Source organism: Meriones unguiculatus, chromosome 4, assembly GCF_030254825.1.
Source record: "Meriones unguiculatus strain TT.TT164.6M chromosome 4, Bangor_MerUng_6.1, whole genome shotgun sequence".
In the NCBI taxonomy this organism is placed as follows: domain Eukaryota; kingdom Metazoa; phylum Chordata; class Mammalia; order Rodentia; family Muridae; genus Meriones; species Meriones unguiculatus.
In genome coordinates, this window is record NC_083352.1 from 3,707,508 (window position 1) to 3,779,596 (window position 72,089).

Sequence of the window (72,089 nt, forward strand, 5' to 3'; positions counted from 1 at the left end):
TGAAGCAGGCCTATATCCCCACACCTAGGACTGAAATAAAAATATAATCTTATAATATATCTGAGCTTTTAAAGAAACCAAAATTCCAGAATTGTCGCTAGAGAGAAGACAACGTTTATTTCACCTTACACTTCCAGGTATCAGTTCGTCACTGGGAGAAGCTGGGACAGGAGCTCGAGGCAGGAATCTGGAGGCAGGAGCTCAAGGAGCTCTGCTCACTAGCTTGCCTCCTGTGGCTTCTAGTCAGCCACCTTCCTTGCACAGTCTAGGACCACATGCCAGGAATGGCCCTGCCTACGTGGGGACTCATCCACATCAATCAACCATCAAGAGAAATGTCCCATGGACATTGCCACATGCCCAGCTCATCTAGGCAATCCCTTAGTTGAAACAATCTCTTTCCAGGTGATTCTTGTTTGTGTGAAATTGATAATAAAAATGAGCCAGTTAAGGAACCAAGACCCACAGATCTGCCCTGTGGAGCATAGAGAGAAGAATGAAGCTCCAGTGCCTCTCATAGTGGTGTCCACACCTCTGTCCAGCAGGCCACTGACCCTAGCGCTGTGCCACTGAGCGGCACATCACATAGGCCGTGTTTGTAGTGCCAGTGTGAAGAAACCTGTGATGACTAATTCTCATGGTCAACACCTCTGGATTACAATGCCCCTACGGCATTAGTGAGATGCAGCTTTGGTTGTAACTTCAAAGACATTTCCACAGAACATTAATGAGAGGGGGAAGCCTGCCCTGAACATAGGAGGCGCATTCAACACCAACGCATCCAGTACCCACAACTGAATGAAAAGGAAAAGGGTGCTTCCCCCTTGACCCCTTGAAGAACCTGCTGATTCCCTAGCTGTGGGGTTTTCTCCCGACAGGGAAATTCAGTCTCTGGTGCCCTAGGGCCCACAGTTAAAAAAAAAAAAAAAAAAAAGGAAGAAAGGAAGAAAAAGAGAAGGGTGAAAGCTAGGCAGGGTAAGCGTTTGCATTGGCCAGACTCTGCTTCAGGATCTACCAAGATGTGAGCAAGTAGCCTTCCTCTGCTCCTGATGGGAGCTGATCCCTATCCATGCATCTCCCACCACAGAGGACTGTATCACTCAGGCCCCACCACTGGGAGCTGATCCCACCTCTGTGCCTTCCTGTCATAGCGGACTGTGTATCTTTAGACCAAGAGCCAAAATAAATCTTTCCTTCCTAAAGTTGCTTTAGCCAGATATTATCTCAAAGGGCAAGAAAAATAACTAATAAAGACAGTGTGAAGACTCTTTGCCTGATAAGCTCTTGCTTTGACTATTTTTTAGACACTCCCTACTGCCTGAGGCTATAGCTGTATAATGGCCAAGTCACCCAGTAGAAACTGAAAGAAAAAAATTAATTCTTACAGAAATTTGTAGTTATTTTAGTATTTGACATTACATACATTGTCATATTAGTCGTAATCACCCTTACATGTAAATGCAGAGGAAACAAAAGTATGAAACATATCTTAACAGTAAAATATTTGTCAGCGCTATTTTTCTTTGATTTTTATGACTGTGTTTTTAAATTATTTTTAAAAATCAAAAATGTAGCTTGAAAATATCATGCTACCATCTTTGGATTTTTATCTTTGGATTGTTGTGTATTTTAGGTAGACTGTGTGTCTTCTTGTATAGGCCATGCTTTGTTAATGTTAAATAGACACAAAGTATAACTTTGCTGCTTTAATTAAAAATGTAGGATGAAAATCTGATGAGGGAATTTATTTTTAAATGTCTTTCATTATGAAAAACCCATCAACAATTTTTCAAAGCTTTTTCCAACTTCGGTTGCTGGTTATTGAGAACCTGCTATAAACAATGCCCCCTTTCTTCACACCTTTCTGAGGTTTGTGAAGGTGGGGAGAGAAAAAGCCTCTGAAGAGCGAGCAGTTGTCCAATCCCTTCTCTTTTCCCACCCAGATTCAGAGGAACACACTTTCCACATTGGCTCCAGGAAGACAAGCAGGTAACTGACATTAATTAGCTGTTCGCTGAGCAAAGAGGAAAAGGAAGGGCAAAGAAAGAGATTTTTAACTCTGGTACATACATTGTATTTCTCAGAAGTTCTAAGCAGCTGTTCAGTTATTTAAACTTTAAAGTAGTATGAGAAGCATGTCTGGGTTTCCTCTCCAGTCTCTCAGAAGCGATGGCATAATTCCTATTGGACCCACAGAAGCTAGTGACTACAGTGACAGCTGCCAGTTGAAAGTGAACATTCACCAAGCACAGAGGTTCAGAAAGACGTCTTCTCATTGACTGCTACTTAGAAGCAGACATGGCTGAATAAACAGGAACTTCTGCCTGGCGTCTCAGGGGAATGAAACCAAGCTCAGGCCTTGCTTATTTGATGCCTTTAAAAGTGCCTGATATTCCAACTGCAGCTTAGCTCTGCATTTGCTGTTGTTTATTGAGGCAATGTCTCTCTATCCAGCCCAGAGCTCATTATGTAGGTCAGGCTGGCCTGGGACTCAGAGCAATCCTCCTGCCTCAGCCTCCCAAGTGCTGGGATTGCAGGTGTGCACTACCATGCCTGGCTTTACTTTAAAATAATTATAATAAAGGAATTTTTCAATATTCTATGGAAGTTGGAAACTTTTTTCATTGGTCTCAAAATGAGGGTTTACAACCACTCTAATAATAATAAAAAAATTAGATGAGAAATGAAACAAAGAGCCCGAATTTCATTATGTATAAATCAATTTCATTCTTTATTAGAATTCCTTCACAAAAGGTATTAGGTAATTACCCTGTTGTATTATAATACATGCACATAAAATATCTCGGCAGCCAAGGTTAATTGAAGCTCCCTCTTCATCTCCGTAAATGTCTCTAAGCTGCTTCATGTGGGGCAAATTAAAACAAAAGATATTCTTTAATAAACGCTCAAAGAAAACTGATAGTGCAGCAACATCACCTCACAAATGATATTCCCAGGTATGTTTAAAGCTTCATTTTATATACTCCTAGTTTATTTTCTGGACTTGTTTCATAGGAAGCATAATGCACATGGAAAGATCAGATAAGTTTATGAGCACATTTTATTATCTTACAAATAAAATTCCAGGAGAGAAGTAAACTCACTGAGTACATGTCTAATACTTAGGGGGTTTGCCTCAGGCAACTTTTCTTTTACTTTAGGATTTTAGTATAAACAATCAGCAAAATAAAATTGGCTTTCTCTACTTTCTTAACACATCTTCTGGACTTGTTACCTAAAAATGGGAGCTCTTGCTGATTTAATTATTTGCCTGTATTTAGTTACCAAATTCGAAATTGGCCGAAGGCAGATGGGCAGGAGCAGTGATTAGCGGGTAGCCATAAATATGTTCTAGTACAGCAGAACTTGAATGACAATAAATGAATCACAACACTTTGGACAAGGAAAATATACTAATCAAATAACTTTAACTAAAAGCCAAAATCAAAGTTATAAAGTGAAAATGTGCTGGATATGTCCCTTTAATACAATAAAAAATCAAGATATTGTCCACATGGACTTTGAATTTTGCTCTGTGGGAAGGTTTACGCTGTGCTAAGAAAGCCGACCATCTGCCTCTTGGAAGCAAAATGGGAAATGCAGGTAATTCTATTTATTGGAATATTTTTTTAATTTGGGCCAGGGTCTCATGTATCTCAGGCTGGCCCCTGACTCACTATGTAGCTGAGGATGACCTTGAACTCCTGATCTTCCCAACTGCTTGGATAACGAGCATGTGCCACCACAATGGATTTTTACTAGTACTATTACCTTTTGAAACACCACCTCCTCTTTGGCTGTCATAAGGCCGCCAGCTATGATTCCAGGAAGGGAGACAAATATAAACAGACTTTCAAAAAGAAACATTTACAAACTTTTACATATAACAAGTTCCCTTTAAGACTGAAAATTGGACATTGGAGGAAGTAGAAAACATCTCCCACATTTTACTTCAGATGCCAGAGATCTGACAGAAACAACCAGTGAGATTAATAACGTGTGAGGTGTGGGACACAGGGTGACTGCCACTAAATTGTCACATAAAGAAATAAATTAAGAAGCTCTCTGAGTGTGTGTACAGTTCCATTACTGACGAGTACCCTTTGTCCCTGGTCTAAAACCCAGTCTTATTTCACATCATAATGAGGCAGGAGCTACCTGATTCGACAAGAAAACCCAAAGGCTTGGGCGCTTCTCAGCAGGACAGCCCGCATTCTGACAGCAGGTGGATGTGCGCCTAGACACGGCACCTGTGATTTACATACATTAAATCCGAGGAGCACACATTCGCAAGCACCTCTGTGGTCAGGGTTTATTGATAGAAACGTGACTCGCTCTCCAGAGCAGCTACAAGCCTTTTTTTTTTTTTTAAGGGACCTATAACCAGCCAGGCTCAGGAAGTGGAATTCTGATTGGAAGTCTCTGTCAGGGGAGTCTGAGTGATGGCTGCACTGTCGTCAGCATCATCTGTAATCCCCCTCCATTGGCTGCAGTAACTCACTGTCACAGCCACACACACAGACACCCTCTCACAGAATGGATGCTCTGCAGCCCAAGCCAGCCGTCCACGAGCTCCTCTGTTGATATATAGGCCGATGCTCACAAATTATCTAGTCAGAGCCCTCCGTGGGAGCACCTGTACCCCGTAACTCACCACCAGATTTACAGCCTGTCAGGGAAGCGCATGGCCTCCAAGAGCCATGTCAATCACGGCCTGAAACCTTTAACTCAGAACCATCAGCCTATTTCTCACATCACTCAAGGAAGTCTGACATCCAATAAAACTCAAGAAGGAATTTGTGACATAGAGGAAAGGGGACCAAAAGAACTCAGCATTAAAAGATAATTATGGTGAATGGTGAAAGTGCCTGAATCCTCGCTCTTATTTGGAACGTTGAGTTTCAAGAGAAATTCTCAATGAAAGTCACCATTTTCCTCTTTTCCTGTTTATCTTGTTTTCACTCTTTCATGTCGAGAGGAGAGCTGTAAGGACTCTATTGGAGCGTGAGCTGGAGTTCTACAGGGTATGACAGTATGATGAGCAGCATTTACAGGTAGCTTACCTTCATGTATGTGAGTGTCGCATGTATAGGCCTATCCAGGTGTGTGCACATGTGTGCCCGAAGACAGACGCATCTTGGAATATCTCAGGAGAACTGCAAAGGACAGAACTGTTTTCTGTTCATTCCAAAAGAAACCCCGAAGCATGTGAATCAGCAGCCTCACACTTTTAGGCCATTTGCAGAAAGAAAAAAGAAAAAAAAAAGACAGGATGGTCAAGTAAAAAAACTAGGACAAGGAAAAAAATTGCTTGCACGTGTCAGCATTATGATCCCACTGTACCCATGGGTAAAGGAGCCAGGAAGCAAGGCGTTGACCACTGCTCCCCAGAGGCAGGAAAACAGGGAGGACCAGTGACTGGGACCCAGCCTTGCCAGAGGGCGGCAGAGAATGTGGCACCACAGAGAGGGCGTTCAGGGGCAAGCAAGACGTGAACACAATGCCCACACGGCTTCCCCACCAGCCTGAACGGAAGGCGGCAGTTGAGCCTCTGTGGGAGCGTCCTCGGACAAGTGAGGCAATGCAGAGTTTCCTGGCATCAGGCCTCAAAGGATGAGCGCATCCTTGGTAGGAAGGGGTCTCTCAGCGCCAGCACCTCCGTGACAGCCAACATGCAGCAGAAGGCTGGGTGCTGAGCTGACTGACGAGGATTTGTAGCTATTGTCCCTCGGAGGCCAGGAAGCTAAAGCCCACCCAAGCCAGCCCTCCATCATAGGAACATCTTGCTGAACATCGGGCTGTGGGGACGAGGATTAGTGGGCACTGGCATTAGCCCCGCCCAGAGGAAGGAAGCAGAGGGTAGGCCCACAGCCCTGGGTGGTTTAGAGAGGAAGTGCTTCTAACGCCCCAAAGCTTGGGTTGAGCCTTTTAAGAAACTGTCCACAGCTGGCAAGAAAAGAAATATTAATCCTCAAAGACTAAAAGGTGCAATTAAGGGATGTAAGGGAGTGTCACCCTCTCGGCTGAGACAGGACCTGCTGCCGAGGGGAGCTCTGGTGTCAGTCTCCACCACACCCTTGTCCTCTTCATTTGTGGCTCACAGCCTGGCAAGTGTCACCGCATGCAGAATCAGAAACTCCACACCGCCGATTCGTACACATTGTTAGTTTGCTACGTGGATGTGAGTGAGCCTGTTTATGAACACATTTAATGCATAGGTTTACCACAAAGCAAGGGCTCCACATGTGGTAGAGTCATGGCCAATGAACTAGGAAGAATGAGTAAACGCTAAACTGCGATTGGAAAACATGAACACACACTAAGAGTCACACCCAACATACAGCATCACCATTTATATGAAAAGAGAGGTTACCTCAGAAAGAACACGTATCATAATTAAATATGAGCAATTATTGGGTGAGGGGACATACGTGAGAGGCTAACGGAAATCTCACAGAAGCTTAAACCACACACTACAACCACAGGCAGGGTCGCAGCCCCACTGTACTGTTGGCTCGCTGAGCCACCTTGGATGTGGAACTCAAAATGTTTCTCTGCCTTTGATCCCTTCTCTGCAAAGTGCAGGAGAGTCACACAATGACCACCCAATACCTATCCCCTGCTTCCTGCTTCTGGTCACTATTCAGGTTCTTGCACGGAGCAGCCAGAGCCTCATGAAACTTGTCAGCGTTTGCAATGCCTGTGACTAACGTCCTCGGGGGATTTCCATGCCATGCCCAAGATCCCAGCTTCTTACATGACTGCTTGCTACACGCTCCTCTGTTTCCATTCCATGCCCAAGATCCCAGTCTCTTACATGGCTGCTCGCTACATGCTCCTCCATGGCCTCCACATCAACTCAATTGCTCCCTGCTCGGCCTCCTCCATTGCAGCTGTCAAAGATGCTTGTCCCTCAGTCCCTGATCCCTCTCCTAGGGGACTATCTCCCCTACTCCTTCAAGTCCTTGTTTGCAACATGCATTCTCAGAAAAGCCTAAAAATCTTTCCTTATTTAGTGACACGGCCCCACCTCAACCACATACGAGTCCCCTTATTGCTTGATATCCTTCGTCAATACCCTCATGTGTATTTGTAGTACACTACACAGAAGGAACCTGCCTTAGAAAAACAACAATATCTAGGAGACCCACTCACTGTCGTGTTGAAAGCTGGCTTTTACTCAGCGCAATGTGAGAGCCACACAGGTAAAGACGCTCATGAGCCAATTTGTCCGTGTTTCTCCAGATGCTAACACAGGTCTGCACATAACATCAGCTAAGTCACAAAGTGTTGAGTCGGCCGAACCTTTCTATAAACCTTTCTACTTCTATTATTAGCAGAGCAGAAATTCCTGCCATGCAAAGGCATCACATTTTATTTGCTTTCTTTCCACCGGGATTTTTTTTTTCCACAGTGATTTCTGAACAGTCGGAAACTCTGAGCAGCCAAACATATCAACGGAAACTCCAGTACTCATTCAGGTATTCAATGTCTGCTCTGTCTCAAACTAAGATGGAAATCATAGACATGGGCATCGTGTGAAATGTCCTCCCATGCTGTAAGCTCTTCACTTCTTGAGATACTCAGCATCTTTATTTTACCATTCGGCTATTCAAAGATCAACTCACTGCAGCTCACAGACATGCCCTCCTGTGAGAAACCCCGGAAGCCTTTACTCCTGGCCATATCCTTTCTCACCCAGTTGCCCAAATGCACGCTGCACTTAGGATATTTTGGGAAAAAGCAGTCATACCAGAGGACTATTTTAAGCTATGTCTGACTAATCAGAACCCTTCCCAGGTCTACTGCATTTTAGAGAAAAATTCTTAAGTTGAAAATCTACCAGCTCATCATGAAGGAAACAAATTTCTGATGTCCCTGTCCTATTCCTGACTATTTAGTCTAGAGGATAAGACCCTAGCATAGACTTTGTTTCTTTACTGTTTTAAATTCATCAGTTGAGTTTTGACAAACCACACTATAACAGGACTATGCACACTTTTCATAGCGTTACAGAATGCCTTTATTTTCTCCAAATCAACATCATTCTCCCTTACAGCCAGGTCCCCACAGCCAGCCCCAGGGAATCACTGCTCTGTATTCAGCTACCGCAGCTGGCCTTTCCCAGAAGTTCATAGAATTACATTCATTTCACATTTGTTTGGTTTCACTTAGAATGATTTTCTGTGACTCCTTAGTATTGTTATCTGGATACTCAGCAGACCTTCTGGAAGGCTTTATGCACACACTGAAACCAGTGAGCACTCTGAAATTTACCTGCCCCTGAAACTATCCCTGGCATGATCAGAACCTCAAGGAAAACATCGTCTTGATATTTGAGCTTGCTTTGCTGTTGTTTATATTCAACATGAAAACATCTCAAATAAAAGTAAATAAGTCCATCCTTTTCATTTGCTGTTTGATCTACACATACGTATGATAGAGGAAAATGTTAAAAGAAATCTGAAGAATGCTGGGGCTTGTTGTCATATAAATAAACGGACTGAGGGTGAGTCATTATTCGCCTTAATCCCCTTGTGTTAACATTGCATAAACCAAAGCACATTTCTATGCCTGACTCTTATTAAAGTTTTATAAGCACTTCTTATTGGCATGACTTTTCTTCATCCTAAACAGCAGCAAAAGTAAACAACAAAAAGACATGCCTGAATATTTTCAGGTTTGTGCTATGGGCTGAAGTAGGTCACCTTTGAACTCATATATTAAAATCCCAACAGCCAGGACTCAAAATGTGACTACATTTGCAGGCACAGCAGTGCAAGAAGTGACTAAATTGAGGCCTTCTCAGAGGAACCTCATTTACTCTGACTGGAGCCTACACCGAAGGAGAAGCCTTGGGTGAAAGGGCCTTGTGAAGTCACAAGAGGAGGGGCATTTGCAAACTGAGGAGAGGAATCTCATCATGCTGTGGGGACACCTTGATTTTAGTTTCCCAGCCTCCAGAATGGTTAGAAGATAAACCATAGATATTTATACCATAGGCTCTGATATTTTGTTGTGGGAATTTGAAGAAGCCATCACAGCTCTGTTTTCTTTGAAAACACTGAAGAAAACAATTACACGAACACAAGCTCACACATAAACGGAAATAGCTGTTTGACTTCTTAGAAGGATGATAATGAATATCTTATATTCACCCCCAAATAAGGTATCAATGAGAGATCAATAAAAGGTTTCCCCTTCTAGCGCTGTGAACCAATGAGTTTATTTAGGGTGCTTACAGGACCCTGAATGACTCTCAGCCACCTGTTTCACGTAAAATCCCATCCCAACATAACTCACAAAATCTAAATTTCTAGAGCATCCTGCACAACTTGAAATCAGATTCGCTGAAAAAAATCTCTTTCCCCAGCAATTGTTGGTTTCTTGTATAACCTTGAAGAGGGACTTTATGAAGCTTGGACCACTCTATAAGTATCACAGACCGCTAAAGCTGAACTTTCCTGATGGTTCCTTCTTCCTTCAGAGAGAATGCTTTGATTTCAGGAAAGGGTTATGCAACATTAATGCAAGCCAGGAAATTACGGGATGGCATTTTAGAATCCAGTAAGTAAACCCAAAATCCTATATCCACCAAGAACCAAGAGAGGAATCAATGTTCTCAGATAAGCATAATCTTGATTAAATTTATCACTAACAAACCTTAGATGCTAAAGGATATCCTTCAGGTAAAGAAAGAAACTTGGATTAAGACTACAAATAAATAACACAAGATGGTAAGCTTGTAAACATAAGAAACCATTTTTTTTCTTGTTTCCTTTGTTTGCTTTTTTGTTGGTTTTCCCAGACAGGGTTTCTCTATGTAGCCCTGGCTGTCCTGGAACTAGCTGTGGCCTTGCACTCACAGAGATCCTCCTAACTCTGCCTCCCAGTTCTGGGATTAAAGATGTGGGACACTGCTGCCCAGCAATCCCCTTGTTTCTTAAAAGAGCTTACCACTAAAAGCAAAATTATTAACAGAAATCTTCCACTTTCTAATGTACTTGAATGCATAATCTATTGTAATAGAAGAAATTGAAGAGAGCTGAAAATTAAATTAATTAAAATTATGTAATTGAAGGATTTTGTGATTTTGTGAAAGACAGTAATAGTAACTTGAAGTAAACTGTATTAAATATAAATATTTCTGCCCAAAAGAAAACACCAAAAATATTATTAAGAAGGGTAGCTTTTAAATCAGTAGACTTGGCAATATTTATATGTGTGTGGGTGTGGGTGTTATTAATTTAAAAAAAGGCAAGAAACAAGGCAACTGAAAACATAAGAAAATTAAAGAAACAATTGCAATGTGGACATAAGCATAATTATATCAGTTGTATTAACTATAAATGAGCTAAATACTCCAATTAAAAGTTAATGGTTTTCAGACTAGGGTCAGGAAAGCAGGGAAAGAATAACTTATTTGCTGAATGTAAGAAATTACAATATATATGGATACAGATACATGGGTTAAGATTTTTTTTTAAAGAATACATCATGTGAACAGTATGTTCAGAAGGTTTGTGTACAGGCTGACATCAGACATGACTAAAGAAAGCCAAAATAATGCAATCTGCAATTGACCTTAACATCATGAACGTTCCAACAGCCATCCTAAGTGTCTTTGATATAATAGATGTATGTATGTATGTATGTATGCATTTGTGTATGTATGCATGCATGCATGCATGTATCTATGTGTGCATGTTTTTATGTATGTATGAAGGTAGGTATGTAGGTATGTATGTATTATACATGTATGTATGCATGTATGCATGTATGTATGTAACTCATCATTTTCTTAACTGTCAATATTTGAAAAGTTTATAACAGAAATACTAAGCCAATATTAAAGAACAATTTGTAGTTCTAAAGATAAACAATATTATTTTAACCTCTTCAAAAGTGAAAATACACACACACCAAAGTACAAGCATTATAACAGAGAATATTACCTAATGACAAATATTGACACTCAAAAATTTAAAAATTTTAAAGTAATCCCTTCCTATTTTCAAAGCACTTTGGATACTTGGCAATGACTAAGATTATTTGGATTATAAACTAAAGAACCATATAGTGTATCAATAATAAAAGATGTAGGAACTAACCCCTTAGGAACCAATTATACTCAACTGATAAAATTTTTCACTTGTACACTTTCTGCTTTTTAAAAGAATATGTTGGCTTCCAAGTCATCCTCAATTTTGCAAACTGTATTTTTTTTTTGGTACTTCCCTCTCCTTCAAAAACTGTAACATAAGATATTTAAATTACTGCCATAATCAGAGTTTATTTTGGCAAGAAGACGATTGGCATGAAATAAGAATTGTGCTTCGGTGACGCCTTTGAGTGAACCACAATACTGTGTGTGAGCTTTCGCCCTCCCCATCAAAGGACAACTGGCTTGAGAATAGCAGCTCATGAGAAGACATGAACGCCACATCATCATTCACTAAAAAACAACAAATCTTCAAATCACTTTCTTTCCCAATTCCACTGGATTTTCAGCGTGAATATACTGGTAAGTGGCTGGCATCAATGCATAGGAGCAGTGTTACAAGAAAAATTAACTACTCACCATTTAAATGGCAGGGGTTTTTTTCTAATTTCTAAGAAAAATCACCTTTTAATCTGTATGTGTATGAAGTAGAATTATAGGTGGGGCATTGGAAATGAAGAAGCTAGGAGTGAAGCTGTAGAAATATTTACAGACAGTGGGTAATCCGACATGGAACTGTAATTGGAATGGAAACACACTCTTGCGTTTAATATAAATGTGTGTGACACTGTGAGATTCCCAATACTGAAATATTGAATTCCCAATACTGAAATTACAGATGGTACTCCCAGGGCAAATAAGTCCTCAGTAGCTGGGAACACGCCTATCCTTCCTGCTTCTCTGATTTCCCCTCTCTGCAGGGAACAGATGACGTGCCTCTCGGGCTGTCTCCCTGGAGCTCCAGGCCCTGCTTTCCTCTGTGGGGACAGTCTCTATAAAGATGGAAGCTTGTGCTCCTGGATACAGCCTGAGACTGACTGACTCTGTGCCAACAGTCTTACTCACTTTGGTGTTCAGGCTCCTAGGAAAGGGCCCACACACTAAAAGCATACAGCAACAGGTAGAGTGTACCATGAAGAGTCATCAGCTCTCCTCCATCATCCTGAAACAGACTTCCCAGAGACAGAGACAGAGGTTAGCAACTGAATTCTGCTGCCATGACTCAGCATCCCCTGAAAATAGCCCCAGCTTAAGCTGCCTGGGGAATTAAAGGAGACACACAGAGCATTTGATCAACTCAACCGGCTAAGTTACCTTTATCCTGTGCTTACTACCGGAAGTGTCTAACACACAAAATAAAGGCTCCGTGAATTCTTGATTCAGTTAAATGTGATCATCATCCTTAATTTTCTAAAATGATTCCATTAGGATTTAAGTATTTTCAAAGTTTTTTATAAGTGTTTACTTTCAAATAATGAGTAATGTATTTTGAATAAAGAGAATATCAAAATTAGAAACAGTTAAAATGGCTGAGCATAATGGAGAGAGACGGGAGCAGACAGAAGCAGAGACAGACCAGAGCAATCGCACAGGGAAGCACAGATGCTATGTGTCAGCAGGAAGGGGCTGCCAGGGAGTTCCAGGAAGGACAGTCATTACCTAGTGTGGGTGAGCTACATGGGCCATCTGGAAAAACAGGTGACGGTGGAACAAATTTAACAGTCAAGGTAAGACCAGAAAGGATGATGAGGTGAAGAATGACAAAATAACAACACATTTTCTCTCAGATGCAGAATGGAGGCTTATACACATGAGTATATATATGCATATATGTGCGTATATGCACAAACAGATATGTGTACACACACACATACGTGTATGAAAGCATAAAGAAAAGCAAGTATGGAGAGCACCAGGACCAGCAAGGTAGGTGGGCTGAGTGGGGAAACTACAACAATGTAAAACAGTAACAACACATGAAATGTTTTAAAGAAATATCTTCTTTTGTATGCTAGCTAAATAATAATACTAGTAATAATAGCAAGTTCAAAAAATGTTAAAGGTGGGCTGGAGAGATGGCTCAGTACTTAAGAGCTCACAACTCTCTGTAACTCCAAGATCTGACACCCTCACACAGACATGCATGCAGACAAACCACTAATGCACATAAAATAAAATAAAAAAATTAATACATTTAAAAAAATTTTAAAGGTAAAGCCTTGAGATAACAGAAGGAGTATTTGTGTTATTTTAGCCCATTAAAAGCCCCCCAAAGCCAAAGCAGAATGTGCAAAGTAGAAGACACATGGAGAATTGTTGTACAGGGATCAGGTGTGTAAGGAGGAAGGATGAAAACTCGGTCCTCAGCATCACACCTGAGCAAACCTGGTTCTCTTGCTATGGCAGAGCGCCCTGGAGGCAGTGTTGGGGAGAGGATGAGGGGTAGCGCTTTGCAACAGAAACAGTCCTAATCAAACTCATACGGCAATTAAATGCAAAAAAACAGTGAGAAGCCACTCTTCAGCTCTCCAATTGGCAGGGTTAAAAGATGAGTAAGAACTGGTGCTGGCCAGAACTTGAGGAAGCAAGGCTCATGTGTTCATCCTGCTCCTAGCAGGAGAACAAAATGGTCTAAATATTTGGAAAGAAAAATTGTCGTGTCTATTTAAAAAAAAAAAAATCTTAATATCTACATTCTGTCACTAACAATTTCCTATCTAGGAATTTATTCAAATGAGAAACTGGCTCAAACAGCATCCCAGACAGGGTAGACCACAGTTCAGAGACCTGGGGCAGGAGATTTGTCAAGTTGGGTTAACAAGTATTTTGTTCCTACAGGTTAGAAGTAACCTGAAGTCTGGTCAGTGATGTGCGAGGCTGAGGATGGAGATATGAGGGTCTGAATCTGGCTTTGCCACAGCTACACGGGGATGAACATCCTGGATTGCCACCTAGGTCTTATGGAGCTCAGGATCCCTGTAAGGAGCATTTTCCCAGAACATGGGAAGAGACACCTTCATCTTCTTCCCATCCCACAGTTCCAGAGTTGAGGCTCAGGATGAGCAGCCTCCAGCATGTTTGTCTCTCTGGCCAGCCACAGCTGTCCCAGGTGGGCTTCTCACCTGGCTTGGTGGCTCCACTTCCTCATGTTCTCTCATCAGCCTAGAGAGAAGAAGAAAGCCATGCTTGCTGTGTCCTCTGGGTGACTCAGTGTGGGACATGTGTGAGGGGCAGGGAGCACTGAGCTGCCTTCAGCAGCCCGCAGCGGGGGTGAAGTCTGTTTCCTGGTGTGGCCCTGGTAGTTAGTGAGGACCAGTTGTAAATATGATGGTGCACTCCACCATCTGACCTGATGCTTCTTTTCAACAGGGCAACAGGTTATAGGCTGAGCGAAACAGAAGCTGTGGCAAGTAGTGAAAGACTGAACTTCATGTCATCTTAGAAATTCTCCCTCAGTATCCAAGTGGGTGTCCTAGTAAGGGGAACAGGGACTGTTTCTGGCATGAACTCAATGGCAGGCTCTTTGACCTTCCCCCCACCCCAAAGGAGGAACAGCCCTGCTAGGCCACAGAGGAGGACATTGCAGCCAGTCCTAAAGAAGCCTGATAACCTAGAGTCAGATGGAAGGGGAGGAGGACCTCCCCTATCAGTGGACTTGGAAAGGGGCAGGGAGGAGATGAAGGAAGGAGGGTGGGATTGGGAGGGAATGAGGGAGAGGGATACAGCTGAGATACAGAGTTAATAAACTGTAATATTTAAAAAAATGTAATATTTAAAAAAAGAAATAAATAAACTAGAATGAGATATTGAAAAAAAATAGAAAGAAATTCTCCCACAGAACACTCACCATGGTTATGACATTATGGGAGGGTCCTAACTACTTTATGCATAATTAACAACTTGAGGTTATCTTTATCGGAAAGCATTTATGCACACTAACACCTTGTCAATTATAAAATAACGAGGGCAGAGAGTAGGGGACTCCATTCTGGTCTCTCAGCCTGGAAATGTCAGGGTTATCGTCATGTCATTAGCACTTTGTGCGCCCTCCACACTCCAGGCCAAAGCTGAGGGAAGGAAATAAAGAGGAGTCACAGCCAGTCAGCCAGCGTAGCTGTCCTCATGCCAAGAATGACAAGAGCCTTTCTTCAACTCCCCCTCATGTAGCAGAGCTCGTGTGTCCCCAGACAAGCCTGCCCAGCTTTTCTGACCAGCAGGGATACCTGCTCACCACTGCCAACAGGCCCAGTTGTTGACACCGGCCAGCGGACATATAAAATTATTTGGAAGGCTTCAGACATCGTTCAGTTGATAGGGAGCATGCAGAACATGTAAGGAGCCATGTGTGCAATCCCAGTATTGCTAAAGAGATTTCAAAACCCGACTTAGGAGGGAGCCTGACTTACCAGGCCATTGTAGACCTACGCAATTCAGTTTGAGATCTCAAATCCTGCAGGTCTTGGGTACCGTAGTCCTATGTCAATAGTGAGAGAAAAGCCCAGTAATTGATCTTTCAAGTCTTCCATATTTTCAGAAACACAGCACTACACCTGAATCTAAGATAACCTGGCAGTGGCTCTCCTGTGGGTATCTAGGATACAGGCCACGTCCAGGTGAGGTCACTGAAACACATAAGTAATGATTTAGAGCTTTTGCTATGGTCAATCAGATGTGAGACGGAAGTGTCGCTCACACAAAATGGAGTCCTATGACACAGCCGCCATGGCAGGGGCAGACCCATTCTACCCAAGGGCTCTTGGTGTTTACATAGTCACCATAAACAAACAACACGAACATCACATTGCTTACAGACATGAAGTGGCGAGGCCCTCACAGGCCTAGCGCTATACCGTGAGGTCCTTCAGGAGGCTTCCCACGGAAACACGTGATGGCGTTGGGCCTTTCTCCACAGCCTCAGAGGCGCAGCACAAGGAATGGCTGAAGTCACTGTGGGAACGATCCTCATTGCAAGGCTACCCAAGAGTCACCCACCTCCACCTGTCTATGTGGGAAATCAGAATTAAGTTAGTTGATGTTGTGTAGGGCCAGAATCTCTGAGTCCTGAGGCTGTGGTTTCTGAATAGAAAATATGGCACTAATAGTGTTTTCAGTCACACTAAGAAGAAAACAGTGGAAATCATAAAGAAGAGAATCCCTGTGTATGAGAGATAGTCTTTATCCAAGCACCCAAACATTCAATAACCTTAAATCCTGTGTCTTTGATGTCAAGTAGTGGTCAAACAGCAGCATCCTGAACTTTTCCTCCTGCTCAAAAGGCCATAAGTCTACGACCCCCTCAAACCTCTCTTTTCTGCTGAGAAACCAACACAGCCCTTTATCAGGCTGAATTAACCAGAGGCTTTCTGTGCTTTCTTTGAAGTGATGGCCAGTGTGATAAGCAGACCCAGACCCTGAGCTGCATGGAATGTTGGGCTCAGCTTTGCAGATCTGTGAGCCACCTCATCATCAGAAACTCCACTTAGGAGTGATCTTTCCTGATAGAGGTTATGTCCCTCATTCTACTGAAGCAACAGCCTGCTCTGCTTGTCTAGAGCAGTAAACAAACTTCTCAACAACAGCCACCCACTGAAGGAAGCAGCAACAGGCCTTCATTCAGCTCTTCAACCTGGAGGCTGAGTGGCTCCAGCAGTCACTCATCCAGTGACAGTCAGGAGGCATCTGGTTCAGGAGTCACAGCTGCTCCCTCCCATGGCTAGAGGGAAGGAAGATCAAATAATCCCAGCCTGGGCAACTGGGGCTTGTTGGGTGTCCCTCAGCCTCAAGCCATGTGACCCATTCATGTGGTGCTTCAGAAGCACAGAGCTTCTTGCTGGAATGTGTATCAGGCCGCATGCTAGAAAAACTGTCTTTACTACCTGGACTCTAGAAGCCAGGAGCCCCACTTCTACAGGCCTGCTCTCATGCACTGAAGAAAAGCTTCTACCCACAGCCCCAGATCAAACCACTATTTGTAGGCATGGGATCTTGGCCACAACCTCAGGGCAGCAGGAGTTACAGAAACTCCATCAGCCTGTTTGAAAACATTGCCAAAGGGGTGGAGACAATTGCATTTGGGGAGATCCAAGAGAAATAAAACAAACTACAAAGTCTTTAAGTGGAAAAGACTGACTCAAATACCAAGATGGGTCAATAGCTAGGCCCCAGTAGAGGCACCCCAAAAGTCAGCAGCACTTATTGAAGCCACAGAGCCAGAACGAAAAAAAAAAAAGAAAAAGAAATAGCACATGAGACATAATCCTGGCTAGGTGCCCAGGTTGATCTGCACACTATCAGATACCGAGGCAGAGAGAATTTCTGGGTCCTGCAGCCCTCATGCGAAAATTGTAGCCACGAGCTGTGTATTGTTTCCTTCAAGTGTTTGAGCTTTCCAGTGGGGCACAGGAAGCTCACTAAGTATGCTGTGATCTCAAGGAGATCCCCCTGCCTCTGCCCCGTGTGCTAGGGTTAAAAGCATAAGCCACTAAACCCAGCAGGATCTAGCAGGTCAATGACCCTGTGCAATTGTATGTAGCTCAGTTCAGATAATTCACTTCTTCTCATCTAACCTCTCTGTCTCTATTATAAAAAAAAAAAATTCAGGTTGAAAGAACCTATTTGGGTATTGCAATAAAAATTAGTGTAACTTCCATGACTACCCCAGGATGCAAATGAGCTAGACGAGGACCTTGGGCCACAGTAATAAAGATGAGCAGAACACGCAGTTGCTCGTAAGAGGCTTCTGTGCCTTAGGTCCAGGTAACAAGTACTCAGTAGGGGCCAATGCCAACCTAGGGAAGGGAGAACATGGTACTTTCCCCCTTTGTGTTACCTCTTTCACCAGCCCATAGAATTCCAGAGACAAGGAAGTTGCATGATTCTAAACCACCATAATGAATACATAAGACATCGACTTGAACACTGTGTAATTAATTTCTTTCAGCTACTTAATTTTAGCCATCATCTTCAAAAAGCTATGATTCACATAAATAAACTCAAAATGGAGAAAGCTAAAATATAATTCACAGCTTTTCTCCCATTTGTGCATGGTTAGAAATGAGCCAAACAGTTGCTCTTTAGTATAAATCCATCAGAGGGACTTGATAATTACATATGCTTATTTCATATAAAATGAGGATAACTAATTAAGGCCTGAGAAAAACTGATGCTAAAATGGTGAGACTGGGTAAATGGTGCTCTTCATTGCAAGGTGCTTTTTCTTTGCTTTTGCTTTTTTTTTAATTTTTCATATTAAACAATTAACTCATCCAATACCCCCAATAGCTATAACTGTCTAATTTTATAGACAGAAGAGTGAAATTATTTGCATGATTTGACATCAACCTGGCCAGAGAATGTCATTCTCCTAGTACAGACAGAGTGTATTTGATTTTTGGTTTTGGATTGAAGTATATCATTTGGAAATTGTTCTGATGCATTCAATTAAATGATCTAATCACACTTTTGTCGTTATTATGAAGAACTCACACTTGTCAGGTAATGGAATTAAATTCGAATAGAAATGCTCATATATTTAATGGCTAATTTGAAAGAATAAGGGTTTTAAAATTCAAAATTCATTTAACAAAGACCTACTGAGTAATTGTGCCCACGAATATAGCACTCGAAGCTGAAAGACACATAAGGGAACTTGAAGTGTTGAAGATTTGAGGCGCGCACACTGGAAAGGGCAGTCTGCCTTCCTACACCTGCCCACCATCTGGTTGGTTTCCATCCCAGTTTTCCTACAAGCTTGTTGTCCCTTTCGGTCCTCTTTTCTTCCAGCTACTGATCTCAAGGAGAGTCTCTGTGCCCTCCCCATGCTGGTGCAGACTGGACGCTTACTAAAGGAGCCAAGTCTGTTTGTTTCATGGTGTAGGACATGGGGTCATGCAGCGGGGCACTGTGGAGGCGGCGCTTGCTGTCGCTGACTCCGACCAGTGGCTCACAGCGCCAGGAGGCAAACTATTCCACAAGCAGAAGTAAAAACATCATTGGCCTGAAACCACCCATGATGGGAAGTCCTATAGCCCGGAAATCATAAGCACTACAGTAAATCAGGGTATTTAGGGGAAAGGAAGAGACGGACAAAATTGAAGGAGAAGATTCCTACACTATGATGTATTTATTTGGCGGTGTTTGCTCGTGGAGCGCGGTTGGTTGTGATCGTGGAGCTGCAGCTACTGGTCCCAGTCCTCTGCGTGTTCCTTCTGAGCCAGCCTGCCTCGACACTAAGACCTCTCCCACCACACTCAATGCCCCAACAGCAGGAACGGGCTGGGTTTTGCAGCCTCCAGGTGGTGAGCCAACAGAAGAGCCTGTGTTATGAAGAAGAGCGATGGGCTCTAGCATCTTTGGGATATCTGAAGGAAACTCCCACCCTGAGCCAAGCCGGCGGGTACCAAGCCTAGCGGGGAAGACTTGGAGTTGCCTGGAACACACAAGTAACTCCTCTGAAGCAAGCTCCGGAGATGGCTTAGACCTCACGGGGATACACATGAGAATGTGGACACAGACTTCCAAGACAACCAGGGGCGGATCAAGAGAAGCCGGTGCCCACTGCGCCCAGCCCAGCCCAGCGGCTACAGGTCCAGCGCCATCCAGAACCACCACCCTATCCCCCATCACCACCCCCGCTGGTGGCAAGTCCAGCCGGCTCTTGGGTTAGCTTCTTCTGCTGGAACTCTGTCCTTCTGTCATTTCTTTTCCCATGCTTGTGAACTGCACAACGTGAGCCTGGCTGTACATCTCTTAGATTTGTTACAAAAAGAAGCACTGAATGTACTGCTGGGTTTTGTTTTTCCTTCCCCCACTTTCTCTGTTCCTTTTTTTTCTGTCTGACTCCTGTGTCTGTTGGCTTGAGTGTCTTTAGTAAGAGACTGGAGTAGTAGGCTGTTTCTAAGGACAAACGATCTGCTTCCTGATGATTTAGAGACACCTTTGTTACCAGGCTATTGTTTGTTTTTCATTAACCTCTTTTTCTCTCTCTCTTTTTATTTATTACAATTTATTCACTATATCCCAGCTGTAGCCCCTCCCTTGTCCCCTTCCAATCCCGCCCTCCCTCCTTTCTCACCTCCCATGCCCCTCCCCCAGTCCACTAATAGAGGAGGTCCTCCTCCCCTTCCATCTGACCCTAGCCTATCAGGTCTCATCAGGACTGGCTCTATTGTCTTCCTCTGTGGCCTGGTAAGGCTGCTCCCCCCCTCAGGGGGAGGTGATCAAAGAGCCAGCCACTGAGTTCATGTCAGAAAAAGCCTCTGTTCCTATTACTAGGATACCCACTTGGACACTGAGTTGCCATGGGCTACATCTGTGCAGGGGTTCTAGGTTATCTCCATGAATGGTCCTTGGTTGGAGTATCAGCCTCAGAAAAGACCCCTATGCCCAGTTTTTTGTTTGTTTGTTTGTTTGTTTGTTTGTTTTGTTTTGTTCTGTTGCTCTCCTTGTGGAGTTCCTGTCCCCTCCAGGTCTTTCTATCTCCCCCTTCTTTCATAAGATTCCCTGCACTCTGCCCAAAGTTTGGCTATGAGTCTCAGCATCTGCTTCAATACCTTGCACAGAGAAAATCCTGGAGCTGGAGAACTTACAGAAAAGATCAGGAACCACAAAGGTAAGCATCACAGACAGAATATAAGAGATGAAAGAGAATCTCAGGCACTGAAAATACAATTGCAGAAATTGATACATCTCTCAAAGAAAAAATAAAATCGGAAAACGCAAAATAACCAAGAAATCAAGGACGCCACAAAAAGACGAAATCTAAGAATAATAGGAAGACATAAAAAAGAAGATTCCAGGGTCCAAGGTCCAAAAATATTTTCAAGAAAATCATAGGAGAAAATTTTCCCAACTTAAAGAGATGCCCATATACATACAAGAGGCCTCCAGAACACCAAATAGACTGGACCAGAGAAGTTACTAGGGGTTTTGGTGCTGTCCTTGGCCTGCTCTGCTGGGATGGACAGCAGCCACAGGCACCATCATGCAGCCACATCCCCGTACCAGTGCACAGCTCTGCTGTCCTTGGTGTGGCTCCGCCGTCAGTGCCCTCTGCTGCCCAGCGCCTTCCTATACTGTCTGGAATGATGAAAGCGGCTGCACTTCCCACCGGCTGTCTGCAAAGCAAAGGAGCTTTTGTACCCTGAGGATGCCAGGGGGCACTGTGACTGGCCAGCTGTTGGGCAGAGCCACCCAGGTATACAGGATGGCTTCAGGCGCACGGCCAAGCTGCCCTGGAATTTCAAGGTGAAGCACACAAGGGAGGCAGTCCTGGAGGCTGGAGGAATAACTCCATGATGCCATATGTGGCTCCTGACCTCTAAGAAAGTCTCATCCTTGAAGCTTGTACTTCTCAGTCCTGGACCATTTCTTAAAGTAAACAATTCCACCTTTTGAAAAGAATTTAAATTGTTACATTTAATCATAACAGAAACTTATAAAATAGGCATTCCAGGATCATCATTTATTAGGCTCCTGGAGAATATGGGGGTGAGTCTAGCTCTGACTCCTAGTAGGGGTCATGGAGACTGAAGAGACCCCTCTCTAAATAGACTGGACTTATAGTAGGGGAAGGAGAACACCAACTCACCCATAAAATCTTCTACCCAAAATTTACCCTGCCTACAAAATGTGCAGGAATAAAGATAGAGCAGAGTTTGGGGAATGTCCAACCAATGCCTGCCCCAACCTGAGACCCACCGCATGGAAAAGGGCCAGCCCCTGACCCCAGGAACCACACTCTGCTCTGCTCGTAGACAGGAGACTAGCATCGCTGTCCTCTGAGAGGGTCTAGCCAGTAGTGGAAAGAGATGCTGAGACTCACAGCCAACCATTGGGTGAAGTGCAGGGAGTCTTGTGGAAGAATGCAGAGAAGAATAGAAGGACGCAGAAGAGACAGGAGCTCCACAGGAAGACCAACAGAGCCAGCTAACCCGGGCCCAGGGCTCTTCTGGAACACCAACCAAAGACCATGCATGGACTCAACCTAGGCACCTATCACAAACGTAGACAATGGGTAGCTTAGCCAACATGTGGGTCTCCTAGAAAAGGGACTCTGTTGCCTGCTTTTCGATCACTTCCTTCTGGTGGGGCTGCCTCAGCAGGCCACATATCTAAGTCCTGACGCAACTTGATGTGCTGGTCTGGATCGGTAGGAGGGAAACTCCCCTTATCTGAGGAGGAGGGGAGGGGGGATAAGGGGAGCAAGGAGGGGACGTTCAAATGGGAGGAGAGGAGGGAGGACCAACAATGTAAAGGAAATTAATTAAGTATTGAAAATTGGCATTCCAGTTTTCAATATTTTCAAAGTAGAGTGACTTGCTAGAATTTGATAACATCTGAACTAGCCTGTTTACCTCACAGCCACTCGTCTTTTCTCACAAAGTGATATGATTGCATGAAATCTTAAAGGCTCTCTTGTTGGATCAGCTAGCTACTTGTGACCAAAGATGGTCATCCTAGCCATTCTCAGATGCTTTCATGTTAGAAAGCGTATGACCTCAGACCATTTATGTTTCATCATTTGAGATCTCTTAGTAAATTTCTTATTTTGAGTAGAAAATTGTTCTCTATCCCCAGGTATTGATTCTTATTTTACCTGTAGAGACTTGTTGCTGGGGCTGGAGAGATGGCTCAGTGGTTAGCAGCACTGGCTGATCTTCAGAGGGCCTGGGTTTGATTCCCAATACCCACACGGCAACACACAACCATGTGTAACTACAGATCCTGATGATCTGAGATATACTTCTGCCCTTTGGATATATGTTCTATAGAGTTACATTAAAAAATACCCATACACATAAATTTTTAAAAGAAAATGTTTAATGATTTCATAAACCGTTGAGGTTTCTATAGGAGTAGAATTCCAGGAGATTCAGGGAACAGAATCAAAACAAAACACTCTTGTTTTCAGTCTTCGTAAGTGTGTAATCTCTACCCTACCATCTGCCCTGCAGACATGCTGTGAGGTCAGCTCACCCCCTTTTATACCTGCTGATGCCCCTTCCTCTTTCTACCAGCTCTGCTTTCATGTCACACCTTTCCTTTCTTTCTTCTTGTGACCCACTGAGTTTAATTATGATTGCTTACAGGAGTGCAAGTCAAAGGTTTATAAGAACAGGGCTACACCACTGAGGAAAATGTCTCTCCTTCCCCCAGCAACATTAACTGCACTTGTAGCCTCAGTGAGAGACTGTGCCTCATGATCCCCTCCGGCCCTCCAGGACAGAATATTTACAGTCCCAAATTTATACAGGTCATAATAATCCCAGCTGCCAGCTACCAAGAGTGCAATGGCCATGCCACGCCAAGAGGACTGTGCTCCACAGCAGTCCAACCCTTCCTCTGGCTCTTCCATTTTTTTCTGAAATCTTGTGCATTAGTATTTCCTGAGCCTTGCAAGGAATGGCATAGATGTCCCATTTAGGGCTCAGCTTTCAACAGTCCATTATCTAGGAATCTCTGTCTCCTGCAAAAATAATACCTGCTGACCAAAGCTGACAGCATTGGTGTATGAGCGTAAATATTTAGAAAGCAATTTGACAAACACATCGTGCCTAGTAAAAATGGCAACTGAAACTTTCTCACTAGTCTGGGACATCCTCAGCCATGAACTTTTGACCAGCTTAACAATACCAGATGTGAATTCTTTCCTATGGATTTGGCCTCAGATCCAAGCAGAAAGCAGTTGGTTGCACCAATAACAGATGCATGTTCTTAACGGTATGATTCATTTGTTTGGAACCACATCCACATTCATTTGAAGAGTCAACACACTTGGTTGAATATAATCATGTAAAACTGTGATCTTTGTTATCTCAAAGAAAAATTCTAAGAAATTCAAGATTTCAGGACCCTCAGTCAAAAGCTTGGCTACTTTGGTTTATGGGAAAGCTGAGGAAAAGTGTGTTTCCTTTACCCTCTGAAGACATGGTCTAAGAAACAAGGCCTTCAGTGGGAGCTCACCAGCCATCAAAATGTCTTCAGTAAGGACTCATATGTTCTACCAAACATGACACTAAGTTGGGTCGGGGTATGCTGTAATGGGGCATCTGGAAGTGGTTGAAATGGAAAAGTCAATGTGACATTTCTAATGTACACATATTTTACACTATCAAATACTGAATTAAAATGCAAAAAATAAAAAAAAATAAAAGAACTTCTGTGTTCGCCGCTGTGCACCTGGCGCAAGCCTCAGCCAGTGTGGCAAAAGCAAAACAGGCAGAGTGCTGGAGACGACCCAGCAGGGTTGGTCTCTCTGCTGAACCTGTCTTCTCGGACTGCTAAGAAAGGTTTCCAGCTGCGATTCCCTGTGACCCCAAAGCTGCAGGTAATACACACAGGACATGGAAGGACTCTGGAGGCAGCTGAACTTGTCTTGATCAAAGTGGACTGTGGCCTCATCCAGTGTGCTAGGTAGACTTCGCCATGGCTCTCCACGGGCTGAGGCTTCTTCCCCAGAGGAGGATCTCTTTGATTACAGTGGGCCATGGTACACAGATGCATGAGGGAGCCCTGGCCTCACTTACACAGACGCTTCTGTGTGCAGGTGCAGGACTCAGCAACTGCACACCATCATCCCAGGATATTTGCTTAGCTAAATCTGACAAGAGTTCTTTATTCATTGTTCAAAATGCCATTCTTCCTTGAAGGATTGATTCAGGGGAAGCAGCTACAGTATGAAATCATCAAGGTCATAATCATTTCACAGTCCACTACTTCAAATTTGCTTACTTTGCCAGTAAAAAGAATGATCTTTCTGGGACATAAGGCTCATAAAGACCTGTAAAGTCACTGGCACTCAGCTGGCTGACCTTCCCTCTAACAATGGCAGTTCCCTGAAAATAGGACAGGTGCTAGGGGACAGCAGAATCATGGAATGAGAAGCTAGTGGGAAGGCAAACTTTGCTTGAGCAGAGCCAGGCCACAGCATGCTTGCCAAGCGTGTTCTGGAACAGACATGTCTGAGGGCTGTAGAGGCAGAAATGCCCTGGAAAGTGTGCAACTGAGACTAATTTGCCTCCAGCAGCTGCTTCCACAGTCCGTGCAAAGCAGTGTTTAAAAGCCTAAGTAATTGGAGGGTATGCATGCATACGTGTTTGTGTGTGTACATACATGTGCAAGTAAACATACATGTGTGTGCACACGCGTGCGGATGCTAACAATCAGCCTTAGACATCTTTCTCAATAGCCCCTGCTTTTTGAGACAGGTTTCTCACTGACCCTGAAGCTCAGCAAGTAGGCTAGGTTGGAAGCCGTCAAGCCTCAGGGCTCCTTCCGTCTTCCCAGAACAGAGGTCACAGCATGCACTGCTGTACCCAGGTTGGTATGTACCTGCTGGAGAGAACTCATGTTCTCATGCTTTAGCAGCTGGCCCGTCAGAAGCTGAACCATCTTCCCAAACCCCGAGGTGGTTCTTTCACACCTTAAAGCGGAGGGTCTCGGCCTTAGCTAAAGCAAGTATTGTGCTTCTCTGGAGCGGGGTGCTCCTGCTCTTCCTTGTCGCTTACATTTTAGTGAGGCATCTTTCAGAACATCTACACGGCCTCACCTCTCTGCTGGCATTTTTACCTACGTAAGCCCCTCTCTGTTTTGACAGTTTCCAGAGAGGCAGCAAAGCTGTGGCATGATCATTTCCTCTCGAGTTTGAACCACTTATCAGGGTTCGTACTTTTAACGACTGCAATAAAGCAGGCAGAGCTCTGAGATACCAAGAACAACATACTGACTGCTTTGTGTTTTCATAGCTGTGTGGGGTCCTGTGCTTGGGCTTCTCTGCATCTGCATTCACGGTTCTCAACCTCAGTTTTCCTTTGAGGGAACCCCGCAGTGTGGCAGCTGCAAACAAGGAAATTCTGTCCCCCACACCCCAAGTCAACACAGGCCTAAGGAGAGGCCACAGCAAGACCCGTCCAGAAGGTCCAGAGACAAGAGACCTGTTTTCTCTCTCTTCCCACGGGTAACCAGACATATTTACCTCATCTTGGAAGAAATGGCTTTGACCTGCACAGTTGGCCCTTCCGAGGTTAGGAGTCTATTCAGTCCATGATAGTTGACGCAATCCTGAGAGAAAAATAGCAACAGACTCGCTGAGGACCCACCGTCCAGCAAGACAGGTCAAAGACAAGATTTGCATCTTGGTGCAAATGTTCTACTGGACACTAAATCACCAGCCATCAGTGGGCACACACTCTGCAAGTCTTCACACATGCTTTAAAGCATTCCCAGCCCCACCTGATACACACAGGGACACCTGTGGCCATTCTCTGAAAGCATGCTTTTTATGAATACTTTCAGGCCTGAGATGTGGTGACTTAATTATTCCTGTGAAGTGGAAACAATATTCCATTTATCACAGAGTTCTCAAAATAAGGCATTCCAGATGACTATATTTTTAGCCCTATTTACATTTCAAACCTTTCTTTAATTTTTTTTTTTTCATTCTCCTCCTTGGTACTTATTTTATTCTTTCTCATCATTAAAATCAACAAAAATATAATTTGCTTGCAATAATATAATATAATCAAGCTCTTGCTTTTTGCAGTGGGTTGTAGTGGCTAGGGCTTCCATAATCAAAATGCTGCAGGCTGGATGGCTTAAACAGCCAGAAGGTATTCCCTCCAGGTGCTGAGGCCTGAATTCCAAGGTCCCACTGCAGCAGGGTTGCTGTCCCCCTGGCGACCCTCTCCTGAGCTCGCACAACACTGTCTTCTGCTGCCTCACCACATGGGTGTCCTTCTAGGCAGCTCTACGTTCTCAGTGCTCTTCCTCTTCTAGGGAACGCGCCCCACTGTCCCTGGCCCGCTGAAACAGCTTTCTGTTAACTTGGTCTCAGCTATGAGAACCCTTCAAGACTCGGGAACGTCAGCGGTTGACTCAGGGAGAACTACTCAGCCTTAACTCTACGTGTCATGTACTTTCTGAACACTTTCCACACAGGAGCTTGTTTAACTTCTCATCACCTGTGCTGTAGCAGAAAAGGAGGCCACGGTCAGACAGCACAGCGCAGGAGTCCTTAGTTAAGCAGTGACTGACAAGGCCAGAGAGTGGTGTGGAGTTGGGGAGCTCAGTTGCCAGGCTCTGCTGACCTTGTTTCTTGAATTCAGAGCATCAGCAAGTTTATAAATGGTGTTCCAGGTTTGTGCTGAGGAGAACAATTCTATCTGTTCCTGTATCAACTCCAGAATGCCTAGCCCTCCTGGCCTCCTGCCAGATCTCAGCTTTCTGCCTCCTTTCCTCCCTGTGGTCCAAGCTTGCTGTTGTCTAAATAGGAGCAGCTCCGGGCTGGGTGGGAGCTGACCACATGGATACTGACTGTGAACTACTCATTTCTCCATACCCAGTGACATCACCCTGGTTATCAGCAATAGACCATGGAGTCGGGCATGTTTACACAATGGAAACTGGCAAAGGCCACAAACCAGCTTCTTATCAGTCCATTGTTTCTATGTTACGACTGGGACCTGTCCATTTGTGACGCTCATCAGAAACCTGATGACCAAGTGGGCGTTTCCTATGGTGAATTCTCAAGCCCCGAATGCACCTACTTAATACATCAGCTCTTCATTTCTCTCTTTAAAACTTGCCTTTCTTCTCTCTGTCACCAAAATATGCATCCATTTTTGGTACTGATTACCAAATTATAGAATGTATTTCCATCGTAACTCTATTGATAATTATATTATATACAGAAAAAACAAAATAAGTGTGAGTGTGTGAATGTGCTTGTGTGAGTGCAGGTATGTGTTGTGTGCATGTATATGTGTGAGTCTGTGTGAGTGTGTGTGCATATGTGCTCATTTAATTGCCTGTGCATGAACATGTTGAAGCAAGAAGCTGATGCTAAGTGTGTCTTCCTTTATTGCTCTCCACCTTAGTTTTTTGTTTTGTTTTTTTGTTTGTTTGTTTGTTTGTTTTTGAGACAGGGTTCTCTGTGTACCCTGGGCTGTCCTGGGCTAGCCTCAAACTCACAGTGACCGCCTGCCTCTGCCTCGCTGAGTGACGGGATCAAAGATATGCCTCCACACCCAGCGCCACCTCAGATTTTTGGACAGGGGCTCACTGAAGCTGGCGCAGCTGTCTCGATGCGGAGCCTCCGGGACCCAGCAGTCTCTGTGCCGAGGTCACACAGCTGGTCCCTGTGTGGGTGCTGGGGATTTGCACTCAGGAGACAGTTCATCTCAGAACGGACTGCACGATGATCCCGCCTTACCGCGCCCACTGATTCTCCACAAACCGCTCGCTCCACTCCTCCACAAAGAGCCCGGCTTTCTCCAGGCTAGGCTCGGTTGTGGTACAGAGCCAGAATGCCCGCCAAAGCTCCAGTCTTTAGGACTGGTCCTCAGCAGATGGCATGTCCAGAGACACTGCTGGTAGGGCCCCGTGGGAGGAAGCAGGCCACTGTGGACATTCCCTTGAGTGAGACATTTTTGCCCGTGACCCCACAAACTACTTCCCAGACACCATCAGCTGAGCAACTTGGTTCCCCTTCTTTCTCACACCACGACTTCTGCCTCACTACAGCTGAGAACCAAAGAAGCTCAATGACCAAAGACTGAAACTATGAGCCTAAACAAACCTTTCCTGCGAGAAGTGACTTTCTTCAGTGTTTCGTCACAGAGATAGAAAGCGAACATAGTTTCCAAACTGAATTAACGCTTGCCACATTCGAAAGTTCAGTATTTGACAGTGCCACTCTTATAGTGAAACTGCCTAAAAAGACACCTTTAGGACAACGGCTTTGCTTTTAGCAGAACCATCCCTTTCTATGGCCCAGCTCTTCCTCTCCATGAAGGAGCGCAGGCAGATTGCACCTTTGCCTCTGCAGCCATCAAGTGTCTGGTCTCATTGACATGGCCTTTAAGAACCTACTATCATATCATCTCTGCTGGGCAGAGTTGCCTCATGAGGCAGGAATTAGCCATTCTTCTCACAGAGGAAGAAACTGAATGTGAAGTAAGCCAATTGAGTTTCCCAAAGACATCTCCCTCAAGAACTGGAAGGCCAGGATTCAAAGCCAGGGCCGTCCTGCTGGAGCCTAATCCCCGCCCTCCAAAGCACATGCCATGACTGTGGACTTGGCAGTGGAATTCAAGAACTGGGAGGGGGTGGTGAGGTCACAGAGCACAAGGTACTAGGTACCCTGGGAAATAGTAAGAGGTTAAAATCCCCTGCAGACACCATGAAACTAATCCTTTTCCTCACACCTTTGAACAGACAGGGCTTCCTGCTCAGTCGAGGCCCCACTGTGAGGCTCTGAGAGCCCTTCCTTGCACTCGTGTACTGGTTAGTAAACAAGACTCACTTCCCCCAACCTGCTTCATGGGTGGTGCAGATGAAGTCTATAATGTCCACAAAACGCCTTGAGCACATCAAAGAGGGCGCTGCATAAATACTACACACATTCCCATAGGAAGCATCTCCAGGATGCTTTGATCCATAAATATTTCATTGACTCAACTCAGCCAAAGCCATTTTAGACTCGAGGCATCCGAAGGTAATTGACCACAGAGCGAGTTCAAAAAGCAAAGCCCTGAGCATCTACATCGCAGCCCTCTGGTCAGCACCGCCAGTTCAGCTGTTGGGTTCTTAAAATAATTCTCTATCTTCTTTTTTAACCTTGTAAATGTTGGCGTGAGCATGAGGCTGATACCATAGAAAACAATATGTTAGAAAAAAAGGAGAAATAAAATTTTTAATGTTTTTATTTATTCTTTGAGATTGTCCTACGATGTATTTTGATTCACATCCTTTCTTTCTCTTGCAATTCCTCCTAAACACCTCTTTTAAACCACCCAACTTCTCTCTCAAAAAAAAAAAAAAAAAAACAAAAGAAAAGAAAAGAGTGTGTGCTGAGTTCTCCTCAGCATTAGGCTTGTCCTGGAGTGTGGTGGTGTACCCAGGGTCCCTCCATTCAAAACAATGATTTCCATCTCCCAGCACCTATTAGCTGCCAACAGCACCTTGGCTGGGCATGGGCCTTTGCATCCACTTTCCTCTTGCACAACGCTGGCATTTGGTCTGGCCTGAGCTCCCAGAGGCCTCGCACATGCCACCGCAGCCTCCGTGAGCTCATGTGGGCATCAGCCGTGTTCTCTTAAAGACATGATGTTCTATATCCGCTGGTTCTTCGTGCATCTCATTCTGCATGAATTCCTGGGCCTGGGGGATAAAGACATCCCACTCAGGACTCAGTGATCTAACACCTTTCATCGTCTGTACTTTATCCAGTTGTGGGCCTCTGTGCTAATTACCATTTACTGCAAGAGGCTTCTCTGAGGAGGGGTGAGCAATGCTGTAATCTACAGGTGTAGCAATGTGTCCTCAGGAGTCAGGGAAACATAGTTCTTAAAGAGGACAAAAACACTAAAATAACTCTTTCCTCTAAGATGATGCTCCTATGCTTAAACCTATTTTTTTCTTCCTGTGTGACTTTTGGGGTTTACCTTAATTACTTCTCTAAGAGAAAAAAAAAGGATTTTTATATCATTTACAGAAAAGAAAATTTACAAGTTCAATTACCCCAAGAGTCAAACCTGTTGTTACTTCCTTTAAATCATTACTAGGATGTCTTAATTTATCAGAAGGAAGATTAAATATGTTCTGTGAGAGCCAAATTAATGTCATTTATTATAAATCCAGAAATGTTCTCCAGATCAAACTCAGAAAGATCACTGGGGTAATATGCACTTGGTAATATTTTAGATGAATATTCCTCAAAAAAAAAAAAAACTACACATTTCAGTGACGATATTTAATCTGAACCATTTGTGAATGTGACTCCACATTAGTGAAAATTTCAGGATTTTGAAATAAGAATATAATAACAAGCTAGAAATGGTCGAGAAGTAGTCCTCGGCAATCCCCAGAGACGAGGCTGTAACTAAAAGCTACACTTTGTCTTTCTAATTGCTTAATCCTACCATCGTTTTTTCTGGCTTCTTCTCTGCTGACTCAAAAAGCAAAACAAGGAGGAAGAAATCTGCAGATGAGTTATCTCCCTAGGGCTTCATCAGTGGGAGGCAGAGCTGCACTCAGCCTCACGCAGATGTTGGCTGACACTCATAAAGAAATGTTAATTGTCATGATCGATTAAAAAAAAAAGCCCCACTAACCAGCAACGCTTTGGAGATTCTGTTAGATCAAGATGGGCTCTGAGAATGCAAGGCTGCACCCACCCTCCCTGAAAGTGTACATCAACTCCTGGAACAATATTTTCCTCTTAACTCATGCGCCCACCTCTCCACTCATCGGTCACCCAGTGGACAAGTTCTGATGGCGCTCTGGTCCTCCAGCCAGGAGGCTGTATTTATTTTATGAGGATCTAGTTGCACATCTGTTCTTGGATGAAGCAACAGATTTCTTAGTACCAACAGTTTCCAGATCAAATCAAAGATAATATTTTAGGATGTGGATGAAACTTCACATCTGATTCCTAACTGCCTCTGAACCACATGTATGAATTTAATAATACTAATATCCTACAGCAGTCCTATGAAATATTGCTTCCCCAAAAATATAGATGTGTGGTCGCCTGGTCTCACAGTTCTCAGCTTGGACCTCTAGTAGCATTAAAAAAAAAGAAAAGAAAAAGGCATATGCTCACCAAAGCTTGCTCAGTGTGTAGCACACATGTCACATCCATTCATTTTTTATGCAAATAATTTCTGAGAAAGCAGTATGTGCCAGACAGTGTTCTTGGTGACAGAGATAAAGTGCATGTTAGTCATGTGTTGTCTCCGTGACAAAATACCTGAAAGATGCAATTTAAAGAAGGAGGGATTTGATTTGGCTCAGGGTTTCAAAGGTTTCAGTCTGTGGCTCATAAGCCCTATTGTCAAACATCATAGCATGGAGAGCATGATGGATTCAAACTGCTCATTTAAGGGCAGCTAAGAAATCTACAACTCAAGAAATAAACCATCTGGAGGCAAGAAAAACTGTGTTGGCTAGATTAATGTCAGCTTGACATAAGCTATAGTCATCTGTGAGGACAGAATGCCTCTATAACATCAGGCTATAGGCAAGCCTGTAGAAGATTTTCTTGATGGGAGAGGGCCTAGGCCATTGTGGGTGCCATCTCTGGGCTGGTGTCCCTGGGTTTTATAAGAAAGCAGGCTGAGCAAGTCACAAGGAGCAAGCCAGTGAGCAGCACTCCTCTACAACAGCTCCTGCCTCCAGATTCCTGCCTAGTTTGAGTTCTTGCTCTGAATGCCTTTGATGATAAACCATAATAACAGAGTAAACAAAATAAGCCCTTTCCACCCCAAGTTGCATTTGGGCATGGGTTCAATCAACACAATAGATACTCTTCAACAGCGTACCCAAAGAGACCTTACTTCCACCTCCTATTGAGCTAGAAATTCACCCATGGGTTAATCCTTATAATTCATCAATCCTCAATGGCACCACCAGTTGGGACCAAGACTTTCTTACATGAGTCACTGAGGGTACAAGCATTTCATACCTAAAAGAAAAACAATGCAGAGCATGGAACCTTCTTCCCAGAGCAACAAACTGGCAAATATGCAGGCTACTAGCAAAAATATAAACGATTAGCCCCATGCTTTCTTTGGGTGTAGTATTTCTCTTCTAAAATCTGTGTTGGAATTTGGTCTCTGATGCAACAGTGAAAAAAGGTGATGGGCCTTGGAGCTACTGGCCTGACAAAGGCATTCATGCTCAGCATCCATTTATTCAAGCACCATGATGGTCTTCCCATGGAGGCGATTTTCAGCAACAACTTGTACAGAAAGAACAAGCCATTCAGATGCCTGAAGGCTGTCCCTTGGCTAATAAAGTCTAACAGAGACTCTCAGGGCAACGTGACAGAGAAGGAAGAGATAGGAGAAGAAGCCAAGGGCCTGAACTCACAGGAGGCCCTGAAGCTTGGTTTTCACTTGATTTCATCTCGTGCCTCTGTCACTGTGATTTCTCTACGTTATGGACTGTGATCTCAAACTGTGAGCCAAGATAAACCCTCTCTTAAATTGCTTTGTCAGGTACTTTGTGGCTGCACTGAAGAAAATTATTTATTCATCATATAACCATATAGCCTTAAATGGGCAGAGGTGTCATTATTCCAAATGCCCAAGTGGAAGGCAACTGGAAAGGAGTTGGAAAGCCTGGGGTACAGGCGGAGGGATTGCAAAATAATCCTGTGGAGGGCTACATAGAGGTGCCTACACAGCTGTGCTGTTTCAGGAAGAGAACAAAGCCTCCGCAATGTTCTTAGCCTCAAGTCTACAGCCATGGAATCTCACATCTTCCAGAAATGGTCTCTTCTGCTCTGACTCTCAGTAGGTGAACAGTAAAGCAGCTGTGCGAGTCTTGGCACAGATACAGCACTATAAATCAAAGCCCACTTGTGCCTTTGTCTACTCACTGTGTTCATGACAGGAGGTCACTGAGTAAATGCTTAGTACCCCCAGAACCAGTGTCCTGTTGGTGCATGGGGAGAGAGCAGAATGAGGGGCTGGGGGAAGCTGTCTGCAGTTGAAAGAGGGATGGTGCCAGGAGGCAGATTAAATTATAGTGCATCCATATAGCAAACTGTATCACAGCTGTGAAGGGGGCAGGGTGGGGACATGGGGAGGAAAGCTTCCCACACACTGACAAGGACGGGCATGCCGTTCAGCAACAAAGAATCACAAACTGTGCCGCCTGCCCCAGCCCAGATGAATAGCTAAAGCCAGACACCCAGGCTCGCAGAGGGTTGTGCTTACATTGCATTTAGAGCCAGGTAAGGCTGCCTAGGCAGAGGCTAGATTAGAGGTTGACAGGTGCTGGGGCTGCGATGGGGACTGGCTGCCGGGACTCGAGAAGAAACCTTTTGAAATGCCATGGACCATTCCAGTCTGTAGCTTGCTTTGGTAGCATGTATGCAAATGGGCGCAATACGTCAGACCTAGAACCATACACTTTCTTGGAGTAAGGACTAGGATTCTGAGTATTGCATAAAATGATTGGAAATACATTTCACCTCAGTTAATCTGACTTATAGAAAACACACAGGCGCATATCTGGTTTACTCCTCTCCGAAGTAAAAAGAAGAAAGGGCCACATTTTCATTTCACTGTTCTCCTATCTAGAGGGAAGTGGCCAGCGGTGGCTCTCTGCAAGGGGATGGAACTAAGAACACCGCTGAAAGAGAGTGACGGAGACTTCTACTCGTTATCAATATGCAGAATTAATTTTTCAAAAACATCATAAAAGAGGAGGGGCTGAAGGAGGAATGCTGCTTTTGGCTGAGGGGTCTGAGAAAGATGGCCGTTGATGGGATTGTGGGATTATGGTTTATGGAATGTCACTGTCCTGCAAGGAACAGGGGGTCAGTGGAGAATGTACAGTGGCCATAACCAAGGGCACAGGTTGCCCCCAGTCAGCCTGGGGTGTCAGGCAGACTTCTCCACAGAGCTGAGGAGCAGCCTGAGGTCTGTACCATCCTCACGCTCCGGGCAGAGCACTCAGGCTTTGGGTGGGTGTCATCAAGCACACACACACACACACACACACACACACACACACACACACGCAAGACAGGGCAGAAGGAAGAGGAGGCCTGAAGTGTCTCAAATTAAGCTCTGGTGAAGGATAAAGAGACTGTATAAATGTCGGGGGGGCGATCTGGAAACCAAACGATGGCTTGCAGAAGGGCACAGCCACCGCACTCAGCGGGATGAAGTTTCACAGAAGGGACAACACTGATGAGCACACAGCACCAGCTCTGTGAAGGGACATTGTGTGACCGGTCATGGGCGCTGCTGGTGTCACCAGCAAAGGAACAATACAGCAGTAGGGACAGGAGTCTAACACAAGCTGCAGTTCCTCTGAGGTGTTCGGAATTGGCTGTCCACGGACCCATATGTAAAATGAACACTCGTCTTGTGAATAACAGGAAAGTAAGATTCTGCCATGAGTTTAATTATAAATTGGCTGTGGCCTAAAACAACATCGCTTCTGCTGCCTTAGGATTGAGGATTCCATACAGAAGCAGCTACTAATTCTAGTTCTCAATTTAATTAAGTCCACTGCAGCAATTTTAATAATACAATTTTAATATGGTTTTCATTTGCTTTTAATAAACTTCAGTGTTTTTCTTTCTCTGAAGTTAGGTGACCTTTCAGAGGGTAACTCCCAGCACACGGGCCACTGGGTCTGCAGTGAATGGCTGCAAAAGTCTTTTACCTAAAACCAAAGTTATTCACTTTCAGTAAAGCTGTGGCTTTTGTCGTAGTCATTTTAAAGATCATCCTTTCAATGGAGAAACAGAAGAAAAACAAGTAAAACACAGTTTCCTCCCATAAGAAATCAACAAACCAAAAGCAGAATTAAAATATATGAATGAACCACCCAAGGCTGCTAGGCCCATCAGCTCCCTAAGTGGAAGCGCTGTGGGGACCTGAAGGAGGGGTTTAGCCCCTGAACAGTGGGAAGGAAGGTCTGCCCAGGACTGCCCCAGGGGAAGCAAGCTGCAGGCTACAGTTAGGGAATTTGAAGCAAGATTGTTTGCCGAGGAGGGACTTCCGTAAGCAGAGGCTTGGGTCTGGGGAAACCATAACAAGGCCACCTGGAGCTAGTGTTAGCAGGAGCTGTTACCACCCTAAGGTCAAAGGTACAAATGAAGAGAGGGTGAGCAGGAACCGGAGAGGATGGAGCCCCACCGAGAAGCCACAGGCAGCAGTCAAAAGTGACAGGAACACACAATGACTTCACACAGGATGGAGGGCCGAGCTCCCCAACTTCTCTCCCTACCTGCCTCTGTGATTTCTGACAGGGCTCCTGTAGGGCCTCCCTGCCCAAAGCCCCAGCCTAGAAACCATCTGCAGTGAAACAGCTCAGCATCCCGAAGGGGGCTGAGTAAGGAGGGGATGTCAAAAGACGGCCAGAACAAAAGATTCTATGAAGGAGGCAGCATGAAATCCCAGGTTGAAAAACCAAACAAATATCGATGAGACGCGCTTTTCCAGTGACAAGTCAGAGCAAGACCAAGTAGGGCAAAGTGTGAGCCAGAGTTGAGGACTGCTTCAGCTGTGAACACCTGTGGGGTTGGAGCTAGGAACATGACAGGAGATCAACCCCAGAGGGTGAAGGTAGGGCAAGAAATACTGTGCGTAAGGTTTCAGTTTGGATTTGTAGAATGAAGAATCTTTTTGCTACTGGAGCTAAGAGAAAAGTAGAGATGGGAGAGCAGGGAGAATCTGCCTGGAACGCTCCGAGCTGCAGACAATCGTACATCTGCGTCAGATGTTCTCCACAGAGCAATCTAATTAAAATCATTTTTATCTAGGCAACAATCTAAATGAATTTCCCAGAAAATGAGAGATTCAGCTCCAATCAGAACATCCCCATTATCATCAGCATGATAAATAAGAAGTATTTGGGGGAAATAAAATGATTGCACTCTTGGAAAAAGACAGAATGCACTGTGGAGATTGACCACACTCCTCAATCTACAATTCCATTGTGTGTGCTCACACACACACACACACACACACACACACAGACAACACAAAGAGACACACAGACACACACACACACGCAAACAGGTACAGCCTCTGTAGTAATGTTTGTCACCATATCATCCAGTATCTCCACTCTGAAGTATTTTCTCAAAGGAAGGAAGCAGGTCCGTGGGTGTTTGAACGCCCACCTTCATAGCAGCCTCATGCAAAATAACCAGGGAAAGGAACAAACCAAGCGCCCATCAAAAAACAATGAACACGTGGCACACACATACAATGGGAAATATTTGGCCATCCAATGGAACAATATCTTACATGCAATAACATTGTTAGATATTAAAAACAACGTGTAGAGCAGAATAAGCCAGACACCAATGCCTGGTGGGTCAGTGTGTTCCTAAAACAAGCGTTTAGAGTAGGACAGGAGGAGTGGTTACAAGGTTTTTGTTTAGAACAAGCAAGGATTATGGATTAAAGAGACTGGTACACTTGAATGTGAAATCCATCATACACACACCTCACCCCACCATCTACCCCAACTCCCTACCTCTAGGCTCATGTGTCTGAACACTTTCCCCAGGTGGTAAAGGTTTAGGGAGATTATGGAAACGTTGGAAGTTTAGAAGGTAGCCGTTAAGAGTTATATTCCAGCCAGGACAGCCACAGCCCACACGGATCAGGATTCTTCTGATCCCTGAAATGTGCACAAGCAGCCTGAGACACCTCAGTCTGGCCCAGCCCCCTCAGCCGCCATGACCTCTCCTCCAGGAGGAGCTGCACCTTCAAACCACTGGCCCAAATGAGTCCCTCCTGCCTGAGCTGCTTCCTTCAGGAGGTTTATGACAGCAACCAGAAAAGTAACTAATGCGGACTGTGACAACGGCAACTAGATGCCGGGCATGTGTTCAGCGCCGTTGGGTGCATAGTTCCAAACGGCTTAAAGGATGAGCGTTACGTTACTACACACGGTGGCAATAGAATGTGTACGGCTTGGATCAAGAAGCCAGAGTCTCTTCAGAAGATGATGGGTATCTCATCTGACACCTTCAGGGAGCCCATGGCCACCTACTGATGCTCACCCCAAACTTCAGGAGGAACGCTGCTATGCGGTGCTCTCTCTAATGCTCTGGGTCACTTCTTTCTCTGTCTGTTCTCAAGCTATTGTAAGAGACCAATTCACACAGAAAGTAAAGGCCAAGCGCTACAAACTCCTATGATTTCTCAAGATCTACCCTGGATTTCCTTGGAGGAAATACTTTGATTTTAACATTGTAAAGAAAAAGAAAAGAGAAAGAGAGAGAGAAAGAGAGAGAGGCTTCATTCTGATGCAAATGGTCATTCCAAGCCATTCACCACTGCGAGACTTCTTGAATAGTGCAGAAGTTGTTAGTGTGATTTCTTCAGTTGTAGTTGTTTGGGGTCTGTTTTACTTTATTCAGTGTTTTTTAAGTAAAAAGAAAGAGGAAAAACTAGTGGTGTAGTTCAGAACTTTAAATACTATCTACTTTGCATCACAAGACCCTGGAGGGCACTTTTCCAAGACAAGAAAGAACTGAATTTGGGGGGAAATCACTATCCCTGAGACAGAAAACAAGGCACCCACTACCACCCCATCAGCAGAGACCCAAGTTAATAGATTAGCCATTACTTAACTGGGTTTTTTAATCATTTCTTACTTTTATGGCAAGATTCCTTTTCAATGACACAAAGAAAATTTTTAAACTTACATTTCAAAAAAAAATAAATCAAGTCATATCTAAAGGAAGGCAATATCTTATTTAAAATGGTCTCAAAAATGGTTCCTTAAACATGTGTTTTATTTTCTGCTAAAAATATAGCTATCATCTTTGAAGCTCCGTGGATCATGAAAAATTTGCTAAGACTGACTCTTCATGGAAGAATAAGTGCCAATTTTTAAAGAAATTAACTAATATATTTTAAGTTTCTTAAAGAATGGGTTTTTAAGTAAAATTTTAATATGTATAATCAAAATAGTTTTTTAAATATCTTATATGTCACTGTCATTTGTCATCAAGTTAATCTAAAAATATTAATATTTGGTTTTTTAAACAAGTATTTATATCTACAAAATTTCCAGTCTTATAATGAAAAATATCAATTGTTTCTTATATCCAAATCTGTTTATCCTATAGTAGAGTTTTGCAAGTTTGCCTTTGTTTTTAAGATGGCCATTGACAAGGAGGAGTCTCATGTTCATGAGTGGGTTTTCTTCCATGTCAAATTTGTTCTTCATTAGCTGAGCGTCTCCTGAGGAAGAGAAAGCAGTGAGGGGCCGCTTTGATGATGAGAGCCCATGTGTGAATTCAAGGTTCTCCAGGTACAGAGAACCCTGAGTTCTCTAGCTGTGAAATGATTGCTGCCTTTTGTGCAGGCATGTGAGCTGTGTATGTGCCCTGATTCTCAGACTAGACCAGGACATTTTTGCTCTCGACCTCTCCAGTCTCTTCTCTGGAAAAGGACTGACAACAGCCCATTCTTAGCAATATTAAACTATGTTACTCTGAATCCTAATTTCTTTAGCATTGAACTTGAGAGTTCTATTTTCCTTCCCCATCTCGTTTGATTCCTAACTAATGAAACAACTTTGAATGCCATTACTATAAGGAAGAGAATCTTTGCCATCGGCTGGGGCCAACACGGACTACAGGACTTGTACACTTCTATTTATAAGAATCTAACTATGATGGTGTCATCTTCACAGCCTGACTAGTTACAGCATTTTAAATACCCCACAGTACCATCAAGTACCCACTGCAGTTTTTCTCTCTGTTGAGTAACACCAATACACAGCACCACAAAGGGCTCCCCTTCCCCAGCCTCATGCACAGACCAGCCAAAAGTTCTGTGTAGAAAATCCAACCGTGCTGCACACTGCCTCAGCCGCTCTCTACCAAAACATGTAATTTTGCTGCTTCTGCCTCAGCAGCCACCATGCATCTTCCTGGCTCAGCCTAGAAAAAACACTTCCTTAGGCGATCTTTTCGGGTACAGAAATCCTGTGGCAGCCTTTAATGAATGGACCTTGCTCTTAAGATACTTTTCCAACTGTCCCACTGCAAGGTGGGCAGTATCTCTTTAATGGGCCCAATATTCAACAATGACAGCTGTCAGCACCCAACCTGTCTGCAACTGCAGCCATGGTCATGCTTCTTTCCTCACCAAAATACATATTTTTCACATTTTCTCACTATAAAGCCTTCTATGCCCAGTGAGCATTGGTGACTCCACCCGCTGAATACTAGGCTGTCTTAAATTTCCTTCACCAAACAAATCAGCCAATGATGTTTAAACTCAGCCTCGCTGCAGCTCTGAGGACCCAGGCAGAGCACAGGCATGCTCTTTGTCAGAATGTAACTCGAGTGGCCTCTAATACAGTTCCCCACAGGGTCTGTTCCGTCCTATGAAAACTCAGGAGGAGAGCCCTCACCACGCACACTTCTGTTGACATTCTAGTCCTCTGAACTCCCACCAGAACGGCTCATTAAGCACTCGAGGGCTTCTCTGACCTGCGCTCTGGCTCCTCTACATTCTTCTAGGAAGCCAATTTCCAAAGGCTCTGGACCAGGTCAGGCATGACCCCACACTTGTAGCTCTCGGTGCTAGCTTTCTGTCTTGGCTACTTTCTCCTCACTGTGACCTAAGACCCAGTAACTAACGAGAAGCTGCTTTAAGGGAAAAAGGTTTGTTTGGCCGCACATATGAAGGACATAGTCCAACATGGGGAGAAAGCGCAGCGGTTCCACAAGCACCGGGGCTTGTGGCTGGGGTTCTTCACATGCAGGCAGAGCAGGAATCAAAGCAAGGATGGCGCCATCCCCTCAGCTCTGCTTTAGAGGAGGGGATGTTGCTGCCTGGAGCTACTGCTGAAATGTTTGTGAGACAGGGCCTCACTACCGTGGCTCGTGATGGCCTAGAACTTGTTACGTAGACCGGTGTGACCTCTAACTCACAGATCCACCTACTTCTGCCTCCAAATGGCTAGGATTGAAGGTGTGTACCACAGTGCCCATCTTGTCTTTTTATGATACATATATAAATTTTAAAACTACACATTTGTATAATGTATGTTTGTTGTTCATGTTTTAACACACATGTGGTAGTTTGAATGATACGGCCACCATTGGCTCATATATTTGAATGCTTGGCCCTTGGTTGGTAGAAATTTACGGAGAGGACTAGGAGGTGTGATCTTGTTGGAGGAGGAATGTCACCGGGGGTTGCTTTGAAGTTTAAAAAGGCTATGCCATCCTCAGCCCTCCGTCTCTCTGTCTCTCTGTCTCTCTGTCTCTCTGTCTCTCTCTCTCTCTCCCCACAGTCACTGTCTCAAATGAAAGCTCTCAGCTATTGCTCCACACCACGCCTGCCTGCCTGCCTGTGCTCTTGTTCCCTACCACGATGGTCATGGACTGACTCTCTAAAACTAGAAGCTCGATAAACGCTTTATTCTGTAAGTTGCCTTGGTCATAGTTTCTTAGCAGAACAACAGAAAAGAAACTGAGACAACAAGATCATTACAGACCCAAACTGTCTTTATACTTCCCAATATAACTAGAAATATTATTGTCAAGCTAATTTCTAGTCTTCTCAAAATGACCTAGAATTATATTATGGTTCAAATAATCTATAAGACTTGTACATTTTTTATTTATAAAAAACCTAAATGTGATGGTGTCATATCCACAGCCTAACTACAGCTAGGGTATTTTGAATACCCTTCGAAAGTACCATCAAGTGTCCATTTCAATTTTTCTTACTTATAAATAACACCAATAAGCATCGCCACAAATGCCTTTAAAGCAATTTATAGCCATTTTCTATTACTCTGTGAATTATTTTTGCATGGCTCCTTTTAGTAGAAATATCAATCAAAATGAATACAGAGACACAATAAGAAAATTTCCTTTCACTTTAGAGTGCTGTGAAGAATTATTCCATCTTCCATGTGTCTCTCCAATTAGGCTATACTAATGGGATCCGCTCACCTTCAACTAAAATTGACTACCCCCTAAAGGACATTTCAGATTTGGAAACATAAATTGATCTAAGCACGGGTGGGAAGGCAAAAAGAAGAAAAACCACACCTGGAACCAGAGTGTCAACAACTGCCTGGAATAGAATTCAAAAGGAGACACCTTGAAAAGAAAACGCAATTGATTTTCTTCCCTTAAATCTGATGTTATCTTAATCTCTCGCCCCATGCTAGCTGCTTTTGTCATCGCTGTGAAAGACTGACAGGACAACTTTAGGACAGAGAGGCTTATTGAGGCCTGTGGTTTCCAAAGATTTCAGTATGTTGTGTCCTGGTTGGGGAGGCATGGCAGTGGGAGGGGCTTTGTCTGTGGAATGTCTGTGGCTCACTGTGCTGTTAAGGATGACCTTGCACAAATTCTCCTGCCTTCACCTACAACCAAAGATGTATACCACCATGCCTGATCCATGCAGTGCTGCTGAGGGCCTAATCAAACCCCAGGATGATTGCTGGGGTTGTAGCTGTCAGCAATCATCCTGCTGACCAAGCTACAACCCCAGCCTGATGAGACTTTCTTATGTCCCTAGGGCCATCTGCCTCCCTCCTCACATATTTGGGTCTTCCTCGCTCTATCCCACATCTTCACTTTAATCATCACTTTTGTACAGTTACATCAGGGCCCAACAGATTTCTTTCTCTGTTCTTCCACTCCTAAAACACAAAAACATGCTCCTTGTGGCCCCTGGAACATTACTCCCAAAGTGGATTAACTCCAACCCACTTAGCCCATGCATGGCATCACCACTCTTCCAGGCAAAGGCTTCCCTCTTCTAGTTTTCTTCAAGCCTCTCCTCTCCCATTCATCCTTATCAAGGTGACTTTTCAAAAGTGGTTTCTTTCTATCCCAAGTTCCATACTGGAAGCCATCTTGCCCCGCATCTGGATTGTTAACAGCCACTTTTAACTGCTCGGGCATTCTCCTGCGAAGGTCCCCAGTGAGTGGTATCCAGCACTCATTTGTTGGATCATCACATGATCATCACACTCATCACATGATCATCATCATGTGTGTGTTTTTAGTTTTTGGCTGCTGCTAGTTAACATCTCAAGGCACCAGCCACATGTCAGGCAGTTGTCTGAATAGTTACAAACAAGAGCTCATTTCACAGCAACAACCCCACATTTAGGGAAGGAATGGAGATACCTGAAGGGTCAGCGGCTGTTAAGATCACACTACCCTATGTTGTGGATCAATGACTCAAACCAAGGCAGGCGAATGTACAGTTGAATTCCCACCAGCTTGCAGAGGCTCCATACTCATCAGCACAATTGCTTCACAGACTTTTGATCATCTTCACGAAGCAATGAATCTGCCTAAGAAGCATAACGGTGGCCGGTGAGCTTCCCTCCTCCCAACTCCGCAGTCCTGTTCCAGCATGCCCCTGTTCACATTCTCAGTGGTCTGAACAACCACCGCACATTCGCTGACTTCAGAGTTATCATCACGTCCTCATTCCTCTGCTTGATTCTTTTCTCTAAACCTATCAAAATCTTAGGAAAGGTCTATCTTATTATCCAGTGGGTATAAGAATGAAAATCAAGCCAGAGGCAAAAGAGCCTACAGCTGTCCTCTTGCCTGAAGCAACTAATGAACAAGAAATATTCACAGAAATGACCTTCAAGACACTGGATATTAAACAGCAGCCATGCTGCCAGAAAACACAAATGAAGTCAGGCCGTCCATCCCCTAAGGAAGTTTCCAGGAGAATCATAGGAACCAACTCCAGCTGAACCTGCAGTCTCTGCAGGATAAGAAGGTGGAGCTTCAGGTCTTAGGTGGAGGAGACAAGAAAGCCAGACTTTGCAGAGCAGAGCGGCCCTGAACCGTGTAACAGTTTCAGTAGTTCTAAGGAAATCCATGAAAGGGTGAAATGCAGTTTAGAAATGACAGCCCTCGTCCAAAACTTGAAAAAACTCACATGTGCCAAGCTTCAAACAAAGGGCTGTTTTCCCTTTTTAATGTTTTATAAAGAGCCACTGGAGAGGGCTCAGAGGTTAAGAGCGCTGGCTGGTCTCGCAGAGGACCCAGGTTTGATTCCCGGCGCCTACACGGTAACTCACAACCATCTATAAGTCCAGTTCCAGAAGATCTCACATCTTCCGCTGGCTTCTGCTGGCAGCAGGCACACATGTGATGCACAGACATATACATGGGCAAACGCTTGTACACATAAAACAAATAAATAAATTTTAGATTCACTATTATACAAAGATGTATCCAAATCACAATTGTCCACAACCACTTGAAGTGGTTCCTCTCCTTGTGACCGCTGTAGGATACAAATGTGCCACACAGAGGACAGCTTTATTGCGCAGCCTCTTCCCTTCACTGTTCTGAGGATTGTAAGCACTGACAGGAGGATCAGCCAGAGAGGAGAGGCTGCTGTGTAAAGAGGAGCCACAAGGAGACGGAGTGGGGTTTCTATCAGAAACAAGGACAGCCAGACATCAGAGAACCCTGAGGAAAGAAGGGAGTGAGTTTTGCTCGAACACCTAAATGGACAGTGTGCTACAACAATAGTGCCAGGGGTCAGCTAGACTTCAGTAGTGAAGATGCTGAGCCGTGGTGTGCTGGAAGCAAGAATCCAACCCACACACAAGGACCAGGTGAAGGAGCCCCACAGCCACTCGACTGCTTGTGCCATCCAGTGCCCAACAAGTGTCTGCAGATCCAGAAGAATCTGTCCACACGCTGACGTGAAGATCTCCATAAATGTATGCATGAGGAGAGGGCAAACGAATGAATGAATCAGAACACAGACTTGTGTCTTTATTCTTTTTTTAATCAGAAAAAACAATGATAACTCTAAAACTTTCGAGAGATTGTCAATCTAGTGACAGCTCTTCTTTGCCGAATGATATGCAAATGTATACCCCATAACTGCTTTTCGACACAACCACAAATCCTGTCACTATGAAGCGATTTGCTTCAGTTTGTGTCTTACAAAAAAACATCACAGTGGCATTTTCTCTCTGGGGAATATTCACACATGTTGATAATTAGAAACACACACATATACCTTGTGTAGAGCAGAGAAAAGACAGAAAATTGTAATTACAGTTCAATAAGATTGACCCCTGCAACATACCCCCATAACGCATCAATTTCCTCTCCCTCCACTTGTATTAAAGATCAATTTTAAAATGAAGCTTCAGCTGGAATTAAAATGCATTAACTGAAATTTGTAGGAAGTCTCACTGTGCCTGCTAAAGAGTGTAAATTTTGAATTACTCCCCGGGATACGCTTTTTTTTCTTTTTTTAACTCTAAAAGTTTTTCTTTCACTCATTTCACTGCTCTTCCATTAGTCACATAAAAGTGAGCTAAAAATTACATTCTTAAGCAGAAATAAATAAGGTGGAACATGTTAGCGAAGAGTCAGGATCAAATGGGGGCTGGAGGCGTCAGTTCACAGCGAGGGTACGTGCTGCCTCTGCAGAGGACCCAGGTTCGGTTCCCAGCTTCCACACCAGTGCCTAACAACCACCTCAACATCCTCTTCTGGCTCCTATGTACACATGATGTACATACAGCCAAATGGACACACACACACTCAACAAACAAACAGGAGGAGAAGGGCTGGCCTCAGATGTCTGCGCAGGACTGAGATTTAAAACCCAGTCTTAGGAGTTTATAACTGGGTGGCGTGGGGTACTCCCTTGGACTCAGTCTCAGTGCTTGTGAAACGGAGCAAACAGGACTTGACTTTGAACTTGCAGACTTGGCTCCAGAGGCTTCTAGCCACACGCTGGAACAGGGGGTTGGGGCATGCTCTCCCCTCGTCCCCAGCCGTGGACGAGCATCACTGTATGGATGCCTCAGCGCAGACCTTCCAGAAGCCTTTGTGAAGTGCTGTCACCCTTAAGTGGTCATCCTTGAATGGCCCTCCCTCCTGCCGAGCCCTCGCTATCCCTCTCTTCTGCTCTCTCATGTTATTTGTCTGCCACAGGCTCTGTTTTCCAACTAACCCAGATTCAGTTGGGAGCGAAGAATGCCGGTCATCCCCCAGAACATGAAAGAGATTAAAAAAAAAAAATGTATGGAATTAGAGTTCTTTGTATGCCCTAGGCATTGCTCTAAGGGTTTTATATAAGTTAACAGCTTTCAGCTGAGCATAGGCCCTATCTGGTAGGTAGCAACGCCTTTAATATAGAGGGCACAGAGATTACAGCACCTTGTCCAAGATGGCACAGCTCTGGACAAAGCTACTTCATTGCCCATACTTAGACTAATGCACATACAAGTTTCCAGGCAGGCAAAAATTTGAGGTTTTATTTAGAAATTAGTACTAATTCCTGAGACTGGGAAAGTGTGAGAACCAAAAGGAATGAAAAACAACCACTTTAAAGTGAATGGACTTCCTTCAGTTGGGCTTTTGCCTCTAAAAAGGAGCCTTCAAGATAGGGTTATCTGTCCTTACCCATATAAGGACCTCAGCATTCTACGCTGATTTAGATTCTAAGCTTTCTTGCTTAGACTTCACTTATCCCATTGATGGTAAGCATGGCTTTTGCTTTAAAGGTAGATCTCTTCCATTATCTATTCCCTAAGGCGGCATCCCCTGGCATACATCTCTCCAGCTCCATACTTCCGAAGCTTGACATCTGAAATCCCCTTATCAAATGAGATTGTAGCCTCTTTTCCCAACTTGAGGGCGATTGATTTCCAGGTACAAGAACTGAAGAGAGAGCCAGAGCGACTGGAAGTCCTGCTCTCAGATCCTGTCTGTGTAAGCAAGATAGGGTCTCTGACGTGAGCAGAGATAAGGGCAGGACTGCCTCTCACTTGCCCGGAGCTGCTCCCTGGTCCCTTAGGAGCCGCAGGCATCCAAAAGCTGCCTGGTGAGCTGGAGGCTGGGAAGAGTGTGAAACCAGGGTGACACCAGACTCCTTTCAGCTTCACATTCTGAAGGCCAAACTGTCAATTTAGAGTTACAACTGCGCCCTGGGTTTCCCTAGCTTGAGGCCACATGCTGGTCTAGCCAAGGATCTGCAGAGCTGGCTCCCTTTTCCAGACCAGAGCTGGGTGACACCCACTTTCTTCCTTTGCCATTGAAAATAGGATGCATTGCATTTCTGTTCAAAATGAGTGAGTTGGAATAACAAAGAATTAAGTTCATGACAGGTCTTTAAAGTTATCACAGGGCAAGGAATTGTTGAGAGAGAGACTTGAATCCACAGCCCCCTGAGCCATTACAGACCTTACAGGGTTTCCCACGTAAAGATGCTGCTTCAGCTTTGCAAACAGGATGCCTATAAAGTGCTGGCGTCCAGAGACCAGGATTGTCTGTTTTGTCGAAGGCTGCATTCTGGAGGTGAGGAAAGGCTGTTCAGGACTCTCAGCCTTCCAGCGATGAGGATTCTGAAACTGGGACTTAAAGACCTATTGGGGTGTGTAGGGGTGCAGGAGGGGTGGGAAAACTGCCAAACCCCTACACAGTGCTCCTTTCGCTTCTTTCCAGAGGCAGGAAAACCCACCTGATTTAGAGGAAGAACTGATCTTGCAGATTAACTGACCCAGATGAGAACTACCCCCTAGTTAGCAAAAGAGCAGCTTCCCTAGACCAGGGAAACTGGCCAGGACCTCAGCATGACTTTCAATTTCATTTCACAAGAACATGGACCCAAGTTTCAGCACCAGTCTTGAAACAGCTGCTATGGCTCTTTCCAGGAATCTGGAATCACCCTTTGGAAGAACTTTGAATCCTAAAGGAATTTTTTTTTTTTTTTTTTTTTTTTTTTTAGAAATTGGAAGTTTTTCTGTGGAGCCAATAGAGATATTAACCAACAACTCAGATGTCACAGGATGAAGGAGCATTTGCTCTGGAAGTGAGATGAAAAGAAATGAAGTTTAAATTACGTGGATGCATATCTGTCTGTGCAGGGTGTGCGCCTGTGAGCGCAGGGAGGTGCGCACGGAGCGAGCGGAGTCCCAGGCCATGCTGGAGCCCCAGCAGCGCGAGCCTCTGAATGTGGACGCTAAGAAGCCAAGTCCAGAACTCTACAGAAGCAGTGTATGCCCTTAACAGCTCGGGCGTCTCTCTAGCCCCCATTAACACACTGAGATAAACCGACCGAGCATTAAAAAGAAACGTGGCTGGGTTGGCAGTGCGGCCTTCTCAGATGCACAAATCCCCGGGTCTAACCTCAGTACCGCATGAGTCCGCAGTGCAAACCTGTAATCCTGGAACCTGTGAGATGGAGGCAGGAGGACCAGAAGCTGTGAGCAGGGGGAGAGCTCACTTGCTCAGTAGCGGGCCTGGCACACAGGCGTAAGGACCTGTGTCTGGGCCCCCACCAGGTACTCAAAAGCACAGCACAGCAGTGCACAGACCAGTGCTAAGTAGGCCATAAGACCCATGGCTGGCGGCCTGCCTGGCTGAATCAGCAATCTCCATGGTCGGTCCAAAATCACACAATCACACACGTGTGTAACTGCACACACACACCACATGCATACACATGTGTACATATGCCATACTCATACATACATACATACATATATATAGACAGACAGACAAATTACACACGTACACCCGTGTGCACACATGTAAACATACATACAACACATATAACACTACATGCACCTATATCTACTATACACCCCACAAACTACCATACACACCAAAAATACCCCAATCCCCCCCCCAACACACACAGCACACATACACAGACGCTCAGACTCATCCTCTGTAGCAACGTTGAGAACAACTTGGGATGTATGGGTCTTTGACTTAAAATAAAATATTAAAACTAAATAAAGTAATTTGATTGGCTGTACGCCTCAATGGACGCCAACCTTCAGCTATAGCTTGTGAAGTCTATGCAGTCACCAAAACCATGAGAAGTACTTTGCTGTGAAATTTACAAACCCAACAGAAATGTCTGCACAATTTACCTAAGACTTTCTGATGGCTGAGAGAGGGAAGCATGCTAAATGAGACTCTCTACAGAGCAACAGTCATCGCCAGCAGCTCAGCCTTGCCTCTTAATTGAATTCACGGAGGGCATCACCACAGAGTGCAAAAGGCTTTGTCACTCGGAGGTCTAAGCTGCTCCAACATCATTAGCATGCCATTACTGTCTGGTAAAACAGTGACTTTGACCCTATCCTCTAAGCCTTATTCATGCCACACAAAGACAGTGAAACTGGCTTATAGCTTGCTTTCAAGGAACTCTGTGAACAGATAAGAGGCAACATACAGCGGCAGCTCTGTTTTTCTTGTATTTATCACTTACTATTGCTGTGTGTATGTTTGCACGCTGCGTCACCGACGCAGCGCATAGGTGGGAGTCAGAGGGCAGCTCTGTGGAGAAGGTTCTGGAATCCCACTGGTGTAACCAGGCGTCTCGCGGGCCTGCCTTGTTGGTTTTGGGTGTTTGTTTGTTTGTTTTCCTTTTCAATGTGACAACTCTATGTAATAACCAGACACTTTATCAGGCCCCAACTTAAGAAAGTACTTGTAAAACTAGATGTACACACGCATGTTAAAATTAGGAGTGAGGCGTCACGGGACATGAGTCTGAGTGTATAGTGTACGCAAATGCCATGTTGGTTTTGCAAAAAAACAAGAGGTAATTATGAGAGATCTCCGAAAATACGAGTGATGACTGCTCCCATCAGAGCCGCTTTGCTGTGCTGCACAGAGAGCAAGGCCCATCCTGCCCACAGTGCTGCTGCGTGCCGGGAGGGCTGATGCCCTGTCGTCATGGACCGGTAACTTCAGCTCTTTTGTAAAGTCTTGTACTTGGGTGAACACACGGCCGAGAGGCAGGAACTGTTCTGCGCCTTTGCTTTTGTTTTTGTTTTGTTTGTTTGTTTAATTTTATCAAACCAATGTTTTCAAGAAATAATAAAAATAAAGGTAATTAAAAGACGAACGTTAATCAGAGACATTCAGATCCAAATTCTGCACCCTTTGGAAGTTGTAACCTTTGGCTTTGGAAAGCCCGTTTCTAGGTGTTATTTATTCGGGGTTCTGGGGATTTAAGTCAGGTTGCCACCCTCTTGCCCATGTTTTAGAAAGTAAAGTTTTCACTAAAAGACGTGTTCGCCTCCTGAGTTGGCCACTGAAGCAATGTACTGAAGTTTTCTGGGTTCCCCTGCCAATGGTATGTTGTTTCTCAGGCCAGACATAATAGGTATTTTGTGATGCGGTCCACAGCAGGAGAGTTATTAGCAGTACCAAGCACATGGGTTTACTGTTGTTAGCAGGTGTGGTGTGTGTGCTAATGTGTACTACCAGCTTTATAGAATCAACAAATGATCCATTGGGGCATGCACAGAGCAATGACGTGCAGAGGGTGAAATGAAGACAATTTTACACATCTGTGGTCAAACAACTCTTGGTCTAGTTTTTCCAAAGGGAAAATATGAAAAGAAACCAAAACTCTAAGAAAGAGCACAAGGTTTGATGGGAAAAAAAAGGTGATAAAATTGGGTTATTGTTGAGACAGTATGATAGCATTAATTAAAATTTTACTCTAATGTAGTTTTTTTTATTTGCATAGTTTTAAAGTGTTATCTTTATCTTATCAACCTTGACATCAAGTATGTATCAATAAAGTGTGGTAGTGTTACAATGTTATCTGTGATCATGGACACAATTTCTGAGGAAATGTGATTAAATGGAAAGTGTGAGCTTTATATTTTAAAATGGCTAAACAAAAATGCTGGCCAACAAATATGTGGAATAATACATAATACAAAACAAAGAATCACATTTTAACCTCCATATGGTTTCTTAAGATGTAAAAATCATGGCCTGAATTTCAATATTGTTTAAGAATTTATAAAGCCTCAAATGGTAGCAGACTTTTAGGTTTAAAAAAATTCTTATTCTAGAGAAAAAAAAAAAAAGCCAGCACCATTTTTCACACATGCCCATGTCTCTGTGGAACAGAGCTTGCCAGGTAAAATTAATTGTGTCATTGTATTATTTTCTAATTAAAATGGGAACAAACAAGTAAGATAAAAGCCAAAAAAAAAAAAAAAGAAGTGAGAGAAATCTGGACTGTTAATTGTTTCTGGCTTCAACTAATTTTTAAATGTCTCAGGTTAAAAATCGAGCACACGTTTAGTTCTGACAAAACCGTGTTTCCTAGCCAAGCCTCATGCTCATGGCTGTAATCCCAGCACTCTGGAGGTGGAGACAGGGGGATTGCCACAACCTGAAGCCAGCCTGAGCTACTCTGTACTGGTTTTCAGGCCAGCCTGTGACTCTGTAAGATCTTGTCTCAAAACCACAAAACACAGCCAGGCATGGTGGCACAAGCTTGTAATTCCAGCACTCCGGGAGTCAGAGGCAGGTGGATCTCTGTGAGTTCAAGGCCAGCCTGGTCCACAAAGTGAGTCCAGGACAGCCAAGGCTACACGGAGAAACCTGTCCTGAAAACAAAAAACAACAAAAACCACCCATCCTTTACCTCCTTCTCTGCTGGTCACCAATCCACCTTCCAGGCACTCAAACAACCAAATTCTCAGGAAACACTAATTTTTAAAACTATTAGTATAAAATGGTAAAATCTGATGGTGTCTATCTTTAAAAAAACAAACAGAAAAGGATCATCCACTTTAAGTAACGGGTGATTTTGACCTGCAATACTGTCGTCAGCTAGCTGAGCAGTCTCTAATTGACCACCTTATTTTAAATTCCCTGAAGCAGCACTGCTTCCCCCACGTAGCTGAGACTGTTTTAGCAAACTGAGCGAGTGTGGGCCACCTTTTCTAGGCCCCTTCAGCCTCAGCGTCACTCCAGGTTAAGCAGCCCACATAGCTAACACAGACACACTTGAAACACCGAAACAAGACCAGACCTGACAGGCCCGTGATGGGTACACAATGATTTTAGGATTGCTACTTAAGACCAAGTTCCTCTTGCCAGGGTCATACTTTAGATATGTCACCTAGATTGTGGGGTTCCACAGAAGGGCACAGGGCTCGCCTCACAGCAACGGGGCCAGAATAACGTTGCCGTGAGATCCCAAGGGCATCAGTCACTTGACAGCTTGTGTGTGAACCACAAAGCCGGGACAGCTCAGTCCTCTCCGAGATGCTGAAGGAAGGGCACAGACAAAAGGCTGATGATGCTACAGCCAGATAGTCAAGAGCAAATGACAACTCTTAAAACTCACCCTGCTCTGAACTGCTCGAGAAAATATAAAAGTAATTTTCAAAGCGCATGACTTGATGCCTCTCTCCTCAAAGAAAATCCTCTCCACAGCCTTTGATTAAAGAAGGGCGTAATCACTCTTTCTGATTCACTCTGATTTCACCTCAAAGGGGACCCAGTGTTTCTTTATACCAAGTTGACTCTTACTTCAAACCAGAGGCAGAAAGAAAAAATAGTAAAGTCAGTCTGAGCAGCCTCTCCCAAAGGCTCAGAACATCAGGTTATTTATAGGTGTTAAACTGAATTTTAAAAACAGAAATTGCCAGCCCCTATCTGACAGAGACGGAAGGCGAGGACACAGGTCTTGGGCGGCTCTGATGTGCATGAAACAAAATATATGACCTCATGACTTCGCTGCTTTTGACCCAAATGCTCATGCTCTAATCTATACTGAACGCGGGTGGATTTTCACACACACTCACATACACACACACACACACACACACACACACACACATGAAAAAAACGTCTTTAAAAGAAGATTGTGTGATGTTGCGTGTGCAGAGTCAAAGGCAGGAGTCACCCTTTCCTGCCCCAGCACCCAACACCCAGCACCCAGCACCCAGCCGAACAGCCAGAGAGTGTTCATTGATGAGCGCCCTGGCTGGGTCCACACGCTGGAAAGGTTGAGTGCATAGAGCTGCCGGGCCAGCTCACACTCAGAGCCAGTGAGCCTTTCCAACTAATCTGTCCAGTTTGTTTGCACAGCTTTGCTGGAGCATTTGCAGGGATGCACCCCCAGCTCCCGCGGAGCCTGAGAGAGAGTGGCCAGCCAAGATACCAGCGGGACCAGGATTCACCTGCACACGCAGATACGGGCAGAAAAAACACAGCACGGTCTGTCCAAACAGCCCCGGGCGCTGCAGGCTGGCTGTCCCAGAGGTCCTCCCTGGCTTTGCTGCCAGGGGACGGCAGCCAGGTTTATCTAAAGGCCGAGATTCGCTCTTTGAAATTCGCAGCCGGGAGGGCCCGCTGTGACCTGGAGGGACCTGAGGGTCCCCGGGGAGCCGAGCGCTACCTGGAAACGCCTGGCAGACGCGTTCAATCAGGTTCCCACAGCCCACTGCCTGAGTCAGCACCTGGCCGGTGCAGTGATTCAGAAATCAGGAGCGAGCAGGGCCTCAGGTTTTGGACCCACTGCGGCTCTGTAGGTCACGTGGCACGCCAACCTTGAGCCTGCTCGGAACCTCGGCAGGAGCCGGCCGCCTTTGTCTTCCGCTGGTTATCTCACAGCACCCGGGAGGGACAGCCCTGGCTTCCAGGTTCCCCACCGCCCACCCCGGCCCAGCCCTCCCCGCCCCCACCAGCAGCCTGGGTAATACGTTTTTGTTGTTTTTTGTTTTTAAGCTCCGAATCTTTGGCACGTATCAGCAACGCCTAATTATGAAAGATCTACTAATACATCCCCGTGTTTCTCTGACAACCACAGGCATCTCCTCTCAGCATCCTCCAAGCTTTGGGAAGCGGGGGGAGCAGACCCTGACACCGCACCCTGCTGCTCAGGGAGGGGCCGGGCCTAGAACCGTCCGCAGGGAGGCTGAGGTCTCCTCACACACCCACCTCCTGCAAGAGCAAACCCGATGCACAAAAGCAATTTTTTTTTAAGTCGCGGGTAAAATTAAGTGTTGTTTGGCAATTAAAGTCAGTGCAGTGCAGTATCGTCTCTTTAACATTCCTCCAGTGGCAGGGGACGTTCAAGCCCTACGACCTGAGGTAGGGACCTCTACGGCTGCTTGAGGTATAGCTAAAAATACATTCGGTGACACTTCAACGGCGGGGAAAGCACCCGGGTCCTCTATACATATGGAAATGAGCTCTCTCCTGAGGCACCTGAAACAATGCCGGCAAAATCTGTATCAAAAGAGACGCAGCCTGCGCGGCTTTCCTTTGTGCCTAGGACGCCTGTGGCAGCCCCGAGTTCACGGACTCTACCGCCGCCGCCGCGCAATTTAGAACAAATGATGCCTGCTTACCCCGCTCCCACCTCCCCCGCGGGCAGCGTGCCCGCGACGACCACAGGGGGGTCCTTCGCGGAGGAATTCGCCGCATGCCCTCGACACCCGATCAAAGCAGGGGCATTTGCTTCAAGGCCCTGGCCCCATGATGCCCCCGGGGCTTTGTGCTGGCCTTTGTGGCAACGCTGTCCTCTGACACCCTTCAAAATACCCTTTCCAGAAAAACAATCACGCATTTTTCTGCAGAATTATGAGGGCACCCAGGAGATTAGTCTTGTCCACTGAGGCCACCACCGTCCTGCCCAGACCGCTGCCTTGTCACTAAGCAGAGTCACTACCCTCTTTCTCCTATCTCTGAGGCCACAAGGCCAGTGGCTTCTGGGTCTTAAAAACATCAGATTTGTCTACAGCTGGAGGAAGTTTTCCTGCTCTGGTGTCCAGCTGTGGACCTCATTTTGTGACCTTGTATCCAGGCTCCCTTGCCTATGAAGGCTCTGTGTCTTTTCATTTCCTCCCCAGACTCCCCGTCCTGAGGCTGGCTGGGTAGGCCAGTGGTAAAGGCCTTGCCTGGTTTGAACAAGGCCTCCAACATGAAGACAGGGAAGAGGGAGGAAAGAGTTCTACCTAGACCTCAAGTTTTATTTTGCTTCCTCTGTCCTTTCGCTCTTCTTGCTTCCTTTCCATGATTTTCCTTCAGCTGAACAAAGAGATCAGTTCCCTGTACACTGTCATTACCAGGTCAGAACTGTGCTTGGTAAGATGAGGCCTCCCACTTTCCCTGATTGATTAACTGTTTCTAGCTCAGAAACCATCTTGAAATTCCTGACAAGTTCCTGGGGTGAATGTGCAGTCTCCTTTTCCCCTTAGTGAGCTCACAGTCCATTACCTGCCCAGACCAGTAGGCACTGGCCACCCAGAGCCTGCAGGGACCCTGACAGCAGGGCAGACATCACTCCTGTGATCAAGGGCAGACATCTCTCCTTTACGCCTGTGTGCTGAGGGTGGCCTGTCTGCAGGAAGTGCCTTCCAAGAGGAGCTCATCGTATCATTCAAATTTCCTGTTGCTTTGTTTCTCTCTGCCTGATAAGCCTTTATCAGACCAAAATGCAACTTCTCTCTGATCTAGAGGTGGGCATTAGATAGACATATACATACCTTTGATAACTCCCCCCTTGGGAAGAGGGGAGTCTAACTGATAAAGTACCAAAACCTGAGGCTGGAGCCCGGAAGTCTAGACAAGCTGTAACCCAACGACTCAGCCTTGATGCTGAGGAGTGCACTGTCCTGGGCTTCCTTACCTACCTGTGTAAACTGAGGCAAAACAGAAAGGTGCCAGTAACACAGGCCAGCCAGCGTCCCTGAGAACACTTCTGAGAACTCAAAAATTTAAACTAAACTTAAATTTACTTTAAATTCTCATGCTTCCTTCCCACCCAAGATCTTTTTGTAAAATTTGAGATACTGGTAAGATAATTAATAGGCAGTTCATAAATTTACCATTACCTAACTATCAAAAAGAGGTGAGAGTCATATCTATGATAAAAATTATCAGGCATTTGGGATGACGTTTGGCAGCTTCTTAAACAATTATATGTATTTGTTTAAACTCTTTAAAATGTTCACTTGTTCGTTTATTGTGTGTGTATGTGTGCAAAGGTAGAAGCATGTCTCAAGTCACGCCTGTGAAAGCCAGAGAAGAGCAGGCCGGGGCGGTTCTCCCACCGTGCGGGATCAAATTCAGGTCATCAGGCGTGCTAAGCAGCACCTCTGCCCACTGAGCCATCTCGCTCGCCCCAATTACACTCGTACCCTTTGATCTGACTTTTGGGCTCCTGGCCATTTACCTAAATGAAAACTTACGTCCTCACAAAACCTGAGCAGAACCACTTACTGCAGCAACTTTCTCCAGAATTGCCAAGTCGTGGAAGAAATCCAGATACCCTGCAGTCAGTGAGCGGCCAGACAAGGTGAGCTGGGAACAGACAATGGGGCATTATTGAGCAATAAAAAGAGAAAGGAGTTTTCAAGCCACAAAAAGACACAGAGGGAGTTTTGGTGCACATTGCTGGATGCAAGAAGCGATACGGAATGCTGTGTGCTGCCTACCACACAATCTAGACAGGGGAAAGCTAGGGAGGCACTGGAAAGGCTATTTGCCCGGGGTGCAAGGTGCTGGGGGGAAGAATGAGTGGGTGAATAATGGGGACCCTTCAGGCAGGAGGGTGGGTCTAGTCGTGATGGATACAGGATATTCAGCATCTATCAGAGCCCTCAGAATGTAAGCAAAGTGAGTCTAACGTAAGCTCCACAGTCATGATGCATCAGCGCCGGATAACTGCGTGTAGCATCCACACAGCTAGAACACGCACTCTGAACAGGAGAAGTGGTGGGTGCGGAATGGGTGTGGGGCTGGGAACTTCACCTGCTACTCGATTTTTCTGTAAATCAGCTCCCAAGCCGAGGGGCCGGATCAGGGGCTGAGCTGCTTGGCCACATGGGTTGTGATCTCCAGAACCCACGTAGAAGCCAGACAGTGGCACACACTTGTCATCCCACGTGGCTGTGATGGTCGGGAGACAGGGACAGGACTGTGTCAGATGCTCAAGAGCCAGCCAGCTTGGCTCATGCCAAAGAAGCCTGTCCCAGGCAAGGAGGAAGGGTGAGGAGGGACACCTGGAGGCTGTCCTCTGACCTCCTCACAGACACACACAGCTCTCCTCTTTCTCACTCTCTTCTCTCTCTCACTCTTACTCTCTCTCCTCTCCACTCTTACTGTCCCCCTCCCGCACACACACCCTTATCAGTTCTTTCAAGAAGACACACTAAAGGTGATGGAAGGCATGCCTTCAGCACTGAGCACATTTTAGAATATGACTGTTCAGACTGCAGATTATAGACTAATTTTTTTGTTTTCATTCACAAACTCTTTAAGCATTTACACTGGGGAGATTATAATATTTATTCCCAAACATTTTATTCTCAGAACAAAACAGGGAAAGCATGTTTGAACACCCCAGTTCACCGGCCCAGTGTAACCCAGCAAGAGGAGCCTTTCCACTCACCCCTGTTAAATCAACCCTACTGTGACAGCTTATTACTTTGTACACACAACCTTACCAAGAATGCTCTTAACCCCATCATTCTCTCCAGTGATGGATTAGTGTTCATCTCCCCAGAATGACCTCTCGGTACCCTTCATCAGTGAGTTCTGGATCATTAAAAAGCAGTGTAGGCTAGGAACCCCTCACCGGACTCAGGAGGGCAGGGTTCTGCATAGCCATCCTTTGAGGCTGCCCTTGATGTGGGTACCATTTGATGTCACTATGCCAAGTTAGAGAGGAAGAAGCTAAAATATTGACGGCATCTCCCGCTTTCATTTTCCCACACTGAAGTTAAAAATTTTGCAAAGAAAAAAAAAAATATTGACACCAAAACTTGTTTCTATAAAACCATTGACACAGACAGACCACGGTATCTGCTTAATTGTAATTAAATGAATAAATTTTCTGACTTGATGTTGGAAAAAAAGGGGTAAATGTCACTTTAAAACAAAATTCGCCCAGGACTGACAGTTACAGCAGCTGGAAACGTGTTGGATGCCTTTAGTGTAGCACACCGAAGCAAAGCAAGACCCTAGACCCAGAGCAAACAGCTGGGGGGACAGGATGAGAGCCCCAGCAAGGCAGGGAGACAGCAGGCTATTGTGTGAATGTGTCTCCCAGGATGTCCTTGGGAAACCCAGGTCCCAGCTCAGCACCAGCGTCTGAGGAGAGGTGGCTGGCCCAAAGGGACAGGCTGCTCTCCTCAGTCACTGCACTGCGTTATTTACCTCTTTCCTTGGGACCAAACAGCCAAGAGTCACAGGAGGGAGCCGTGGCGCCAGTGGCCTGGGAAGTGCGGGGCTGAGAGTCCTCCGCTGCCCAGGACCAGAATGGGAAGAGAATTTGGCCATTAAAGTCCGTGCAGCTGGGCTCTGAGGGCAGCACATGCTTGTGATCCCAGCACTCGGGGAAGGCAGAGGCAGGAGGATCTCTATGAGTGCAAGGCCAGCCGGGTCTACAAAGAATCCAGGACAGCCAGGGCCACACAGAGAAACCCTTTCTTGAAAAACAAACAAACAAACAAACAAACAAACAAGAATTTTGTGCTGCCCCCTAGTGGCCACACCTCCTAAAAGCTTCACAGGGGCTGGTATTTCCCTCTCCATCTCTGTCTCCTTCTCCCTCCTCCTCCCCATCTCTGTCTCCCTCTCCCTCCTCCTCCCCATCTCTCCTTCTCCCACTTTTTCTCCCTCCCTCTCCCATTCATTCCCATAGAAACTGTAAGAAGAAAACTTATGTTCTCTGTAACTTACCCAGTCTCAAGGATTCTGTTATCACAGCCAAAAAAAAAAAAAAAAAGCTGTGAGGAGAAAAAGAAGCCATTAATTTATTTTATTTGACTTATGTTACTTGCTTCATGTGCATTAATAAGAGTGTATGCATGCGTGTAAACATACATTGTATGTGTGCCTGGTACCCAAGGAGGTCAAAAGAGGGGGTCAGATCCCTAGGTCTGGAGTTGCCGGTGGTGGCCATGTGGTGCTGGGATGGAACTGGGGCCTCTAGTGAGTGCTTCCAAGGGCCGAACTCTCGCCTTCCACGCTGGGGTCAGGCACACTGCTCCGACAAGGTCTTCCCTCTCACTGGTGTGGAGAGTCAGTGGCTTTGGTTTGCTTAAACCCCTCCACACACACACACACACACACACACACACACTTGTTTTGTTTTTGTTTTTTACACTTGGAGGCAGGGCAATGCCGCGCTGAGGTCTGGCTGCGCTGTGCAGTGGCCCGCCACAGCCCTCGGCAGTCCACAAAGCAAGCCCCATGCCTCTCTCTGCACTCAAAGGGCCTTTGCTGAAGGACTGGAGTAACAGAAGGCGTTTCCACACGGGCAGGGAAGAGCTGCTGGCAGAATGCAGCTCATTTTCTGTCTCGCACCCAGCGAGCTCCTCCCAGGCCACTTGCTCCCTGACAGTCCCAGCCCCCAGCTGTCCCCAAACTCCTGCCCCTTTCCAGAGCTTGAGTTGCTTTTCAGAGTGACTGCAGCTACCTCCAAAGTTCTAAACGCAGGCTGGAACAATGGCTCAGTGGTTAAGAACATGTATCGCTCTTATGCCTGCTGTGAGGCCTCTCATAACCACCTGTGACTCCAGCCCCAGGAGTACACAGGGACACCAAACAAGCATGAAAACAGTCACACACACACGTGCATCACTGAAAAGTAGAATAGGTATATTTTTCAAGAATTCCAGGTACTGTGCCCTGAACCCCACCCCCTTACTGTCCTTCTAGGATGCTTTGTTCCCACTTGAGGCTAATTGTTCCCCCTTTGGTTGTTTTAAGGAATCAGTAAAAATTATCTTTTTAACCATTAGTTTTAAATTTTATACATAAGTATTTATATAGAAGTGACCATGGGCAGAGGCCAGGAAACTAGACAGAGGCCCACCAGCAGGGGCAAGAGACTTTAAGGGGGTGGCCCAGGACAAGGACATGTGAAAGTTGAAGGAGATACTGGAGGGAGGAAAACACAGGTGGAGACAGCAGGTGAGAGTGCAGCCGTGTCTAGGGGAAGGGACCACTCAGAACTGAGTATGCATGAAAATGAAGATGTTGAACCCATCACTTTAAATGTTGATTTAACATTAAGACATGAAATGTTAATGTTGAACACTCAATGTTGTATGTGCACTGCTTGGCATGATGCTGGCCACATGGTGTGCCGTGAAGGACCCAGGAACCATTATCTCCCTCTAGCAGAGGTGTCCCTATCGTCACAGCATGCTATCCTCCTTTCCTCTAAGACCCTCCGGTGCTCACGCTCCAGGCTCTGCCGACAGGTAGGGCCACACCGCCAGTTCCATCTCTACCCAGAGCAGGTAAGCTATATATGACCTTCTGGGTCAAATGTGAGCCCCTCCGTACCCCACTTCCCTGCTGCCTCTAAAACTGAGTTGCCAGGACCCTATGAGCCATCACAAGACAACAGCTGTCCTAAAGAGTGACAGGGAACCAGGCAAGCTGAGGGAGGGAGAGCACCCTTTGCTGTGCCACAGCCATATATCCAGAGTCCAGTTGTCGCCTGTTCCTGTGGCTGAACCCCTCAAGCTAACTAGTACAGATTCCTATTACAGCATGAGCAGAACCTTTCCCAGCTGATCACCCTCTATTGAAAACAAGACTGTGAAGGAGGAGCCCAAACCTACAGGAACAGTGTCCTTAAGAGAAGACAAGGGTGGAGGAACAGAGCCAGCACAAGGAAGCCTACATGAGTCGGGAGGAAGGCCGGGAGCAACCAGTGCCCACAGCAGACCCTGGTCTGCACCTCAGCCCTGGGGAAGCACATCCCATTGTTAGACAGTGGTGTTTTCTTTTCCTTTTTCCCCATAGCACAAGCAAACTAACAAAGTGTTCAAATGTCTGAGAGCTTTAGACATCAGTCAAAACCCAGGGAGGAAGACTGTAGCAACCAAAACCAAGGTCTGTGAAATGAAGGGCATGAGCAGCCTCTCGGGGAAGCCACCACAGCCCTGCCTCGGGCACCCTCAGCTGGGGGCACAGCCTGCAAGTCTGACTCAGCTCGCTGCCGAGGTGTGTCGGGAAGAGCCTCCATCCCGGGAAGGCGCTCGGTCCCGTGGGAACGGCTATAAAGACAAGAGAGCAGCTGCATACAGAGCTGCCGCTCCTTGGGAGAAGACTGAAAAGCCGTGACTAATACTTTCTAGGGTGTCTTGTCTCAACCCTCTCTTGTTTATTATTTGTGCTAATCCCCCTCCACGCCTCCACTTCCATGTGGCAAGGACATGCTTGCCTTATAGACCTTCCAACAAAGTGAGAGCTGGACTTCTCAGCTAAAGGCCTGGGGGGAAACTGAGGCAGGAAAGAGCGTCCTGAGGAGAGAAATGAGCTGTCTCATCCCTGTGGCTTCTGCTAAGCAGAAGAACAAGGTTTCTGGTGATAAAGGGCCATGTGAAGGGCTAGGGGCCTGATGCCTGTGGAAGAGTACCTGAGAAGCTGGACCCAAGGAGAGTAGTTTCAGAAAAGATTACGCAAGTTTATACCCTGTAGCAAAATTTGATAATCATTTCCCAGAGGGAGTTTAGTAAGACCCGACATCAGAAAAAACAGAACCTCTCAAGGAATTTGGCGTCCTGGAAAAACTTCACAAAGACTTAGAAAAATATTGAAATTCCGACGCTCGCCTTTGAGTCGGCTCAGGGACATCTGTTGGCAAAGAAGTCATTAAAACAACAAGGAAATAATAATCTATCAAGTCAGGCCGAGTGGTGACAACAGATGGTTCCGAGGCCAGGGAACTCCACAGAGCAGCTTCCTGGGGTGTCCCTGGGAAGGCCAGGCAGGGTCTGGGACTGTTATCAGGGCCACGGAGAGGAGCAGAAACTGACAAGGAGAAAGTCGCTGACCTATGCATGGAAGGAACCGGGAGAAGCAAAGGCAGTAAAAGGTGGCGGTGGTGGGGAATAAAACTAGGGGTGAAGGTAAGGCGTGCTCCAGCCCCCTGCCAAGCCCTGTGGAGGTAGGAGGAAGGAGAGCCTGGGATTTGGGCTAGAGAATTCAACCCTGCAGGACAGTCAGCACGGCCTGACAACAGAGGACAGATGGCATCGAGGACTGTCCAGTCACCACAGCTGGTGGCACAATGTCAGGTGTGGCCACAAGACAGGACTGCGTCTCCCAGAAGCCCCACACAGTCCTCTGGAAGGCATGACCCAGTCTTATTCCCACAGCCAGCCTGGGGCCAGCTGCCCTCAGGAGGTGGCTGGTAGCCATGAGTACCCCATGGAACAGGAGTGAGGTGGGGTGGTCTGAGCAGTGACAGGACAGGTGCAGACCACACAGAGCCGATTTGGGGAAAGTCACCACACAATCCCACTACGCTCTCCAGGTATAAGTAGCACTTGGCATAAGTGATCAGAACCCTCCCGGGTCTCGTCCCCAAGTTCTGAGCAAGTGTGCAGTGACAGGTGTCATTGCATGTACAAGTTTCCTATGAACACATTTGTTACCTGCCCTTCATGGGTCTTTGTTTTGCTCTTTGCTGTTTGAGGCACAGTCTCACAGTGCAAGCTGGCGTTGAACTCACGGCAATCCTCCTGCCTTAGCCTCCTGGGTTCTGGGGTGACAGATGTATACCACCGTGCCCAGCTTTTAGTGTTCATCTTTCCATAAAGGAGGTGTCAATTGTTTCTGGGACAGCCTCGCTTACCATTCAATGATTAGAGTTCCTTCCTAAAAATTTCACAGAGCCATTAGCCTCAATCACTGTCAGGGACCCCCATGTCCAGGATCCCGAATATTCCAGCATTCCAACAACAGTTTCAGGATAAGCCAAGTTAGCACAGTGGGTATTCAGACACGGTGCCAGAGACTCCCGCTGTGTCCAAACGGAGATAGTCAAACCTCCATGAGGGTGGGTAAAAAGCTGCTGACTGGTGGTAAATACAAACCGTGGTCCACAGGTGAGTTATTTGGCTGTGATCCAACATTCTCTAAAGTGAAGCTTATTGCTTTACCTCATTGGCTGCTTTAAAGCAGGTCATACGTGGTCACTACGACTGTAGCAGGAAGCGATGCCACAGGATGCCTGTGCGAGAGGTAGATGCAGCTCACTGCCTGTGCTGAGCCACGGGTGCCCACTGCACAGCCCAGGAGGAAGCCCGGCTATGAGGCAAGGTTAACTCTCCATCCCTAGCTCTGAGTTCTTCCCCCTCGCTCTGGTGGCTGGCCACTGTCCTCAGACACAAGCCATGCCATGGCCCTCCTGTGAGGGCCCACCCACCAGCAGGAGTGGTCTTGCACCGGGATCTACCCCCAGAGTAGGGTAGGCCTCAGGGGCACAGGACAGCAGAGCGATGGGACCAGCTGGGAAGAGGACAGGAGCTACGGGGACAAGCAGCAGTGTCTGCTGTAGCTGTTTCACGTCACCATTTTCAGCTGCTTATTATTTGCTTTTTCACGTAGCAGACGCTGGGTTGGGGGTTCAGACAGCACTGACTTGAGTTATACCTTAAATCTCTCTCTGCTTCCTGTCTGGCTGCCTCACGCTTCTGTCACCATGCCATCCCCATCATGGAGGACTGTCCCTGAAAGTAGTGAACTAAAACCAGCCCTTCTTCCCTTAAGTTACTTTTTCCCTCAGGTATGTTGCCATAGCAACAAGGAAGCCAGCTAGTAAATCCTCTCTGTCTATTGGTCCTGAAATGTGAAGAATTGGGGTGAGGTGCTCAGGGCCCTGACAAAACAGCTGCCAAGCCTGGATATCTTGAAACATGCTCATCACTTCCTGGACGTAGCCGGTTCCCCTGAAGTCTGGCATCCTCTTTGCTCCCTTGGCATTTCCTAACCCCACACTTTCCCCGTGAAGGGCTATGGCTTCCCCTGCTGTGTGCCACAGCCTAGGCTCGAAGGCCGGCCTGTGCCCCTGCTCACATATGAGAAGATTTGGTGATGAAGCCAGCACCGGACCCTTCAGAAACACACTCCTCCACAGGGAGATAACCACGCTCCCAAATACCATGAGTGTTATGAGATAAATAAAGTCCGATGTGATGACATCTTCCTCCCAGCTCCCTCACAGAGAATTACCGAGAGCAGTTAATTGCCCTCAAAAGATGTCTGTTTTATGATAATCATTACCTAAATATTACACACCAGAGACTTGTACTATTAAAGAGGGCTGAAATCACTTATGAAATATCAGCTGTATTTTACTTAAGCTCTTTGGACCTAATACATAAAAATTAATTCATGGTTTATAAGAATGATCCCTGTTCCTTAATAGGGTACTTCTGCAATTCATTAAATTCTCTAATCCCAGCACCCCTGACCAAGTAAATTTCAATTGCAGCCCTGCAGGAGAACAGAAGGACCAAGGTTCAGTGAGCAGAACACCCAGGCTAGCTCATGTGTCAAGAAGTCTGTCAGAAAACGTACAAGCATAATCAATATAACCAACATGACAGAGACAAACTCAGATGTTCCTGCTCTTCTAGTGTGTTTTACTATTATGGGGTAAACATAACCTAAGAAGATGATGAGCTGGCAGGACTGCACAGCAGACTAACGTGCTTTCACAATGTCCCAAATTCAATCCCTGGAACCCAGCGTGGAGGGAGAGAGCTGATTCCCAAAGATTGCCCTCTGACTCCCACACATGCAGCGTGACACACCTGTGTCCCTACTCACACGTAGTGTGTGTGCATGCACACACAAGCACATGCGTACACATACATGCACACACACATGCACACACAAGCACATGCGTACACATACATGTACACACACATGCACACACAAGCACATGCGTACACACATACATGCACACACACATGCACAGACAAGCAAGTTTTGAAAAAAATATTAATCTTCGGGGAATTTCTCTGGGAATCTCTGGGGTTGGCAGCACTTTTCAGACTCTTGTCTCCGGGTCTCCACTGTGGGTGAACATCGTAGGCTTCGGGATCACAGAAGAGGCTCGGCTGCCCCGGTCAGGCAGCGGGGCCCTGACGTCTGCAGGAAGATGGCTTGGGAACTGCACCAGTTTTGCTTTGTTTTATTCGTATCACCGTGCAGCCATTCTTGTGTTGCTGCACTGCTGGCTTGCCCTGTGTCCTGTCTCCCCTCTGAAGGGCAACACTGGTCACAGGCTGCCTGTCCCTTTGCCCTTTCAGCCCAGGAGGCAAGCATGGTGCTTCCCGCATGCTACGACTTCAATTGGTATTTTTAAATTTAAAGCCAACGTATTGTTCTGAATATACAATTTTCCACAGAGGGTGGCTAATGCCAGTGCAAGTCACAACACGGTTATTGATTTTCCACTGAAAACCAGAGTGAAAAATGGAGGAAATAATCTTTTACATAAACACTCACATTACCCCCAGGAATCAGGCACCATGTGTTTGTTTGTCTCTGCTCTCCTCTGTGTGGTGTAAATAGGGTTGGCAGGAGCCCAGAAAACACACGTGAACAAGTCCCAGGGGATGGAAAGGTCACGGGCCCAACCAGGAGCTGGGGCTGTCATCGGCAACCATGTTTACACTTACCATTGCTGTCCATGTAGAGGAGTGACATGGAACAGGGCAGCTTTGAACCGCTTTTCTAGAAAAATGGCCCTTCCTCCTGAGAGACAGTCAGAGAAAGAGGAAGGTCAAACCATGTCTGAAACATGTCAGCAGACAGACAACAGCCCGGAGTGAATGAGGCCAGGCCACCCACTCTGAACCAGACACTCTCTGGCCACGTGGATGGACATGTGCTCCTCTTGGGGAAAGGTGACAGCCTGCGTCTTCATTCTTGTCAGAACTGTGGTGAGGAACAGTCTCTTGCCATCCAACCAACGTTTATAAAACAATTTCTTAAGAACTCAAAATATACACCCAGTATAAGGCCCAGTACCCCGTCTCCTGGTTATTGAGTCCAGAGAAATGAAAACTTGTCTTGCATAGAAGTGTGGACACAAGTATGCGTGGTGTGTCCGCTCCCAGCCACCGCCATGGAGGGTGTCCCCAGAACTCTCCAGCGAAAGACAAGGTCCCGGGTTCCCACACCTTAGAGCGCTGCTGGTCAGAGGCCAGCCTGCCTGTGCCGCATTCCCCCTTCAGGAGGAAAAGGAAAAGTCACCCAGCAGTCCCGCGTGGCAGCTCAGCAGACACCAGGGTGTGGGTGGCTGTGACTGTGGCCACGGAGGTCGTGAGCTGATGGGGTGTTACTGTTCTACATACCGACAGAGGCAAAGGGTACACACGTGTATGCATGCACTAGAATTCATAGCCTAAAAAGGAAATATCATACATTAACTTAAGATATAAAAGTTTAAAAACCAGCTGTGCCTGCATATCAAAAGGGGCCTCATAATTCATACCAATTCAATGCAAAATTCACCAGTGCAAAGCCCAGAGACCTGAGTATGTTAAATGCTAATTTCAGAGGCAGCTCTCGTACTCTTCCTCACAGCCCACGAGTAAATTCTGCCACTAGTTCAATGATCGCAGCATTATCACCACCGGAAATTAATGTATTTGCTTTTAAAATCTGTTAAATAATTGATTGTTTGATTTAGCCCTATGCACACACTTCAGAAAGGAGTAACATTTTGAGCTATTAACAGTCACTTGGCCTCACCGGGAAGAATTTAAATGATTGTTCCCACAACCTCCAATCACAGACATTCTTAAATAAGTGAAGGAAGGGTTCTAAGACAAGATAGAGAGGAGAGGGGATGAGGGCCTACTGGAGAAGAGCCAGGACAAAGAGAAGGAAAGCTGGAACCCATGACGGGGTCCTGACAAGACTTACTCCAAGTATGCCTGAAGTTTAACATGGTGGCCTAGGCCTGCAATCCCAACACTCCAGAAACTGAGGCAAGAGGCAGACTCAAACACTGACCAGTATAGCCAGTCATTGACTGGTATTTACCAAGCACCAAAACCAGCATCTTCAACCACCTCTGCCTTTTAGAATCTATGACTCTGAAGCTTTGGGAATGATCAGTGATAAGCAGAGAAATTTGGCCCCTAGGATTAGTAGAGTCTGGCTGTCCTTCAAGACCTAGAGGAAGAGAAGAACACTAAACAAGAGGCCACACATTTCCAAGGAGCCCTGTTGTAGGTGACGATTAACATTTACTATTGGTTTATCTTTTATTAAAGCTGCTGTTAAGTTCTGTTAAAATTTACCATTAATTATCTTTTAGTAATGCTGCTGTTAGTCCTAACAGCTGTAAAACCAAATCACCACTTTGAGACTGAGATTTATTCACTTAATCTAGCTCACAATGTTGGACAATAGATACTCCATCCTAAACCTCCAAGCCCTCATAGTTTCCTAACATTCAGATTTCCTACATTATACTTGCTTTTAGTGATATATTAGGTCCAGGCCATCTCCCTCTAGTTCTGCTCTTCCAGCTCTCTCTCCTCCTCCTCTGCCTCCCACACCTTCCTGTCCTCTGGCTCCTCCCTCTCTTTCTGCTTCCTTTCCCTTGCTCAACATTGTGGATGGTTGCTTTATTTTGTCATGTTTACACAAAGTTGAGACAGGTGATGCTTAGAATAAATATCACAATGCAATGTCCGGATTGAAACCAGAGAGTGGGGGAGAGAAATCAGCATTTGTATGAACAAGGGTAAGGTGTATACATTCCAAAAGAACATTATACCAACAGTGCCCATATGATAGGTCAGAAAATCAGCCATGATGACATATCCAAAAATAATTCTGGTGTTGTCAGAGGAACTTGGCTTGTTTTTGTTGTCATGGTCTTCTTCATCTTCTTCTTTGTCTTCTTCTCTTCCTCCCCCTCCTCCTTCTCCTTTTTCTTCATTGTTGCCATCTTCTTCCTCCTCCTGCTCTTTCTTTAAATAGCAATATTTTTTTCTCTTTAGAAAAGGTAGCATGGCATTGGAAGAGAAAGAAATGCCATTTGTCCATTATGTGTTTCTGTGCATATGTACTACATGTGTGGTTCCTGCAGAAGCCCAAAGAGGGATAACTGAGAGCTGAAGTTACAGGCAATGGTGAGATGCCATGTGTGGGTGCCGAGAACCAAACTGAGGTCCCCTGCAAGAGAACAAGCATTCTCCACTTCGGAGCCATCCCTCCAGCCTCTAAGAAATGTGAAACTTTAAGAGAGTAAAATCTACCTTACTTCAGCTATAGCAGCAGAGGTGAGCAAATCTCAAAGTTCAAAACCAGCCCGATTTACATAGCAAGCCCCAGGCTACCCAGAGCTTCATAATTGAGACCCTGTCTCAAAATAAATAAGCGAATAGCAAACCTCCTCAGTCCTCAGCATAAATCCACCTCTCATGCTCAAGGTCCCACAAAATGCCATCCAGGATCATTTGATGAGTGCAGTGTACACAGGAGATGGGATTGAACCCAGGCCCTGTGCATATGAGGCAAGTGAGCTACTACTGTGCTGCATCACCAGTCCTCTGGCATTTGGGATAATGTCCCATAACTACTTCAGTTTCCCAAGGGCTGGAATTACAGGCCTCTAGCAAAAAGATAGGCTCTTTCATTTCCTACATTTATTTTGTGTATGTGTGTATATGTTATGTGTGTGTATATGGAATGTGTGAATGACTGTGTGTATGCATGGGTATGTACGGTATTTGTGTGAGCATGTATGTGCATTCATATTACGTTTGTATACATGTCTATGTATGTATGAAATTCCGGTCATCAGACTTGGTGGTGAGTACCTTTACCTGTTGAGCCATCTCTCCAGCCCAAAAGAGGATCTTTTTTTTTCTCTTCTTTTTTTTAAATTTTTTGTTAATTACACTTTATTCATTTTGTATCCCCCCATAAGCCCCTCCCTCCTCCCCTCCCAATCCCACTCTCCTTCCCCTTTCTGCATGCATGCCACTCCCCAAGTCCACTGATAGGGGAGGTTCTCCTCTCCTTTCTGATCTTAGTCTATCAGTTCTCATCAAAAGTGGCTGCATTGTCCTCTACTGTAAACTGGTAAGGCTGCTCCCCCCTCAGGGGGAGGTGATCAAAGAGCAGGCCAATCAGATTATGTCAGAAGCAGTCCCTCTTCCCATTACTATGTAACCCACTTGGACACTGAACTGCCATGGGCTACATCTGTGCAGGGGTTCTAGGTTATCTCCATGAATAGTCCTTGGTTGGAATATGAGTCTCTGGGAAGTTCCCTGTGTTCAAATTTTCTTGTTCTGTTGCTTTCCTTGTGGAGACCCTGTCCTCTCCAGCTCTTGCTATTTCCCACTTCTTACATAAAATTCCATTCACTCTGCCCAACAGTTGGCCATCAGGCTCAGCATCTACTTTGATAGTCTGCAGGGCAGAGGCTTTCAGAGGCCCTCTGTGGTAGGTTCCTAGTTTGTTTCCTGTTTTCTTCCAAAAGAGGATCTTAGAGCTTTGAAAACAAATGACCCTGAAACAGTCATCTTAAAACGTTTTCATGTTAGAGAATGAGGCTGTGTCTTATATGACTAACTATAAAGTACATAAATATATATTTTTATAATCATTCAGTAACAGACACTGGGATTGATTCTCTTTACCATCACAGATGATTGTTTTATTTATACCTCCTTATCCCTGATACGGTGAAGAGGGTTTAAGGCTAGTCCTTGGGATTGGAGTGGCTAGGATGATTCAGAGTTACGAACACTTGAAATTATAATAGAAAAGGCCAATACTAACTTGTGTGTCTATATAGAATATATGGAGTGTTTATTGCCCCAAGCCCCTAGTTGAGAAAATCAAACACGGCAATCTCTTCTTACCTTTCCAGCTCAAAATGTGCCATTTACCTTGACTTTGATTTCATGAGGCTTTGAAGGTTTATAGCATGCATTTTCACTTTTTATTTTATGTTGCTTATATCGTTTGTCTATTCTTCTCTTGTGGTGCTTTGTTGTTAGCAAAAGCAACATTATAAACAACAACTCCAGCCCATTGTGTTTCAGCATTTATTTCCAGCTTGTCTTTGGTGTTTTGGCATGGTGATCTCTTTCAATGTGGAGTTTGACTTTTGGGTGAGCCTAGTGAATAGTCTTTGACAGTTTAAAAGACCACTGTCTAATTTAAGATATTTTCCTTACTCAATTAAGTTTTTCCAAAGTAACTATGAGCCTCCATTTCCGTGGCTTCTGCTATCTTGCTAAGAACACACTTGGAGAATACTCTATTCCCTGACACGGAACCTTTGTCTTCACGGCCTGGAAGAAAACAGGCTAATTTAGTTGATGAACTGGTAAGCACGATCTTGCAGAGTGTGAAGGCTTGAATATTGTTTGTACCACGCAGGCCTCCAGCATCCCTTGGGGCCTGGAGCTTGACTCTGGCTTGGTTCCAGGCCTCCAGAGTAGAAGCTTCCATAGTTTAAGCTGACATTCGCATCAGACCATGGCATCAGTCCACGCGGTTGACAAAGCCCCCGGGAAATGCACCTGTCTCCTGCGCTTTCCAACCAAAAGTGTATCTTCATTCCAGATGGCATGCTAAGGCACTGCCTCGTCATTTGATACAGAATTCTACAGCCCTGGAAACAGTGAGGAATCACCCCCACAGACTGGCTTCCTTATGAAACCTCAGGGTGTATGGGCACAGCACCACTGTGCTTCTCCATCAGCCTTGCTCTTGTTCTCTGCAAGTTCTGCATCACAAGAAAGTCAATCATTTTTCAGACAACAGGGGATGTATCGTCACCATAAACACACAGACCTCCTTTTTTAAGTTTGTTTTATTGGAATTTATTCACTTGGTATCCTAGCAGGTAGCCCCCTCCCTGATTCCGTGCCAAACCTGCCCTCCCTTCCTCCCTCTTCTCCTCCCATGCCAGTTCCCCAGTCCAGTGATAGGGGAGGTCCTCCTCCGGTCCTCCTCCCCTTCCCTCAGAACCTAACCTATCAGGTCTCATCAGGACTGGCTGCATTGTCTTCCTCTGTATCCTGGTAAGGCTGTTCCACCCTAGGGGGAGGTGATCAAAAAGCCATGAGTTCATGTCAGAGACAGTCCTTGTTCCTCTTACTAGGGAACCCAGTTGGACACTGAGCTGCCCTGGGCTACATCTCTGCAAGGATTCTAGCTTATCTCCATGAATGGTTCTTTGGAGTATCAGTCTCAAAAAATACCCCTGTGCCCAGATTTTTTTGTTTTGTCTCCTTGTGGAGCTCCTGTTCCTTCCAGATCTATCTTCCCCCTCTTTCATAAGATTCCCTCCATTCTGCCCAAAGTTTGGCTATGAGTCACAGCATCTGCTTCAATACCCTGCTAGGTAGACTCTTTCAGAGGTCCTCTTTGGTATGCTCCTGTCTTGTTCCTTGTTTTCACTCTCTTCCAATTTCTGTCCTGTTTGCCTTTCTGAAAGAGGATTGAGCATCTTACCCAGGATCCTCTTTCTTGATTAGCTTCTTTAAGTATACATATTTTAGTATGTTATCCTATCTTATAGGTCTAGCACCCACTTATCAGTGAGTATATACCATGTGTCTTTCTACTGGGATTTCTCACTCAGGATGATCTTTTCTAGTTCCTACCATTTGTCTAAAAATTTCATTATTTCCTTGTTTTTAATTGCTGAATGGTATTCCATTGTGTAAATGTACCACAATTTTTGTATCCATTCGTCCATTGAGGGACATCTGGGCTGTTTCCAGCTCCTGGCTATTACAAATAAAGCTGCTACAAATATGCCTGAGCAAATGTCCTTGTGTACTTGAGCATATTTTGGATATATGCCTAGGAGTGGTATAGCTGGATCTTGAGGTAGTGCTATTTGTAATTGTCTGAGAAAGCATCAGATTGACTTCCAAAGTGGTTGTACAAGTTTATATTCCCATCAATAGAGGAGGGTTCCTCTTTCTCCACATCCTCCTCAGCATGTGTTATCACTTGGGTTTTTGATCTTAGCCATTCTGATAGGTGTAAGGTGAAATCTCAGGGTCATTTTGATTTGCCTTTCCCTGATGATTAAGGACATTGAGCATTTCTTTAAGTGTTTCTCTGCCATTCAATAATCCTCTTTTGAGAATTCTGTTTAGCTCTGTACCCCAATTTTTAATTGGATTACTTGATTTATTGCTGTTTAACTTCTTGAGTTCTTTATATATTCTGGATATTAACTCTTTGTCAGATATAGGGTGTAAAGGAAAGGACACTGTCATCAGAACAAAATGACAGCCAACAGACTGGGACAGACCTCCTTTTTTAACAAAGCACTTGTGATTTGGTCCTTGCTGACAGGGATTGCAGTCCTACTTCCTGAAAACTAGTCTGCAACTGCCGTGTTCACACAATCACAGGACCCACATCCCAATCCTTAGAGAAAGAACTTCAGGTCCTTAGGTCAAAGGGTCCGAATTTTAAACAGAGCTTGGCTTCTTCTTCATGCTTTGGCCAAGCGGGGGTGTCTCCCCCATGAGACATGTGCTTTCTGAAAACTAGTGCGCTGAACAGGGTCACCTCCTGGAGAAAGCACACTCCTCCCAGGAAGTGTTTGCAGAGTGGGAACTGCAGTGTCCTGAGTGGGTGGCCATGCTTCTCCCTTGTCCTGCCTTTTCCCAGCAGGCACAGTAGGATTCAGGAAAATCAAGAATTTATCAGGACTGCTTACCCATTTAGAATGCTCTGTGTTCTTATTTTTAATATTTCAAACCTCCAAAAAGAAAGTCTTGTTTTTCTTAGGAAAGATTAACAGTTAGATATTGAACAGCTGATAGCCAAAGAGAACATCCTAAGAGGGTTTCATAGTCAATTCTCAAACACAGGACACTTCCTGTGTTTATTTGGAAAGAGTGCAAAGAGCAAAGACATTACAGTTGTCCAAGGTGATCGCACAAAACCATTTGTTTTAAGGAGGAATTTGGCACGAATGAGTAGTGCTGTTATTTTGATTCCTCAGATGAAAAATTA